The sequence below is a fragment of the Aythya marila genome (genome assembly GCF_965140915.1).
Source record: "Aythya marila genome assembly, chromosome: 9".
Taxonomy (NCBI): Eukaryota; Metazoa; Chordata; class Aves; order Anseriformes; family Anatidae; genus Aythya; species Aythya marila.
In genome coordinates, this window is record NC_139050.1 from 11,629,019 (window position 1) to 11,692,162 (window position 63,144).

A 63,144-nucleotide genomic window follows, 5' to 3' on the forward strand; every position below is an offset into this window, starting at 1 on the left:
CGACACTTTTTCCACTGGTTCTGGGAAGGACAACGGGCGTCCAAGCAGGGGAGCCCTGGTCAGCCCGGCACAGCACAGTCCCAGCACAGCAGGGCGAGGGCTCACTGGCTTGGGAGAAGACAGGAGCCAGCCTGAAGCAGGGCTGAGCAGGACAAGGTCGACGCCACACAGACACAACCTGCACTGCACAGCTCTCCCCATGGCACAGACCCGAAGACCGTGGCACTACAGGGATCCAGCACTCGTGGCCAAACCACCGGCTTTGTCAAGAAGTAAGACAAGCGTGCAAGATGGGAAACGAAGGGCCAAAGATTGACCCCCAAAAGAGGCTGGAAGCGGCACAGGATGGGCCAGAACAGAGCATCAGCAGCCGTAGGAGGAGACCAAGGAGAGCAGCGGGGCTGCGAGCACGGGTTCCAGGCTGGCTGCGTAAACCTACTGCTTACGGAGCCTGGTTGCTCCCTGGGGGCAGGCACTGGAGAGCAGGGCACCAGGGGGAAGGTACCCAGGGAGGGGCCACCGGACGCAGGCACACAAGCCAGGCCCCGTGTGTTTGCTCTCCCAGTCTCCGTGCTGACCCGACGGCGAGCACCCACTGTTCCTCAGCCAAGGATCCAGCTCACCATGCTGAAGTTCAGGAGGTACCTGACCATGTAAGTGGAATTTTATCTTCTAATCACAGCGCCGTTTCCTTAAGTACAAGTTGCACTCTACCCAGCGATCGTGTCCTTGCAGGTCCCTCTGTGGAGGCTGAAGTGATGATGGGAATGTGCAGAGCAGCACTGCTGTTCTGCATAAATGCAGGGAGGTTTGGGGCAGTGGAGCTCTCTCTTCCAGAGGCTCTGAGCACAGCATTTCTCCCGCGTGGAGAACAGCATCTTCTGTTAGGACTGATGCTGCACAGGAAGAGCAGCAGCAGCAACCTCAGCGAGGCAAGGAGGATGCTGAGCCCTCCTGCTTTGTCCTGGGCAGGGGCTCAGCACTCTCAGCTCTGCATGCTCACCCATGGAGCAGACATGGAGCAGAAATGTGGCTCTGTGCCAGCCTTGTACGCGGCAAACCCGATGAATGCACCCAGTGCCAGGTGCACTCTTCCAGAGGCTCTGTTTTGGAGAGGATGGATGAGGGGCAGCAAAGGACAAGGATGGACTTGGCCGCAGTGCCCATGGGTCGTCCTTGTGCTGGGGGAGAGCGTTTCAGGGCAGAACAGCCCTACCCCATGCGTCTACTGCACCTGGGGCATTGCAGCCCTGCTTCTGCATGCCAAGCTGCGGCAGGAGGCTTGGGGAGGGCTTTTCCCTCTTTTGATGGTAGTTTGGGCACCGGCGCAGGCAGGCAGTAGGTGAAGGAAGGGGCTTCACACACTGCTCAGAGGGCCTGAGGTATCACTCATGTATTGATTCCCCGTGCAACGCCACCCGCTGCCCAGCGCATATCTGACCGTAGCAATTCAATGGAGCCGCTTTCCGCTGGTGAGCTCACCCAAGACCTGTCTGCGGCACTGCTTCCAGGCACCTATCCCCAGCCAGCAAACACGACTAGGGGGCTCTCCCCCAACAAATAGACCGTTTTTTGATGAAATCCATCGCACCAGCATGGTAGGATTCAGCTGCTGTGGCTCTGCCACTGAGAACTGAACCCAGCTGCATCCAGCTCTGCACCCTGCTGAATGGCTTCTGGAGAGGGCACCGTGCAGCCCCTGAACCACGAGGGTTGCACATCCAGCCCCCAACTTCCCAGGCCTTGGTCCCAAATATTTAACACATTCGCAAGGCACTGGCACCCCTGATCTCATCCTGTCACATTGAACCAAGGAGAAGGCTGTGAAGGATGTACCCATGGAAAGCAGAGGAGCCTTTTGAAGAGGTCCAACCTCGAATGGTCCAAATGCTCCAGCCCCCAAAGGTGCCTCATTCTGTGTGGGCCATTTTATCCTGATTTTGCTGCCACTGCAATTTCTGGCATTCTTCAGTCCCACCTTTAGTGCTGCCACGGCTCCTTCTTCCCTGCGTGCTCCTTGATCCATGTGTGCCCCACTAGAGCCAGCCTGGAGGACAGGCTCTGGCTTTGTGCAAGCCCAATCAGACCCAACCAGCCCACACGTGGGGTACCAGCTGCTCAGCCAACACACAGTCGTCTCCCAGGAGGCAGCAGGCTCAGAGCAAAGGAACCCAGATCTTTCACGGACCAGCTGACAACCAATGCACAACCACCAAAATACTGTTGTAACAAGCAAACTACAGTTAGTCATAACGCTACATTTTTCTGGAATGAATCCAGTTTTCAACAGCAAGCCCAAATTCCTCAACAGGACCAACGGATGCACGTGACCACTACAAATACCACGTGTCCATGCCATTACCAGCTCCTCAAGCAGGAATGATGCCCAGCATACTTCTTCCAGGTGGCAAGACTGCCCAAAGCAGAGGATTTCTTCCCAGTATTTAATTTAAATCAACTAAAATGGGTAGAGCAGTGAGGCACTGGCACAGGTTGCCCAGAAGAGCTGTGGGTGGCCCATCCCTGGCAGTGCCCAAGGCCAGGCTGGATGGGGCTGGGGGCTGTTTGGGCTGGTGGGAGGGAGCCCTGCCATGGCAGGGTGTTGGAATTGGATGGGCTTTAAGGTCCCTTCCAACCCAATCCATTCTGTGATATAACACCACAGAGGTGAAGCAGCCCTAGGACAAGCAGGCCTGTGCAGTTCCAGGCCCTCTTGTCCAAAACTGCCCACTCGATAAAGGAATCCTGAATACAGATTAGAGGGTGGCTTCTGAGCAGACTCTGCACAAATGCCTGCTCCCCGTACTCTGAGATCTCCATTTTGCTCCACAAACCTGCCCCTGCCCACCCCTCCCTGGGAGGCTGCAAGCAGGTGCCTGGGGCTTGCAGGCCAGGTTCCCCCCACAGAGGGATCTGTAACAGAGGATTTAACCAGATTCCTGGTAAAAACCAGGCCCCTTTACACAGCGATGTGTCCCCTGCTAGTAATCACCACAAGCCAGAGGCAACCTAAACTCTTTTCCAGCCAGCGTAGCCCCCGCCTGCTCCGCTCTAGTTCCTGCAGCGGGGTCCCTTCATTTTTTAGAAGGGTTGCCTTAAGAAGCCAGGGTTTCTCGTCTTTGTTTATAGAGAGAGCACTCAGATATCTCCCAGACACGCGGTGCAGGGTGAAGGCGAGCAGTGCCCGCTCCTGCTGCCGAAGCCGGTGGCGGGGCCGTGCTGCGAGGCGTCCCTGCGGTTATCGCTGTTTACCTCTGGGTGCGATATCTGGGTCCTGGCTGGAAATTTCCACCAGGCTCCACTGCTCAAGCACAGCTGCTGAGGTTCATTGGTTATCACTGCTCCAGCACCTCTTCCACCCGCAGAAAAGTGACCTTGCCTTAGAAAAGATAAAAGACAAGACTAAATTCTGGGGGGAGTCATGCTCGTTGTGGAAGTCTCAAGGCCTCTTTTCTCTCTGTGTTGTGCCCTACACATTTCTTTTGCCCATGCAATTCATTGAATGGTCTGAAACGTCTGCTTCCTTGCAGGAAACTGAAGGCAATATACAGGTGCCAGCCAGGTCGGCTCTGGGTCTCCTTCAGCCTCCTCATCCTTCTCCTGGTCTCATTTCAAGTCGTGGAGAAGCTGCAGCCTTCCAGGTATGTCCCCGGCAGGATGGTAAACCTGCACCTCATCCTCTGGGCCTTCACTGGCAGTCAATACAGGCCCAAAGCCGCCCTCCTCAACACCACCCAGCAGCATCCTGCTTAGAAACTCAGGAAATTCGTGAGGAAGAAGTCCTCACTGGGGCTACCCCATCCAACCCCTGCACCCTGCTCAGATCTCCGTCAAACCAGGCCAGCCTCAAACCCCTCCCAGGCTGGAGATGGCAGAGGCCAGCAGTCACCACCCCGACCCAGCTGTGCTCCAGGGATGCTGTTGGCATCTCTGCTGCCCGGGCAGACACCGGCTGCTGCTCAGCCTCTCCCTGCCCAGAGCCTTGTGGCCTTTCCAGCAGAGCTGATCCCCAGCCTGCATCATGCTGGGTGTTGTCCCTCCTGGGGCAGGACCAGCCCTTCGTCCTCTCTGCATCTCACGGGGTTCCTTCTGGTCTGTTCCTCCAGCAGCCCTTCAGCATCTTCCCGGTTTGGGGACACCCACCAGCTCCCCTTCATCTCCTCCAGGCCCCATGCCCTTCTCTCTTCTCGCCTTCCCTCCAGCAGCGCAGGGGCATCATTGCGCTGCCGTTGTCCTACACCCACCCCGACCTGGCAGTGTGGCAGTGCCAAGCAGCCAAGAGCTGCGCCCAGCAGCAGTGCCACCCCCCACATAAGACAGGGCAGCAGGTCGTTTTCCCCAGCTGGGCCCAGCAGCATGCTCTGTGCCCCCAACATGGGCCCTGCACCTCTCGCTGCCAGCTCACCTCCTCCCTCTCACAGGAGCTGCCCATGCGAGCTGGAGCGCGCCCTGCAGCAGACCACAGACCAAGGCCAGGAGGGCCCTAACTACGCCCTGCACGCCCCTGGCCTGCTGAGGAAGGAGGATCGCCCTCACAGGCAGAGGAAGGTCATGCTGGAACCCACTTCCACTAAGAACATGCAGGACATTTTCCAGATGCACTGGTACTTGGGGCAGATGACACCACAGGAGAGCACTCTGGACAGGCAAGAGGGTCACTGGACGTGGCAGCCTGCAGAGAGCAGCAAGAAGATGAAAGGCTACTTTTCACCCCCAAGGCTGAAAACACACCTCCCCAGCCCCAGAAAAGCAGCCAGAGGGGAAACATCCCCGGGTCTTCCTGGAGGTACCTTCACAGCTCTAGGAGATGCTGTTGTTGGTGGTGACAGCAGCAAAGGAGTTATCTTTGCCAACGGCGTCATCGCAGAGGAGCAGGAGGGAACAATGTCACCCCAGATATCACAAGTGACACTGCAGGGCCAGCCTCAGCCCCTGGGTTTCCCTGGCCAACCGTGGGACAGCTCACTTAAGCACACGGTGCTAAGTTCAGCTCAAGTCCCGCAGGCATATGACTTTTACAGGACAGACCTGGAGAGAGGATTGCTCCCCAGCTGGACAGAAGTCTCCTTGGATAACGAGATGGCCCTCAGGGGCATCCCACAGGTGGAAGGAGTCTTCTCTCAGGAGGAGATGTGCAAACCCAAGACCAACATCGTCTTTCTGAAAGTCCACAAGAGTGCCAGCAGCACTGTCATGAACATCCTCTTCCGCTTCGGTGAGATGCACAACCTCTCCTTCGCCTTCCCCCTGAAGGGTGGCCACCAGCTCTTCTACCCGCAGCACTTCATGGCGAGGTTTGTGCAGGGCTTCTCCCCAGGGAAGCCTCCCCACTTCAACATCCTCTGCCACCACATGCGCTTCCTGCAGCCAGAGGTAAGGGGCAGAGCCTCCGTGCCTTGGGAGAGGGAGCGGGGTGGGACACGGGTAAAGCACACTGGCCAGCCGTGCACAGCATCCTCCCTCCTGGGCTTCAGGTGTGGATGCAGGGGAAAGGCAAGGAGACAGGACCATGACGTACCTTGGCCCCAGCCAGACGGACCAGCAGCTGCATGGGCACTTGTGTACCTTTCCCTTGGCTCCCCACATGGCTGGTGGAGGAGCTGCACCCTGAGGCCTCCCTCAGTGCTCCTTCAGCTCTTTTCTGAGCGAGTGTTCCTGCTTTTCCAGCACAGGACTGTGAGCAAGCAGGTCCCTTCGCTCTGCTCCACTTTTAAACCTCCTTTCCCCACTCTGCAGGTGCAGAAAGTGGTGCCGAGCACAGCCGTCTACTTCTCCATCCTGAGGAACCCCGTGCAGCTCATGGAGTCTTCCTTCGTGTACTACAAGGGCACGTCGGCCTTCTCCCGCGCCCGCAGCCTGGAGGAGTTCCTCAGCCAGCCCTACCGCTACTACAACCCCACAGCCAGCGACAGCCACTACGCCAGGAACCTCATGACCTTCGACTTCGGCTTCAACCCCGATGGAGAGGTCTCAGCCAAGCGGGTGCACCTCATGCTGAAGGCCATCGAGGCGTCCTTCGACTTGCTCCTCATCTCCGAGTACTTTGACGAGTCCATGGTGCTGCTGAAGGAGACGCTGTGCTGGGACCTGGACAGCGTCGTGTCCTTCCCACTCAACAGCAGGGACAGCAGCACCAGGTCCCCACTCTCGGGAGCTATTGTGGAGAAGATAAAGGCCTGGAACAAGCTGGACTGGGAGATCTACACCCACTTCAACAGGACCTTCTGGGAAAGGATCGACCGAGACATCGGAAGGGAGCGCATGCAGCGGGAGGTGAAGGCGCTTCGGGAGAGGCAGGCAGAGCTGGCGAGGACCTGCCTGCAAGGGATGGGCAGCGTGGGCCCTAAGGACATCAAGGACTCTTCCCTGCGGCCGCTGCAGCACGGCAATGCCAAAATCCTGGGCTATAACCTCAAGCAGGGCTTGGACAAGGAGACAGAGACCATGTGCCGGCGGCTGGTGACCCCGGAGCTTCAGTACAGCAGCGCTCTCTACAAGAAGCAGTTTCCCCAGAAGCCCCCCCAGCAGACCCCCCAGCTCGTCCCCTCTCAGCGGGGCATGCAGCAGGGCAGCATCCTGCGGCACAGGCTGGAGGGCACCAAAAACTGAGCCACCTCACCCCCTTTCCAGGCCTTGTTCTCCAGTTTCCTTCACTGAGGACGGCTGGGTGCTCGCCCCCTGGGCCTCTGGGGCTGCCCCGTGGTCAGCCTAGGTGGGACAAGACCTGCTGGAGGCCCTGGCCACCTCCATGCAGGCAGGACCATGAAAAAAAACTGCTGCTAGGGAGCAGGACCCGGGGCAGTGGGTCCCAGGGCCTGTCCCCAACTCTCCTGGGGTTGGTCCTGGAGGTGGCAATGCAGGGGACGGGGGAGGATGCCCAGAGGCTGCGGCTCAGCTCAGCACAGGGCTGATAGCCCAGCTCCCTGTCCCGCAATGCTCGGCCCAGCAGGTGAAGCCACAGCTCCCTGCCACAGGGTGGGTGCCAGGGGCACTTGTCCTGGTCTCACCAGTGCTGCTCGGCAGAAATTCGATGCCAGCATCCATGTGAAAGCACCACGAGGAGCCCCATCACCGCCCCGCAGAGCGGGGAGGCAAAGCGCGGGCTGCAGCCGGAGCTGGTGCGGGGCCAAGCTGTAAATCAGTGCTGCCGAGCTTGATTTACAGCTCAGGAACGCTTCTGTCTGTCCAGCTGCAGCTCTCCTCCATCACGCCTCAATGCTACTGTGCTGGAAAAGCAGCCTCTTAATTAAAAACAACAATGTTCACCGCCACTCCTGTTAAATTTCCCTTATTACATCACTCTGCCCAGTCACTGATCTCCCCCAGCAGCCCAACAGATAGACACCTCCTTGGGAAAAAAAACAAAACAAAAACAAAAAAAAATAAAATAAAGCACAAAACAAAGAAGCTTTTTTCCCCCCAGCTCTGCAGTTACATGTCCCCATCGGATGCTGCACTTGCTCAGTGCCTTTATAGGGCTGGCACCCTGTCCCGGGGCTCACACTAGTACTGCAGTGCCAGGCTGCGGGTGTGCGAGCATCTCTGCTCCAGCCATCCCAGCCCACTGCTTTGAGGGGCTGTGGGAATGCTCCGTGCACTGCCCCAGGGGGGGAAGTACAGGAATTAGTTGTGGTGGGGTAGTCAGCCTTATATTTCATACCCTACATTTAGCCTCAAATCAAAAGCAGAGCCAGATAATCAATTTGGGGAAACAGAGATCGCCCTCGCCCCCCTCAGATCCTCCTCCAAGCCTTGGTGGCTTTGCCCTGGGCTCTGAAATAACCCCAGAGTCAAATGGTATTTCTCATCTTGGCCAAAATAGAGAAACTCTGCAAATTAAATGAGGAGGCCCCATTTCCAGCATGATTTCCAAACCAAAAGAAGTTGAGGAAAAAAAAAAAAAATTGGCAAAGGATCTGAGCTTCCCAAATCCAATTGGCCAGGGACACGGAACCTTGAAGGTTTTGGTTTCCATCAGGAGGGGAGGGGACACCACACGCCCGGGTACCAAACTGGCATCAGTCACTGTCACTGCAGTCAGGCACCGCTTCTTTACTCACCATTTGCATCTCAGACAAATTAGGCAGGATGCGAATAGCCACAGTGCTCAGCTCGGAGCAGGTCAGGAACATCGTGCCCACAGAGTCCCTGCAAAACGCAGGGGTTGGGAGCACCACATTTGGGGACGAAGTGGGATGATAGCCCCCAGTGCTCACATCCAGCCCAGCACAGAAGGAAATTCCCCCAAAACGCACACAGACGAGCAGATTTCTTTCATTTCTGCTCAGTCAGCTGCACTCTGGCAGGAAGGACACCACTCACCTCAACGCAATCACATTTATTTCATGTCATAATGCCTCGTTTCCTTAGGGGCATTGCACGTAGCCACGGAGAGCAGACCAGGGCTGGGTCCAGTGGGGGGTCCACGTGCACCCCCCCCACCCCAGCACATACCGGTGCCACGTCTGCTAACCACGGGCACCCTGTGCACCCCTTCACCGATACCTTCCTCCTCAGCCCAAGTTTCCAAGGCCTGAAACATGGTTACAGGTTTACACCGTTTTTATGGCTGCGGGAGGCACAGTTGGATTATTCCAAGTGATGCAACAACCTGGAGGCTGCTCAAGCACGCCTGTGTAGTGGTCCCTAGTTTCCATAAGCTTCCTGTGTACACAAGACAGACAGCAATTTGTACAGATACATTAGTTTTCTCCCCTGGGGACAGTACTGAAGGCTTGGGTGTGCAAAATCCTCCATGCTAGGAGTCCCCCTCCCAGCAGCAGGGCTGCAGGGGCTCAGGCACGAGGCGCAGGGTTGCTCTTCTCGCCTTTCCCCTTCCGCCGCTCTTCTCCACCCTCCGCATGTGCCACCCTTGCCTTGGGTATCTTGTATTTGCTCTTCTGGCTGTAAAGCAGGTTTTTTTGGAAGAGTCTTGGGATGTTGCCTTGGTGCAGCAAGAGGGCAGCGAGCATCCCTGAAACGAGAGCACATACCCGCTCGGTGCGCCCCACATGGGGAGCCTCTCCACCCTGCCCGGAGCTCAGCAGTGGTTTCCAGGCCCTCGCCACAACTTTTCCCATCACCAAAAGGCAGCTCAGCGCCAAAGTCCCCAGTGGCAGCACCCAGAAAGCCCTGGCTTTACTACTTTAAGGAGAATTTAACCACTGCATCCTCACCACATGCACATCCTCACCACGCGAGGCTTGTGTTGACCCAAATGGGTGGTGAGCCAAGCCAGCGGTCATCTGTCCCCCTTGAACTTCAGCCCTTTGCCGGGAGGAGCTGGGGTTGCACCCAGCATTTCTGCCTTGCAGCAGATGCAGAGAAACACCCGCTGCCCCCGGGACATCTCACCTGCGAGGGGCCCCAGCCAGTACACCTGGACGTAGTCCCGCAGGCTGCTCCCCGTGCAGGCGAAGGTGGTGGCCACGGCCAGGGCAGGGTTGAAGAAAGCCCCTGTGGTCATCACGGCTGCATGGGGAGGAAGCAGGGCCATCATCAGCCTCAGTCATCTCCTGGGGACAGGCACCTACACCTACACCCGCAGCCTCATCCCTCAGCATCAGGGCACCCTGGTAAGTCCCACATGCATCGCCCCAGGCTTTGCAAGAAGAGCTCAGTGCAAGACCAAAGGGATGCTCGAGGACCCTGCTGCTGCTCCCCACGCAAACACCAACATTTCACCCACTGCCTAGGTGCCCTAAACTGCTGCCCTCACCCCCAAACAAACACCTCCCCAAAATAAGTAGGGAACAAGCCTTCTGCTAGTCGTCCTCTCTCAATGCAAGCCCTAGAGGAGGGATAAGGGATTGTTCTTCCCTCTCAAAGAGTGTTGTAGAGAAACCAGGGGCGCTGCTCACCTGCATAGGTCAGGAAGGTGACAGTGGCTGCCAGGGCAGGTGCCCGGTACACGGTGCGGCTCCGCCGCAACCTGAGAAGCACAAGGTGGAAGAAGAAAGAGCAGGCACCCTCCACGAAGGCCCCGTAGTAGAGCGAGGTGCGGATGGAGGAGCTGCACTCGGAGGCGATCAGGTTCTGGATGAGGTGGAACTGGGTCAGCTCCCAGGACCAGTAGAGCTTGGTGATGGCCCAGCCTGTCCCCACGCCCACGGCCTGGGCCAGCAGCTTGGCAGCAGTGGCTGCGGGGCCGGATTCGAGGAGCAGGAACTCCTGGAGAGAGACGGTGGGGTTGGCAGATGCTCCATCCAAGGAGGCGGCGTGAACCGTGAAGAGGAGGAAGAGCAGTGTGAAGACCACATCGGGGCCAAAGCCGCCACCCCACGGGCCAATCTCTAGCAGCATCCTCAGCTCCAGGCAGCTCGAGCAGAGCTGCAGCGACCCAGTCAGCTCCCCAGCAAGGCAGCAGTACGCCCCAGGAGACAGCAGCCTCTTGGAAAGCCGCCGGAGCATCTCGCATGTGCTGACAACCAGGAGAAAAAAGGCAATGGAGACGTTCAGGCCTGACATCGTGACAGTCCCCCAAGGGAGAGACCGAGCCACGCGGCTTTTGGCCTCCAGGATGGAGCAGGGAAAGCTTCCGCACCTCCGTTTTATAGCGCCGTGCAAAAGCAAACGTGGCACAGCCCAACTGGCACCTGCCTGGTGGCCAGGGAGTCCTTGGGAAACACTGCACGTGCTGCCCCTGGGAGCCGCAGGAAGCATGGGAACAAGCTCTTCCAAGAGGAAGAAAAAGCCCTCGTTGCTTTCCTACCTTGAGACCTGCACACACGATTTGCCCTCCTCACATTTTGCCCACCTCCCTGCGCGGGGATCATTTCAAAGCCCTGCCTCGCACCCCGGCACCCGGCTCTGCCACGCGTTCACCCAGCGCCTGGGACATGGCCCCGCACCGTGACCAAGGACTACAGGGCTCTGAGGGCAGTTTGGGGGTGCTGTACACCCCCTGCTCCTACCCCAGTCCTTCTTCCGGGTTATTTGTTAGGGTTGCTTCTGAAAATGAGAAAACAATAAAACCTTATTTATTCCCCGACTCCCTACTTTTAACTGAGAATGGGAGCGAAGCTGACTCCATCGTTTCCCTGCCCCTCTTTTTAAGGGAGGCTTTACCCTTTCCCAGCACCCTGCCCATGCTCAGAAATAACCCAGAGGCACACCAAAGTCATTCTTTAGCCGGCACAAAAGCCTGGCTTGCACACGCTTCCCCGTCCTTGTCCCCAGGAACACCTCTCCTCGCTCGCTGCCGGCGCTAGCTGCATGCTTGCCTGCAGGTGGCATTTCAGTGACGGTGACATTTCATCCCCTTCTGCTGGTAACGCACAGGGGAGGGACAGAATCTCTCCCAGCTCCACCGGCAGTGACAGAATTGCTGTCACCCTACAGAGGGAACAGCCTGATTTGGCTAAGCCTGCCTCAAAACGCATCGCCATTTTACATTTTTTTAACCCCTTTCAGAAGACAGGAGACGTGTGCACCTTTATCCTCAAATGAGCAAACAGCCTTGCCCAAATACAGGAAGATGAAGCATGCTTTAAGACTCAAACTTCCCAATTTTGGCTCAGTGAAAAGTCAGCACAGACAGCGGCAGAGAACTCGCCCAGATCAACAAAAATCCCTCTCATACCAAAACGTTTCTAGCTGCTGTTACAAGAGAGATCTGCCACGCATTGAGGCCTGAAAAGCAAGCACATTCTTGTCCCCTTCCTCCAGAAAGCTCTGGCATGGAAAACATCACAACAGCCGTGGTAAAACTGGAAAATATCCAAACATCTCTTCCTTCCTTCCTGAAGGAAGGATTTTCCCCTTCTCCTTTTCAAGCGTTTAAAGAGTTGTGCTTAGAGGCAGCAGCTCAGAGGTCTTCTAAACCTATTTCCCATCCGCTGCCTGCAATTACGGCCACGGCACATCCTGCAATTGTGTGACACACAACCCAGGCTTGAGCAAGGGGCAGGAGGCAGCTGCCTATGAATCGGATTAGCGGGGTAAGTGGTGACAATGACAGAGACGCAAGCAGCTGGCTTCCCACCTCGTGTTGGTGCTGACAGCAGAACGGGGCGTGCTGCAAGCACTGGAGGGCGTCCAGTTCACCGCGAAGGAATAAAAGCCCCTTCAAGAGTTCATTTGTCTTGCACAGCTTATTTTCCAGAAATGCTACAAAAAGTCAGCTACTGCTACTCAGATTTCTGCTGGCTCTGCTAGGGGGTTGAACGAGAGGAGCACATCAGAGGGTTCAATACTGCAAGAGCCCACGGCCCGGGGAAAGCCCGTTAGCCTCCATCTTCATTTCCCCAGGATGTTCCGCCCCAAAAAAGCAGCCCATGAGATGAGCAGAAGCTGTTTTCTTCCAAGCCTTATCCAAATACATTTTCATCCACGTTCCCTTTTTCTCCCCACTTTACAAAAGCCACATTTCCATGGCTGTGACATCAGACATCAGCTTCTTTTCTAAACCAGGTTTGTTGTCAGGGCAGTCAAGACCTACACCACCTCAAACACAGGTATTTTAAATCCTTATTTTAACCACACAATCAGAAGCAGTCAGGATTTCCACGGTGAAGTAAAACAAACTCTCCTAAAACGCTGAAGAGTGACAAAAAAGCAAAGAGAATGAGGCTGCTCCCCCCACCACCCCCAAATAGGTAGCAGCTACAGCTGCATGCAGCTTCCTTAGGGTTATTTAAGGCGAGTTCACTGGGCAGGAAAGCCATTACCCAAACCCCATGAGCAGCCACCCCGTAGCAGCTGGGGCCAGGCAGCACAAACCCACCGCTGGGCTCCCCGTTCCTGCGGGCAGCCAGCCAAACGGGCTCAAGGAGAGCCACGAGGAATTTCACAAGAGCCAAATCCATGCAACACCCACTGGGAGGGAAAAAATAAATAAATAACAAGATGGATCACCCTCAGCTGTAGGAATCCCGACTTCAATGGAGAACTCAGTCCCTATAAGGCCCGTGCCCAGCACAGAGCACCTGGAAAAGGACCTCCAGGACGTGCCCTGCCACATCAGCACCCGCTCCTCTGATCCAGTTACACCAAGCCCGGGCCGTTACTCAGAAGCCATTCAGAAAGCACCAGAAACTTGAGGCTGCACAGAGACCTACCGTCTGTCTGTTCTTCCAGTCCCCTCTTCCTTTCTACTGACTCATCTCCAAGTCGTTTGGTAGCGCCAGAGGAATTTTTGAGGAAGCAGAAGCCTGGTGGCTTTTCAGCATCAAGCAATTTACCTTCCTAGTGGGCAAATCCCATTTATTTATATCGATCACCCGTCCCTACAGGCTGGTTCAAGGATCAGGTCGATAGGTAAATGGGTTTTGAAATGACATTATGATGTGCTGGAAGACAGCCTCCCTGCAAGACGCTGGCTGGTGGGCAGGGGAGGGGAAAAGTAATGCCACCACTGCGGAAAGGGAAAGCTGCATCACCACTGCTCTCCCCCCTCACAACACACTGCAGACAGAAAAATTACAGTCAGAAATTCACTGCTCTCACTTGTTTGCATTTTCCTTCAAAAAAGTTTCCATTAGTCTGGACTTCAAAGCAAAGGAAAAGATCTTAGAAAAACCTGCTTCCTCTGCACATCTGAGAGCAACGTCAAGAATTTAGCTGAGCTTAACAGTCTCACGTACCTCTCCCCTACACGAGAGAGGAACGTAAGATCCTCTCAGGGCTGACCAATACAGCTGTTTTTACTAAAAACAATCTTCTCAGCAAAACACAAGCTTAAAAGAAAGCAAAAAATGCAACTGTCCAAGTCACTGGGAGCAGGCATCTGCAGACAACTGCTGTGCTTGTACACGAGCCACAAGAATCGCGCTGAAACCTTTTCTTCACGTACTACAGCAAAAACTAATTCGAAGTGACACTTCTCAGCCACTCTTCATTTAAGCAACATGTTGCTGGCACAGTCCAAATAATCATGCTCAGCTCTGCAATTTAATTCACCGCAACCAACCTGCAGCCCTGGAAGTGAGAAGTCATTTCCCCCAACTTCACAGCAATACTGTGTGGCTTTAACTTGGTGCAGAATATTTAAAGTACCTGATCTTTAGCGAACTGATCAAAAAAAGATGGGGGTGTTTTGTTTGTTTGTTTGTTTGTTTGTTTTGGCGTAGGCCACCTATAAGCAAGTGCACAGCAAGTTCACACAAGACCTACTTGTGTTTATCAAGCAAGGACAAGCAACTCCCAACTAATACAAACCATAACTAAGCCAAAATCCTGCTCACCTTAAAGCAAGACAAGTACCAATATCCAGGTTCCACTACACACCTTTTCCCTCCTCTTGACAGCTTTTTCCCCCATAAATTAAATGCAAGCATCACTTAAAAGCGGTGCTAGAGAACATCAGTTTAAATGCATAAAGGGTCAGTTATATAGAAGACAAAGATGCTTCAATGAGTTAATTAACCTGGAGAGAGAGGGCTTCGTGCAAAACGACATTCTTACATCTGGTTGAAAAGGCTTTTGAAGAGTGGTTTCTTCATTTCTTTTTGCCAGCAGCATGAGCAAGGCTTTTACAACACGCAAAAAAGTGGAAGAGATGATTTTCCAGTAACACATGACAAAAGGCACAACCTGAGTCCTCGACATTCACAACCAAGCCAGAAACTTCATCTGGATTTCACCTGAACCACCCTTAGCCCCAAGGTGAATTAATTTTGGCATCCTTTCCTTTAACCGGACTGCAATGCCAACACATTGTGGCATTTTTGTAGTTCCAATGAAAAGCATGAGCAGGTCTCCACAGCCTGCCAACAGCCACCACCCATCTCACCCCAAATCCAAGGTGAGCTGCTGACAGCCAGCTCCTGCGCTTGGCTTGGTCAGTCAAACGCTGATCAGCGGGGACGGTGCTGAAGCTGGAGTCACCTCTTCCCAACAGGCAGGCCAGCTCGCTCCCCACACCGCCAGGTTTATCCACGCAGGATTCTGGATGATATTCAAAGTCAAACAGTCCTGTTTGGAAAGGTCACTGCACCACCACACTGCCACGAGCACAGCTTACTGGTCCACCAGTCCCTCCCTCCCTACCAAAATGCTACCTTAAGGCGAGTGGGGGGTGAAAGACAACTGAGATGAACGAGGCCGGTCTTTGAGAGGCTGCTGCTTTGCTCCCTTCACAAAATAGCACAGGATCTCTCTGTGATGATGGGTAAAAAGAGGGTGCTGCAGACGTGCTCTCCCCCATCGGTGCTCTGGAGGAGTAACTGCCTGCCAGCAGCGTGCGGTGGCAAGGAAAGCTCGTGGTTATCACATGAGGGCGGTACACAGACTGATGAGTAATCAAACTCGAAAAGAAACGGGATGGGCTAGTGCAGCATAAAATGATATCCATTGTAAAGCAGTCATAAGAAGCTTAATGACAAGAATACATTTTGCTAATCTCATTAAGACATCTAAACATTTACTCTTTTCATTTACTCTTGTCTCAGAAGGCATAAACTCATGACGGGGAAGGGGATGAAAAAAATGTTTTTTAGAAGTTTATTTCTAGCCCTGAAAGAACAGTTATTAAACAAAGTCAACAAATACAGTAGTTAATATTGCAGTAACAATTAAATAACATAATGGGATTAAATTACACAAAAGGCAACATTAAAATCTGAAGACAGTTAAAAAAAAATAAAAAGAAAGCTTGCACCCACTTCCATTTCCACCGACAGTGTGAGGGACAGAGGGAAAACAGACCAGAGACACTTATTCAACGCCAGCTGAAAAGACCTTTAACAGTTTTTGTTATTTTTTTACTGCCCCCAGCCACCCCCACCCCCTCTGACAAGGGAGCCCAGCATCTTGCAACTGCTCTGCCCGCACCTCCTGGGCCCCCCCTGCACCAGAGAGCAGGGGAAGCCCCCAGCACACCTTGCTACCACCCAGGCAGGTCAAAGTGCACATTCCCAGTGCCACGGTTGCTTTCAATGAGGAATCCAATTTATTCCATGGTAACAAAAATCCCAGGAGTCAAACATTCCCTGCACACACGCATGCCAACCACGAGCTACCCAGCCCCGTACACCCAACCAGTCACACCACAGGACGTTACGCTCCCTACGTATTGCCTGCAGGCTGGATTAAAATCCAATTCAGGATCTTCTGCTGGCACCTAGGCGAGCGAGACGTATGGGAATCTCAGCACTTACAGAAGCAATCCCTTCCTTTTCAGCATCTGCTCAAACTCCAGCTATTTGCTATTTGTCTACCCTAGACAAGTCGAGCAGCAGCAAGTCTTAAAAATGCTCGTCTGCTCCCTCCAGGGAAAAAAATGTGGCTTGCTTTTTTTTTTTTTAATTTGCAGACACACACAGCTGACATCATTAGAGAAGCATTGCCCAGCCCACTAAGACACAAAAGTACGGCACAGCAACCTTCTTGAAGCTTTCCTTCCCTGCCAGCTCAGTCACTATCCAGCTCATCTCTGACTCCAGCTGCTGGCAGCAGGTGGCAAGAAACATCACCCTTTAACAACACCACTGCTGCGTGGGGCTGGGGAGATGCACACTTCGCAGCTGCAGGGCTAAACACCGTGCTGGGTCACACAGCAAGCACCGAGATATGTGTTGTAAAACTCCTGGATCGGGCTAAGTCCTGTTTGCTAGGATGACTGTAAGCTTGGAAACCGTCTCCTAAGTACGCTAAATGGGACAAATTTCATAATATAAGTTTAAAACCATTCTCATTCATCAATAAAAGTGAACTAATAAGTTAAAATTACTTATGATTTCATGTTCCTCTATTTAAAAAAAAATTCTAAATTTCTCACAAGTTATACTTATCTTACTGCCTAGTCTGTGCCATCAAAAAAAAAAAAAAAAGAAAGAAAAAGAAAAAAAAAAGAAAAGCCCCCACCTTAACTCTAGCACAAGGAGTTTCACAAAGTCCATTGCCAGCAATGGACCGAGGGAATCATCAGTAAGACAGTTTTCTTTTCCTCAGCCAAGCCTCCTTGCTACTTCATTTGATCAGGAAGCCAGACATGTTCAAACCAGGGGCACTACCATTACAGTGTTACAGGGTCTGGGGCTTGCAGGACCTTTTGCCTGGGAAGAAGATTTATTTATTTGCCTGAAACACGACACTATCTTGAATTTTAAACTGTAGCTATTCTCACACTTACAGCTAGAGGGATTTTGTCCTCTGATGTCGTAGCTAGCGTCATTTACTTGGGTGCCTACCACACAAGAGCAGAACACAAACTGAACCGTGCGTGGCACTGCAGTTCCCTGCACAGTAAGGCATCTTGTTGGTACAAAGCCACCTCCTAGAAGCTGATGAGTTACACCAGGCATTTTGGGACCCTAGCCCTGCTTCCCCTCTCCCCTCAAAAGCACAAACAGGCTCAGCAGTTCTGGCTGGCTGCTCTCAGCTGGAAGTTAGTTTTGTCATACCTTGGCTACCAGTCCCCATGCAGTTATTTCTATCATTACACGAACACTGACATTATCTGAAAATGATTTCTATCTTTTGCCAGCAACGTTTGTAAAAGTGTGCGTAAATTTTATTTGGGGTCCTCTGTCAATACCCAGCAAGTCTGTCCATCCCAGGTCCTGCCCACTGGGAAAGAGATAAAATCCCGGTAAAGTAATGGGTTATTCTTTCACAGAATCATTTGGCACATTGTAACTACAGTTAGTTCTTCATTAAACTGTTTGGGAAGTTGAAATGCATAGACTGCAGCGCTGAAAGTAGCCAGGGGGCACAGACTCTTTTACACGTGCCCCATTAACACTCCAAGAAATCAACCACTGAAGTCACTCACTGTCCCTCAGAAGGAGGCACTTTTTCTTGCATTGGATGTTCGACTTCAGCCACTCTGGCTGGCATGTTTTCAGTGAGGAAGGATCAGCGTGACACATCAAGTCTCTTCAGCCTCCAACTAGCCAGCCAAACGAGCCCCATCGATGTCTGAAGGCACTGTTCTCCCTCCTCAGCCTCCGTCTTCTCAGAACAGTGCTTTGGCATTTCCAAGTGTTCATACTCTTCTGTTCGAACTATATTAAAAAAAACATCCTGCGTCTTCAGTGTCCTCATATCTGATTACTTGTTTTGATTTCATTAATACAAATAGAGCACATACAAAATTGGAAAAAATAGCTCTAATACTTAAATTCTGACAACACCATAGGTTGATGCATTATTTGCTTGGGGAAAAAATTACAACATATACAAAAATGTATTTGATACAAAGAAGGGAAATGTAAAATAAAAAAGTCAAAGGCACCAGCATAACTTCCAAAGCCAAAGTCAGAGAACAGATACAATACGTGTGTTTGAACCACCCACCACACCAAGCAAAATATCCCTTAAGCGTCTGGCCAGCAAGTCTAATGGGAAAAAAGAGCACACAGGAAGACAGCTGGAACTGTTTTCTTGCCCTGACTATAGTTGATCATTTGATCATAAATAAAGTATCTGACCCTTACCTACATATCCAAAAACTGACATCCAAAGACTTGACCAATCGTGAGGTTTCTACAAAGAGGCCACATCTTTGATTAAAAGTCCACAGAGCACAGGCATACGAAAAACAGTTGAATACTTCTCTTCCCCCTCTCTCCATACTCGTCTTAAAAAGCAAAATACATCTCAACATATTATGATTTCTTAAGTAGACAAGTTGTTAATTCTACAGTACAGTGACAGCTAGTCTGTAAAGGGAAGGAGGGGCAAGATGTACCTTCACATTTGTCACATTTGCCATGAATCTAGTTATATGGGAGCTTACTAGAGAGATTTAAAAGTAAACAGGTAGAGGGGAGGAAGAGGAGAATGCAAGAGATCAGCAGGTAAAATTAGCGCTGCTCTCTGAAAGCTTGAATCGGTCATTCAAGTATTGAAAGTACCCAGAAGGGTACAATGAACGGGAGCTGTTACAGCAAAGTCATTAAAACCCTTAAAACCCTGGGCACAGTAAGTGGCATTTCTGGGCTGTCTGGAGAAGAAGAAAAAAAAGAAAAAACAGAAGGGCCAGTAATTCAGTCCTCAATTCCTTCTGGACCCCAGAAAGGGATCACTAGAGTCACCACAATTTATTTTGGGCGTCTTCTGGATGAGAGTTTCTTCCCTTTTGCAGATGTTTCCCACCCCCCCAGCAAATCTCCTCCCTCCCCCCAGAAGTGTAACAATTTCATATATTATAAAGATTTGTAAAAAACAAACAAACAAAAAGATGGAGGCCGTGGCAATAATGTTAGCGGTTACTCTTCATTGCTTCTTTGGCTGCCAGGATCAGTGGCGTCAAGCTAGACAGAGGTTTGGCCAGTTTCAAAAAGGGATGCTGCCAGGAAGAGAGAAACACAGTAAATTAGTAAAAGACCATTTAAAAAGCCACACACTGTTCCATAAAAATAAAGCAGCATAAACACTACCAATGCACAGTTCCTGAAGGGACAGATCCAAAGAATGCAACAGCTCATAGCACCCTTAGCCTGCTAATCATTCCTTCTCTTCCCAAAAGAGCCTCAGCCTTTCTTTTCCAGTAATGCACCACAAAGAGGTTCCTTGGTCAAATGCCTTCCCTCAGTCCTATTGTGCTCACTTCAATGGCTCTCTTACAGTAAATTCAAAAATTACTGGATAATTTAGCAGTGGCAGAACAATGGCACAGACTACTGTCAGAAAGACTAAGTACGATCTTTGATGACTGTGGTTCCTCCCAAATTACTCTCCCCTGGAGTCCTCAGGGGAAAACACAAAACGGAAAAGGGTGTCAAGTCTACCTTGCCATTTATCAGAGGCATACCTTACAAGTGGCCTCCATATCTCAGGCTGTGATAGAAGCTGACTCTTACCTGTAACAATTCTTTGGCTGATCCTCTTTTCTCAACATCCATCTCCAAACATCGGTTTAAGAAATCCCGGAATATTGGGGATAGTTTCTCGGGGTTCTGCAGCTCTGGTGTGCCATTAGTTGCTATCAAATACAAAGCCTGCAAAATGAGAAATATCATATAATCAAGCCAAGTCTTTAAAAGATGTCATACTGATTTGCCTAGAGGCAATTCCTTAGTCTAGACGAGAAAGGGTTCTGCAGTCTACTTTGCCTCCCCCTGATGAAATGAAGAATTTTAAGAATGCCAGTTATAGGTAGCTGTGACCTATTCTTGCTAGTAGCAAAATAACATTCAAAATCTTTTGGCAACAGATACTTAAGAGATACATCTACATACCTTGGCAAAGAAAATATTAGACTGACACAAACAGCATTTTTCAGAACCTAATGGATTTACCTTCCCTAAACTAGCACAGGAGACTGAACACAAAGTCTACTTGTTTAGTTTACAAGCTGGTACAATTGCTGTGCTTCACTTGTCTTCTGAACAGAAGAACTGCTGAGTACACATTTAAGACAGTTGTCATTCTTTTGGGAGGAATTTTCTTGCTCCACTGAAGCTCGTCATTTTTTGGGGTTGATTTCTTTTTAACGTAAATGCTATCAAGAATCACACTGAGTCCATTAAAATATTCACGTGGTAAACACCCACAAATAATTCTAGCCACGTCTGGACTTCTTACCCTCAGGGGGTTTTCATTGAGGTACGGGGGTTCTCCTTCTACCATCTCAATAGCCATGATGCCCAGAGACCAGATATCCACTTTAGGGCCGTAGGCTTTCCGTGTGACCACTTCAGGAGCCATCCAGTAAGGAGTTCCAACCATAGTGCTGCGCTTGCTCTGCTCTGGGGTTATCTGAGCACAGAAACCAAAGTCGGCTGTAGGATAACAGAATTTAAAAAGAAGTTAAATCAGTGCATCCCGTGTAAGCGGACTTCCTAGAAGACTTCTCTATTACTACACATATATTATACTCCTCCACATTTGAGGGGCTTGGGAGGGAGAGGGGACTTTTCTTTCTTCCCCACCACATTCTCCATATTACGAACTTGAGTGTGCAAAACGGGTATAAAACCTTAAGGTGTTTAAGCAGGGCAGACTTTTGTTGAATGAAGGTAAAGCTTTTTGTCCACTGGAGTAGGGACATAAGTATTATCCTGCAGAAGAATGGTATTTTGCCCAGTCCTTCCTTCAATATTCCTAGACTGGTAGCAGCCAAAACAAGAAATCAAGCAGAACACCAAGGGCAACTCTTCTGTGCACAGCAAATATGTTATACAGCCTGAATGAAGTAACATGAATCTACAAACCATAGCTTCTGCCCTGCTAAACAGATTTTAATTCTGCAGCTACTGAGTTCAGCATTTCACAGCAATTTGGCCATCAAATACAGGTACTACAGCTGACAGAGACATAGAAACAAGGCTACCCCACTCAGCGGAAGGAACCTAGACAAACAAACCTTTCCACAAGGTAACTACTGAAGAGAACAACCACACTCAAGAAAACAAGAAAAGTCACCTATTCCTATAGCCTTCAGGTGCAGCAGCAATGCATGTTCCATCATGTTACTTTATCCAGCTGCAGCACTCCCACTTCCCAGGCATGTAAAGCATCAATAAGAACACAGTTAAGGCAGGAACCAGATTTTACCTTATTATTGACACTAAGTTTGAGAGAGAGAGAGAGAAAGAGAGATAATTTTAAATTTTGAATCAATTTTGAAAGTGTTATGCCAAGCAGTACCGACAAAAGAGCCACAGTTCTGGAAATGCTAAGTTGTACCAAGAGGACAGTGTAACACAGAACTACCCCCGCCCCAACTGTTAAAACGCTGCCTGAAGAAAAAAAAAAAAAAAAAGCAAACCTACAGAAGCTGCAAAGTTTCTTGCCAGCATTTCTTCCAGTCAGGCCTTTCAGGAGGTGTCATACCCAACTCAAAGCACAGCCTATGTCAACAAACACACCAGAGAAGCAGCAGCTGTGTCTATCTCCTGACCTACCAACAGGGCCTTCAGCACCATCCCACCACGAAAGAAAACACAGGCAAGATGTAGATCCCAGTTTAGCCAGTAGTATAGGTAGGGAACTAGTGGTGAGGGCAGCTTTACAGCCATCCTCTTTCTGGGAAGGACGCATGTGTTACAGCCTCTACTAGGTGCTGTCTCCTTCTAGGAGACATTACCACATCATCTATCTAAATTCTAGACAGCCCTAGAAAGTGCTCAGGTAACAGGCAGGTTGGCCACTCTTCCTGCTCCTGTTGCCAGAAGCCAGAAAAAAAAAAAAGAGCTTGAAGAAAGAGCAACTTCTACCATCCACCTAACCAACTCGTAGAAGCTCTATAACCACACAGACAAAGGGCTATTCTCAACACAAAACAATTACAATACCTCCCCTTCACATAGCACATTTTATGGCTAACTCCTCTTTTTGCCTGTCTCTCCCTCCTTGTCTTCCCCCACTCTCCTGCTGGGGCCAGTGCATCTTTACACAGGCTGCTACCCTGTCCATTCACAATGCTCTTCTTTGCATTGACAGCTCTTTGATTTTTGAGCCTTCCTCAGCTAACTGCCACACCCTCTATTTTAACTATTCACTTATCAGCATCTGAACCCATTCAACTTGTGCATAAACACATAACACCTTTAAAACAAACAAACTCCTACACAAGCGAGCAGCACATCCAACAGTGCATCCATCGATACTGCTCAGCTAGCCAGGTTGCTCATAAACTTTCCTCAAACTCCTTCTCATAACTGACATGAGACTGTAAACCACCTGAGTAAGGAATACTGCTGGGATGCATTTTCATGACATTTCAAACTCCTAACCAACTGTAAAAACACCATGCCTTAACTCTTTGGTCATTTGATGCTTTGTACATTCCCATATACCAGAAAGTCAGGTAATGCCCCTCTCTCTCAACGATCCTGAGCACTACTTTACATGCTTTCAATATATTTCTATTGCCACACATGTTTACACACACCAGAAACTGACTTACTGTACACAAGTTCATGCATGCATGACAGTTACCTGAAAAGCAAGTAGTTTCTTTTGTCATTTCATGATTTTATTAATGAAAGTGTATTACACTTTCAGTCCCAGAAAAGGAGACCCAGGACAGGCGCAGCGTAAGACTAAACTGCAATATAAATGGTTAATAATATACAGTTTTCTCATTAGTGACCTTCTAATGAAAAGGGCAAAACATGAAAGGCAAGTCATGGCAATCTGAAAAGATGAGCAAAGCAACTGCAGTTAGCTGCAGCTCTTCTCTTGCAATCATTTGCATCTTTGCTTCACTGCGTTGCCAGTTACTTCATATTTACCAATATTTATGTGGCAACAAGCTTGCTTCAACATCCTTCCGGAGTAACACTCTCAGCCCTAGTCTGAGGGCCCTCGGAGTTTCAATGTTGCCTACCTGGGAGTTACACACTTTATAACATGGAATAAATTTCTGTTACTCGTATCCAATAAAAATGCACCTCAATTTCTCTGTCAGCTCTCCTCCTACTGATGTACACTCTCTTAAGCAAAGTTTACTGGGAAAAGGAAAACAGAACACAAACAAGTTTCTGGTACTCACTTAGTTTAACTGATCCATCCATTCCTAGCAGCACGTTGTCACTCTTAATGTCTCTGTGGATGACCTGGTTGGCATGTAAGAACTCAAGTGCTTGCAAGCACTGGATGAGGGAACAAAAAAAAATAAATCAGCATACAGAAGAACAATTTCTCTATGTGAATATAAATTCAAAAGCAATGCTTAACCCTCAGACAGCGTTGAGGACAAAAATGTAACAGGTGTTATTTAGAATAACCAGCAGAGGAAGCTCTTGTGCTAAAAAAAAAATACCCTCCAGATCTCATGAGGTCAAAGATGATTTAATCTGAGAAATTCTCTGCTGTCTTAACAAACCCAGAAATTCTTCTCCTTGTTACCCAGCCATCATCCAAGATGTTCCCAAAAAATCACAGATGTTAATTTTGGTACAAGCCATTTTAACAAGTTCATGCTACAGGAACTGTAAGGGACTAAACGAGAGCCTTTTAGCCTGAAGTTTCATCAACAAGAATGCTTCACTCTCAACCTGCAAGCAACCTTTACCGCAGCAAAGGCTGTACAACATCTTCATTATGAACATCACTAGTATTGGTTTTGCTTGTTTCTAGATTAAAATCTTTCTGCCTAAAATCACAATGAAATTTAATTTTGCTATCTGAGAATAAAAGGCAAAAATACATATAAGATATTCTCTTTTAATATAAGCAGAACATCTACCATTTGCAACTTGGCACGGGTGTGATCCCCAGCAAGTGTTTTGTGCCTTCGTTTGCTTTAGTAAAGTAGTACGGATTTGCAGAATGAAGGGTATGTAACATTCTGGGCAGCAGTGTTCCCATGAAATACAGTAGCTCAAGATTAGACTTTTTTCCTCAGAAAAAGTAACTATTGTTACCGTACATAGTTACTTTCATTTCTCTGCTTCCAGCTCTGGTTTCTCAGGAAATCATTACCTGTCCGTACATGTTAATGTACAAGTTTGCTTTCCATCCCCTCCCTTTGGGTGAATCATCAAAAGCAGATGTCATGCCAATGTAGCCAAATGAGCTTTTAAATGTCTATGCTTCTCCTGCACAGCAGATAATACAATTACTTTCCCCTCTGCCGTAATAAATCAAGCCTGAGCTGGATGCTGACACACTGACTCAGGTCAGAATTAGCTGATGACTTGTGACATCAGCTATTTTTAACTCTGATACCATACTGAAATCTTAAAATTACTCCAGCTATAATTTTCTGGAGAATTATTTTCATGAGAAATCCATAAAGAAAGTTTAACCATTGCAGAGCTACAGATTTCACTTACTATGAAAATAGCTACTAAAACAAGACAGGGACAGTCTGCATCAAGTTCATCTTTATGTGCTCCATCATTTAATATTCTCAAACATCCAGCTCAAAATTGGTATCATTCTGTGTTGTAAACACAATTTTCCGAGTTAGACTCATTTTGCTATTTTCTGTGCATATTTCTAATTTAAATATTGATTCCTGCTCTCAGTATCGTGCATTCTTCCTAACTGAACACAACTGTTGCAATTAGTCTTAATGTATATGCACCATAAAACCTCAGTGAACAGAATGCACCTTCATTCCTCTACTCATCAAATACAATTCTTACCTCTCTGCAAACAGCAGCAATCTGTGCTTCATCCATGCATGTTTCTGTGACCACATCTGTTAGCGAGCCTCCAGCTAGATACTCCATCACCACAAACAGTTCGTCTCCTACAAGGTAACTACAAACGAAAAATGAAAAGCACGCCTGTTTGCCATCACGAGAGATCAAGGAGTGAAAAATGACTGATAAGAACACTGTGACTTCTGGTCAAGGAAATGATTTGCAAGGACTTCAAGGCAAACGTAAAGAAAGTTGATTTCTGGTAAGTAACTTGAAATGTCAATGCTGACAACAAAACCCCGCTGCTTCTTACTACCTCACTGGGCAGGATAACATAGAATCATTTAGGTTGGAGAAGACCTTTATGATCATCAGGTCCAACATCCCACATCTCATGCAGAACACAGTATCTTCCAGCTGTACTCCTGTCCACCACTGATCCACAACTACATGCAACATTGCATTCATGACAGAAGGCTTGTTACGGAATCATTAGACCATTTCCCCATAAAAGATTACTTTGGGAAAAAAAAAAAGTCACTCTAAATACAGTCATTTGTTTTTAAGACTCTGAGATACAGAAAGGTTGAGTCTATAACCAGAATATCATGTTAAAACCTCTGAACCCCCCCCCCCCAAGAACAAAGGAATCTGCCAGCTGTCTTCATTTACCTGTCCAGGAAGTTGACTATGTTGGGGTTCTTTAGCTCCTTCATTACCAAGATCTCATTAATAATCAACTCCTTCTTGGGCTGTTTCTGCAGGTTTATCTGTTTGATAGCAACCTGACGAGGACAAAATGAAACAGCCATCACTCAAACCTGAGTATCAAAATCTTGCAATCATTCTAAATACAATAAAAGCATAGGAGAGGTGAGAGATTCTATAACAGAATTAGGGAGTTTGGAACAGCTGGCAGGCTGTTTATTTATGAGGGTACAACTCTCTCTTATAGCCAACACCATACTCCAGCAGCTGAAAAGATCCACAAATTTAGCAAACAAAACTTTCAGGAGATAAAAAGATAGTTGCCCAAATTTTTATCAACAGGCCTAAAGCAGAACAGATTCTCATAGCAACTAAGAGTTTCCTTCCAATGCAAGGAAAGCAATTTGTTTTTCCATCTTCTTCTGACTAGATTAGTGTTTGGGCATGAAAATGCTGGGAGGCAGAAGGAGCTGCAAAAAACAGCGTGAACAGAAAAGACTGAAAGAACACTTCTACAGAATAAGCACTGAAAATGCAGCAAACTATCAAACAATGAAGTGGGAACATTTGAATCTACAGCAAAATAAGGAGTAAATTGTTATCACGGTACAAGCAACAGAATTAGCCAAAGTTTGAGAGACAACTCGGGAACAGAGAACTGAAATGATCTGCCAGCAAGATATAAAAAGGCACTGTGGTAGTCAAGGTTGGTAAAGAAACATCAATTGCCTGTAGTGACCGTCATAGGGAAAATGTTGTGAGACATAATGCTCTTGGGGAAAAGAAAGACCGGAAAACTCTCCCAAAGCAATTAAGACAAAAAACTATCCCAGAGGGAGAAGGAAAGATAAAGAACCATCTTGTCCAAGAAATAATTTAACTAGGGTATGTGTTCCAGACTCTAAAATAAAGAAGAATTGTCCCAAGTCTGTTCAGTTAGCTGTAACACTTTAAGGATGCAGTTTGAAGCTTTACAAGATAACTTATCCATGAGACCAAAACTGCAGTGTTAACACAAGGACTGATGCGATCTCATAGAAACAATCACTAACACACTGGCAAAGGCATCAAAAAATAAGAGAACTTGTGGCACAGAATCACAAAATAACTAAGATTGCAAGGGACCTCAGTGCAACCCCTTGCTCAAAGTAGGGCCAACTTAGAGCTGAGGGCCTTGCCCAACCAAGTTCTGAATGGAGATGTCAAGGAGCAGGGACACTCCACAACCCCTCTGGAGCCCCATCCTATGCTGGATTAAAATGACTGTGAGAAAAACAGACTTCTAATATCCAACCAGAAGGCCCCTTTCGGCATTGTGTGTTAACTCTTGTCCTGCCACATGTAGCTCCATGTTCTCTACACCTTCCCCTGCTAAGCAGCTGAAAACAGCAATGAAATCCTCCTCTGGCCTTCTTTTCTTACCAACGGACAAACCCAATTGTTCCCCAAAAGCTTCCTTCTCTTCCTTCGACAGAGAGCATCAAGGAAGCCAGACTATGCCATCAGTTTAATGCACGAAGGAATAGACCACAAGCAATCAACCATCAGACCACCTGCCTGACAAGAAGCAGAGAAGGTCTAAGAATGGAACTCAGACAAAAAATCCACTCTGCAGTGAGAGGACACGAAGCACTGCAGTGTGTAGAAGGCAAATTAAGAGAGATCGTACTGAGACAATTGAAAGGCTTATGTTTATTGTGATGCGGTATCCCACTCCAGTGCTGGTAGATGTGGTTACTGATGAAAGGGTAATTACTTATCAGTGACCTAACAAATGGCTACTTTCAGCCTTTTCAAGGAAAACTAGACAAAAACTGAATTTAAAGAGAAGCATTTAACTCCTACAATTTTAGTCCTGGGGAATCAGAGATGATCCCTGGATGACACGCACGCAGAATGTTGCTGATGTCATCATCTTTTCAAGACAGGTTTGGAAGCATCAAGTAGAAAAAACAGAGCAGAATGTGGAGAAGGCATTTTAATTAAAACAAAGGAAAATACAGGCACAAGTTATTTCCAGATAAGGTACAGATAATGTGTATCAAACACCTCTACTAAAACAGGACTACAGAAGAGGTGTTGAAAGACTAAAAATTTTATTTCTGAAAATCCAGGGACCCATTGCCCACAATACTTGAAGGATAAACTGTTTTCAAAACCCACATCTGGCACATCTCACTCCCTCTGCTTTTCACTGGAGAGAAAAAAAAACTCTATTTTTAGCTTTCCATCATCTGATTACTACAAAACAAGGCACACACTGTTACAAATGACTGTGACAAACATTCTTTTGGGAGGTAACAGCAGAGATTGGAGCCACAGAAAGAAACCTAGTCAGATTATTTCAGCCACCTACAGAAGAAAATATTTATGGAAAAAGTATTTCCTTTGCAATGAGCACAGCAGTCTTACCTCCTGTCCCGTTGCCACATCAATAGCTGTGAAAACTGTACCTGAAGCCCTGTGAAGAAAAAAAAAAAAAAAAACACGTTACAGCCAGCTGAGTCTCTGTGTAAAACATGCACGTGAACAGACAAATCACAAACACAAAATTGTGTTAGCTTTCAATGTTGCAAGAACTTTATCAAAAAGTTGTTAAAAATAAGCAATATCATAGAAATGCCAGTCAGTTGAGGCAAATTAATCAGAAGTACACTTGTTTCTGAGACAAACTGCACTGAAGATGCCTAAACCCCTACAACTTGTGCTGATCCCTATGATCAGAAAAGCTGGGAAGCCCCTTCTGTAGAAGGCACTCCTTTGCACTCCTTTTCATCTTCCTCCAGGGGAAGCCCTCCCACAAACAGACATATTTGGAAAGTATAGAGTATGAGTCAGCTACATATAATCAAAGCCGGAGAAGCTAGAGTTGAATATACTTTTGGCTCAAAAGAATCCATAGGAACACTAGAGCAATAAATTAGTCAAGGCAGCATTGTTAGTTTAGCAGGCAGAAAGCCTTCCGATATAACCCCAAGCTATTCAGTAGTCATGTTACAAAACGGATGAATGCATCTTACTGGGAAAGGAGAGGACTAAATACACCCAGAGAGAAGTCACAGTGCTCTGCTTTTGCACTTAGAGACAATTTGGAAGTTCTACCACTGTAAAGCCTTCACCGTCTGCCTATTACTGCTTAATACAGCCAACGTTTCTGCTTGCTTCAGGAAGTGGTGGCTACCTGACAGAATCAGAGAGATCGCCTTTAGCACTGGCTCACCAGGAATACAAGTAGGGATGAACACTTACCCCTGCCCAATTTTTTCATATCTGGTGTACTTTTTCTTGGGATCACCTATGCTCACAATAGTGCCTAAAAAAGGAAAGAAAAAAAAAAAAAGAAAAAACAAAGAAAAACATTTTCTTATAAAATCTTAGAAGAGTCGTGGATTTTGGAAATATTCTTTGCTACTGTAGCACGGCATTGACTGTTTGTCAGCTCATGTTAAAAGATGCATAAATCCCACCGTTCCCCTTCAGTGGGAATGGCATGAGCAAGATACCTCCAAAAGTGGGTCAGCCCATGTAGTGAAGTCTGATGCATGAACTGCCAACGGTTCCTGATTCAGTTCCAGTTCCAAAAGGCCCAGTCTCAGTCATTATACTTGTTTAGAGTAAAACAAGACAGATCATGCTATTTCCCACTAGTATTTCATCTTAATGATAGTCTTCCACACAGCAAAACCCCATATGAGATTATGATGAATCTATGAGGTTAGCCTGCTCCAGAAACCAGTCAGTTCCTGACTTAAGCACAGGAACATTAATGCGGTGAAAAATTATCTCCAAGAAGATTATGGAACAAGCTACAACAGAAACTGGAATATTTTACATTATGATGGATATACTGCACATGTGGATAACATTATCACTACTGAACTTTAATCAAAAAAATAAAAGAAAAAAATAACTACAATGTTTTTTTTTTACCCTTTAGGGCTCCAAGGCATTGCTATTAGCAAAATTTCTGAATGCAGCTCCTCTCAGCTACTGTCTGACACAAAACTAAGCAAGCACAGTATTCACAAACCCTTACACAGAAATAAGGGTAAGGGCAAAAGCTTAATTCCCACTGCCCCAGCAGTTCTAAAGCATCCATTTATCTGAAAAAAAAGACACCTACGTAGTTTTTCCATGATCTCTTCATCTGACATTTTGGTCTTCTTTTTCTGCTTGTCACCTGATTTCGTCCCACTGTCGACAGAAGTGTCACCAGCTGATGCAGGGATGGGATCAATTACAGACCGTGTATAAATCTGTTGTTAAGACAGAACATTTACTCATTTAATTGAGCATTTTCTTTATGATCACTGACTTTCAGTTGCAAACGATCACCATTCTTCAAAGATCACTAAGCAACATTTTACGTAACAGCTTGCAGGCAGAAATGAGACCTGAAAAACATTACATTCCAGGAAGTCGAGATGCTGGCAACCTTACTGGCCTCTAAATGAAAGAGGCAGAGGCTTCCTGTACAGAGTGGATGCTAGCAGATTAACTTCCACAGCCAGCCTTTTTCTGGGTTTTCTATTTGCTTGTTCTTTGTAACCCACGCTAGTTAAAAGGAAGGGCCCTTTCATCTATTTATTACATTCCTGCAATTTCCAAGTCTCACAGAACAAATCACTATTTAATGGCAAGACCAACTACTCCTAAGATTTAAAGGAAAAACACTCACACTTCACCATGAAAAGACACATAAATGTCTGGGAATTTCCCAGTTGTCCCTGGTTCAGGGGAATTTTCTTGGAACTTTATTCCATTTCCTCTGGAGGAGACCTGCACCTGAAAAACTATGCAAGCTTACAGCCACGCACAGCTATCCCAGCAATACCAAACCATAGACCTGTCACACTGTATTTGTTCACGTAGCCCAAATTGGCAATTCTAAAGCTGTATGACTTGACAAACACACACAAATCGCACTTTTGTGCTCCTGGAGTGAAAATAAGTTGGCAACAGAGCAGCAGTGTGTACATCTGCCTTGGTCAAAAAATTAGATGTGCTAACCAGGATTCCTGGGACTCTGCTAGCCAGATGTGCAGTTCAGGATAATCACAATGAAACTTAAACAACTTCTTAAGCATTTTGCTTTTCACCTAATACTGATGACCTTGTGGGAGAAATAAGCATTCAAATCCTAAATTTGAATTTCTGTGGGCTTACATAGTACATTAGGTGAGGCTACCACTCTGTAATCAAATAAAAAGAATAAATGCAGTACACTCATCCTACTGTACTGTGCAAAGATACAGAAACTAGACTTTGTTTTTTAGGACTAAAAAGCCTCCTCCTTGCATCTTGGGTTGAAGGAGAAGCATAACTGACTCACTGCAACATAAGCCAACAAACTAATCAGCGTTAACTTCAAGATTTCTGATCCAAGTTGTATCTGCAAATTATGCATTTTCTTGGCAAGCACATGTGAATAAGAACCCAATTTCTCCATAAAAGCTTAAAACAGGTCACTTCACAAATAAAACACTTTGCAATAACAAAGAAGGAGAAAAAGTTCCACAATATTGTGAAATGCAAGTCTGCACTGTAAATTTTACAGCCACTCACCGATTTGGTGTGATCTGGCCGCGGAGCAATAACAGGAGGAGGTGCTTCTTCATCATCGTCATCATCATCTGCCACAGCTGTTGATGGCTCCGAACCTTTGGCATTGGTCTACATTTTTTTCAAAGTTAAAAATTATAAATACAAACAAAATCATCTCCCCCACAGTGTAAAATACTTATTTTTATTATTATTAATATTTTTATATGAAGATAAAAAAAATCTGACTGATATCAAAAGAAAAGGATAGAAAAGGTGCACTATTACATTTCATTACAAGACTCACATATTTTTAATCCAGTGAAATATGCTTTCTTGACCCCCTTTTATTGTGGATTAAGAACATAAATCTCATTTTGTTTTATATTACAAGATCAGTTATATAACAATTACAGAAATTATGACACTGTACATGCTTGAGAAGAAACAAAGAAGAGTAAACTCACTCACCGTTGGTGTTCCTGAAGGGAAACCATCTTTTTCTAAATAGCAAAAACAGAAAAAACAAAATCATTACAAAAATAATGAGGTGTACAGAGTAAAGAACATGGTCCACTTTAGAGATTTCCTCATCTCTCAGAAAGCACAATTTGATGGTTTCCCAACTTGCTCTTCACCTCACTTGAGCACCCACAAAGAGTTTTCCAAACTCAGCATCGCGCATCACTCATGTGTCCTGTCTTATTGAGATGTGAAAGCAGAATCAAATGGATATTTCTGTTCCCTTAAGCTGTATTTTGAGTGAAGGCTGAGGACACTACAAAGCCTTATTATTAAGTTATTTTCAGAATGCAAATGATTTGGAAGAGAACTAGATAAAAGGAACTGCGTGCATTTGTAGGAGTCATTCTCTCAGCCCCCCTCCATACAGCTCTTGACCTAGGAAGAACAACTTGCTCTGCATCTTTGGTGTCATTGCACAGGAGACAGAAAAATGCAAGTTCACAGACAGCAAGCATCTAAATACATGTTCCAATCTCAGACTGGAAGATCAAGATCTCTGGTACAAAACCAATTAATCACAGTTACAGAGTGCCAGCTTCATAAACACAGCCCATTAATTTGGGTTGCTGTCTTAAATATCCAGTTCCATTTCTTCCCCTCTCCACTTAAAACAGGAAATAAACTGGACAAAGCCAATTTCCAGTAAGTTTTAGATCCATCTTCAAATGTTTGTTCCTCATTGAAAAGTAGCTTGCTCTTTCAGCATTTGAATCTGATTTATTATCCCCAGAGAGGAAGATGGATCCAAACACCCAGCTCCCCCTTCAGTATGCCTTGTGCATCTCACCTGGAGCAGAAAAACTCAGATACTTCTGCTTTGCTGTGTCTTTGGAGTCGTAGAATTTCAGCACATCTAGTACTGCCTGCGGGTTTTTCTTCTGTTCTAGCTTCGTGATATTTGAGGTCTGTAGCAACCGAGCCCATTGCTCTGGCATTCCCTGAAATAATATATGATTTAAGCCTTTATCCAGCATTTTGAAGAGATTTAAAAATGAGAACAAAATTATTTCCTCCATACAATGTATAGCAGGTACAGCCTTAAACACACCAACAGGTAGGATGGGGTTAATGGGAACATAGATGGGTAATAAAATATAAATTGAGCTACAGCTGAAATACCTCCTGATTGCTCAGTGTCTCAAATGTTCAGGGGCTCCAGCCCGCTGTCTCATCATGACAGAACACCTTTCAGGTGTAATCAGTCAGTCATGAGGAACAGGACTACAAAAGCACTCAGTAGAACCGGTGTTAAAAAATACTGAAAGTGAACTCATGAGGGTACTTCTCTTCCCCACGGTGTTTCTCAAAGGCTGCCCCACACGACACAAAGCTTTAGATGGTACACACACACGGCTCAAGCGCTAACAGGTCAGTCTTGTTACTCCACAGGCCATACAAATACACAGTAAAATTATTTGTTTGATAAGAGACTAACTGACACTTCATTCTGAAATCCCACAATGGCTTCACTACAGCGCTGTCCCACAGCTGTTTGCTCAGCACCTCCACGCCAGGTGTACTTACAGTGAACTCGCCCGTAACAGCATCAAAGCCGACATGGATCGTATGCTCAAAATCTGACGGTGGGGAGATTTCTGGACGTTCCTTTTCCTTTTTCTTGCTTCCTGTAAAGTGATTAGAAGATCACTTGAGCATAGACTTAAAGTCCTATTGTCTCAATAGAGCATAACAAATCCAAACGTAACAGCTGGGACGAATGTAATCTTTATTCTTTTTAAAGGCTGGAGGTTTTTAAATATACAACATGGTGACTTGATATCTTCAGGTTAGTATAGACTTCCCACAAGAATCACCAAGTTCTTTCATTCAAATCATTTATACTGTGGCAGCAATCAAATAAGAGATCAAGAGCCCCAGAGCACAAAGAGCTCTGGAACACATATGAAGTGTTTACAATTCAAAAAAGAACATTTTAATGTGTATTAAACACTGAAGACAACTTCAGTTCACCCTCAAGTTCACCCTAAAGACAGTTAAAACTCAGTTGCCTGGCTGCTTCAATTCAAGGTAATTAATGCAAATCAGGACTTCCCGCGATGAAGATAAGAGTTTGTAGCCTTAGACCAAATTATCTAATTTAAACATAGAAAAAAAAGGCAAAAAGTAAGCATAATAAGTAACAGAAGCAGGAATAGATAATGAGAAAGGCCACGTGCACGATTCAACCTAGATTCAATTAAATTTGGAAGATGTTTTATAACGTATGGCACTTGGTTTGGAGATTTATTTATTTCTAAGAAAGAATAACTGCAAATTGTCTTCCATTTCCATTTAAATCTAAATCTAACATACAGCTATACACCGTTAGGGTCTTGAAACCTTTTCTGAGGAAAGGGAACCTGTTCTCTTGTCCTTGTCCAAAAGCCCAAGCCCTGCTCGCTTCCCCTGGCAGCACAGCAGAGCGGACTGGACTCACTGCTTGCTCTCTGGGCAAAGATCCGATGCTCAAGGCTTCACCTCACTGCCCTCTGCAGAAAGGCAGAGCCCTGGCAGCACGCTGCAGAGCATGTCTTGCTTGATACCAAGAAAAGTGAGTGTTTACTCCTGGCAATGCCTGAGGGCTCGCAGAGCAGATAGCTGAATCAGCAGCATGTATTACAGCACGCATAAGGCCAGCAAGAATGCCACAGTCCTTACAGCAAGGAATGAAAGCAGTGCACTGTTTTAAGATCTACCTTGCCTACCGTTTTATGATTGCCTGGCAAAAAAAAATAATAAAAATTGATTCGCTTTTAAATACAAAAAGTCAAGATTCAGTACAGAAGAAGAGCAGGTAAAACAGCACCTCCTAGTAACTCCATGGTTAAAAGTTCTTGGGGCAAGCACACATCACGTCGCTCAGAGCCAGGGGATCTGTCTGAAATTCCCTCATGCTGGCGGGAAAGGAAGGACAGGGAACCGAGGACAATGCTTACAAATGAAAAGCCATGTGGGCTGCCTCGAGCTGAACAATGCAGTGGAAAGACGTGGCTATTATAAACAGGATATCTTTAATATGGCTGCACAAATCAGAGCCAAAAAGCAAATGGACTGTCAAATGTTCTCATTTAACATCTTTAAGGAAAGTACTGTTTCTTCCCAACCTCTTGCAGTTGTTTATGTGAAAGCAAGAAGGAAAAAAAAATAAGAAATTTGTATTCCTCAGGAAGATTCCTGTTCTGGAGCACTTGACAGTTAGGGAATGGGAGCTGGTGCTCAAATCGTCCAGCATGTGCTGCACAAATAAACCCAACCCTTGCAAAAATACACATCGTGTTAGTGTGCTGGACAAAGAGACTGAAACACTCCTCTCCCCACAGGAACAGCAGATCAGAGACACTTTAAACAAACGCAAGCAGCAAACTTCAGTCAAGAGGCAAGTCCAGTGAGTCATGTTTTGGCAAGATGCACTTGAGGCTCTGTTAACAAGGCCACTGGGAGGCCACACTATTTTTGAACCTCTGATTATGTTTGCATCACAGATCTGTATTTAAATGGGAATCCCTTTAATAAAGGGCAACGTTCGTTTCAAGCCACAAGTGAATTTACGGCACAGTCCCTTGGCTCTGCAGCCAGCCGGGCACCAGCACGGCTCACAGGCCCTGACACAGTGGGGAAAAAAGAAGGCTCCTTCAGAAGGATTTACACTTTAACTTTAGAAAGGAGAACTGCTCTGATTAAGAAATCACCTCAAAGACTGTCTAGTTCCTAGTTTTAGGGGACAGCTTTCAGGCTCTCCAAAAACACACACGGGTTCACTTGACTTCAGAAGTCTGGCCAAGGAAATTCACGGCAATTAAGTACTCTAGTAAAAAGATGACTATCTCCTCACTTCTCCTGAACAATGGAACTGGGGAAAAAACCTCCTGGACTAAGTCATTAAATAACCTCTTCTCTGATTATTTCGGTGCAGAACTAGCTCAGACATGGGCAGGAGCTCCGCATTTGCTAAGCCTCGCTGCCTGCAGCAAGCACCCCAGATCCCGCCGCCCCCCCAAGCCAGCCCGCTAAAAGAGGAGCGGGGGCAGAGCTGTGGGGAAATGCATACCCTGAAGGCAGCCGGAGGGACCCTGCCAAATCACAGGGGCAGAAAGCTGCAGAAGAAAGCCAAACCACTTTATCCAGCTATCCCTGCACCTCACCGTTTGCAGTAGCCTTGTACGTCTCTGCGAAGGCGTTCTTTCATTTTCTGAGCAGAACTTAACATTTGTTGCAGCCATTTGTTAACCTCTGCACTGGCTGCAGACATTTCACCCTTGAAAAAAGTCTACCTCAAATGCAACGTTAGGTTAAAGGATCATTTTCCATATAGTCTGAACATATTTCAAGCAGCAAGCAAGAAGCCAGTATTTCTGTACAGCCTAGCAGCACCAGAATAAAGAATTAAAAACACAACTATTTAATTAGCCATGCTAATGAACAAAACAACTAACACCTGACCATTGTTTTTAGTGCCAGAAAGTCACTGTGTCCATTTAGATTTGACAGCCAGCTTTGCAGTCATGAGGGCTGCAAACATTTCTTTGGATGTTTACATTATCCTCGCTGTGGGTCAGACCATCAACAAGCTTTTTCCGTATTAAAAAAATACAACTTTCAGAAATTTTCTTAAGCTTTATCATTTAATTATCATTTTCCCAACCACGTTATTTTGCCATGGTGTAAACCCTTCCACTTTTTTTCCCCAGAAAGACATTATTTTAAGTATTTCTTTAACATCCAGAGAAGATAAAGGGGCACAATTTTCTCAGAAACATACTTTTCTCAGCAGAAATTATTTCTCCCATTTTTAGTTTGTGTCACTAAATATCAGTAGACGCACACACACTGAACAGGTATGCACATTCACGTCCATAATTCTGGTACGTGTCAGTATTTACAGCGGTCTGAACAAGTCTGAGTGTTCAGCTTCTAAAGCAGTTTCAGGTGAGTCAATGCAGCTGTAGACAAGTCTTCAACCACCTTTCCAGCCACTTCGGCAAGAACAAACCCACGAGCAAGATGGAAAGAGGAAATGTCCATGGAGAAGGAAAGGCACTATCAAGTGCCACAAAGCTCTCCAGCTGCACTGTGCCCACCCGCATTAGAAACTCACTTCACAACACCAGTCTTATTCAGTGTTACTAATTCAGAGCAAGGAAAACCTCCCTCCACGTGGTGCTTGCTTTCTACTTCGCTATTCGCCTGTCCAAACAAAAAAGGGTCACAAATGCTCTGAAGATCACCTATGCAACAGCAGAATTGCAAGCGTTACCCCAGCTCCAAAGCCATTCTCCCAGCCAGAAGATGGACTGGGAGGTTTGATTCTTCCACCAGCTTTTCTTCAGCACTCACCACAACAGTTTCTAGGAATTTCCCATGATCAAAATACGCTAATAAATACCAGCGGCTGCATGCTAAGCTAGAACCTGCTCCTGACACGTGCGGCTTACCACCATCACAGAGCTAAATGGCCTGCAGTCTCTCTCTCGGGCTCTCACTTCCAACCTGCAGCAGCTTCTCACATTTTCCGTACAGACTGGCCTCTGTAGGGCTTTTACCCATGCCACCTCTATTGCTGTAATCCAGCCACGGTCAGTTATTGCACAATAAGTGACCTTGTGAAATAACTTTTCGGCTTCCAAAAGCTATGCTGGCCAATCTTTCCATCCTCTGAAAAGGAAAACACACCCACCGTGCGCAGCACAAAGGCTGCCAGACTGGAAAGCTATCTTCAGAGTGCAGAGAAGCCTGCCTCTAGCGCCTGCTCTGCGCGGAGGCACGGCTGCACGAGGGCTGCTCGCACAGCTGAGCAAGAATAAAAACCAGCCCTGGGGAAAACTGTTAGCAAAGTGAATAAATAACCGGGGAAGCAAAGTCTCTTGAAGCAGTCAAACCTGTGGCGGCAGGACTGAACCAGCCCTACCTCGCACATCATCAACAGCTCGGCGCAGGAAGCCAGGAGCGGAACTAGAGATCGCTGAGAGCAGCAAGGTCTTCCCCAGGACAAGCTGGTAATGTGCAACCTCTTTCCTAACACTGATACTAGGATACATAAAAATATGTATTTTCCTGCCTGGATGTTTGCTCTTCCCTGGAGATTCTGTGCCATACTTCTGTAATCAATTCCCCGGCATTTGTAAATAGATGCACAGCCCAAGCCATCTCCAAACCCGGGGGCAGGGTGCACACCATTACACGTGCAACAGCTTCAGAGCTAATCCAAAACGTAACTCGTGTTGATGCGTGTTAACATTTGGTATGAATTTCTGTTAGGAATAAATCCTAATATTAAAAAAATGCTAAATGTTACAGAGCAACAAAACGCATTGCAGCTTCAGGTCAGGCTAATAACGCCCTGCACAGTTTAACCGTAACAGATGTGAGGAGCTATTTCTCTGCACTATTTTATTTCACGTGGATACAGACATCCTGGAAAACCAGCTCTAGTGCCATATGCACACTCATCATACAGGAGACAGGACAGCAACAAAGCCCAGGTACAGCCGAGCTTCCTTAAAGCCCTTTTTTTCCCCTCAGAAATAATCCTTGTTTAAAGCACAAGAGATTTGTTTGCCCATTGGTGATTAACCTGAGCAGTGCACTACACGGATCTGACCCCAACGGAAGGGCTTCATTTTTCTCAGTTCTCCTTCACACCCACTGCATCCTCCCACTTCTTCTTCACTACCTTTTTTCTCAAAGGTACCACCTAAGTAGTCATCAACACGAAGTAACTTGCAGAACAGCTGGTTACTCAGTTTAAACTAGAAATCTGCATTTAGCATAGCAAAAGGCTAAGTAACACAACACGCAGAAATCACAAATGTTTATTAGGTTTGTTTGGAAATGCATTACTCTAAATTGGGCAGCAAACATGAGAGGCAGCAAGCAGAGGTTTTCCTCAATGAGTTAGTTGATTTTTCTTCCTTAGCACTTCATCTGGGCTAGCTGACTTACAGGTCTTTTCCAACCTGATTGATTCTACGATTCCATCTTCAAACTGTCAGTGCAAATGGAAAGAATGGCTCACTGAACACACGTACCAACCCTTCAGCATTTCCTCTAATCCCCGACAGGCAGATTTCTTTATTGCAGGCAGGCTGTAATAAAGAAATGGCACAGATCTCCCGTGCAGGTTATGGGCTCCAATGTCCAATGTGCAATCGAAGCTTACACAAAGAGTAACGGAACAGAGATAACAACCTTGGAAAATGGAGGCATCTTACCTTTTTCAGTGCCAGAGAATATGGAGATGATTTTATTTCTAGGTTTTCTCTCTTCTGGTACAGAGGGCAGGGGTTTCAAGCTGTGGTTCGCGGACAACTGGTCCTTCCCTCCTGAACTGAAGATAGTGCTGCTCATCCGGACAGGAGGAGCTGGTGGCTTGTCTTCCAGTTCTCCGTTGTCAGACATGGTTCTCAACAGCTAGTGAAAGCACTGAAAGAGAAATTTGTGTTTAAAAATAGGAAGAGAGAATGGAAGACAAATCTAGCATCAATTCTGTTGGCCAACAGGGGAAGGAGGTGTGAATTCAGCTCAGGAGCTTAGCGAGCGCTGCGCTGGTAGACACCAACATTTCTGCCAAAGGAAGCGCTCCCTTCCTCCTTCCCTCTGGCTCCTCACTCCCACGTCTGGACCCGTTTGTCTGGGCCGGCAGCAGCACATGTGGGATGAAGTGACAGCCTTCTCCAGTGCTGAAACCAACCGAGTCAAAAAGAACAGTCAGTTATAACGAGCACCAATTCCCTGAGCCAGTTCACTATCCATTCGTGTAAAGATCAGGTACAGGAAAGGGAAAATACATGTAAGGACACCAGCACAACTTCTTTTGGGGGCGGGTCTTGCTCAGAGCTTTGTGCTCTGAAGTCAAACACCCTTAAAAGCTTCACGTGTCATCCTTCTCGTCACTTTTCTGACAAGGTCTTGGGGAGAGCAGAATAGCCTATGTTTAAAGTCATAATCCAACACATCATCTATACTAATATTAAGCATATCTCTACCCAATTTACATAGCCTGAATGCAGACTATGGAGCTAGAATCTCTTAGACGTATTCCACTTCTGAATAAGGACTCGCATGGCTTTACCACTTTGTGCCATACTGTCTCCATCTGCAATAGGAGACTGATATACACATACACACACACGCTACCACCACAACCCTCTTGAAGTACTGAAAAGAAAAAAAAAAAAAAAAGGAAAAACACGAGAGATCATGAACAAATAGCTACTAATGCTAAAAACACAGCACAACAAAGCATCTACACGGCACGTTCCGCATTCATGATAATCACTGATTATTCTCTCCTCCCTCCCCATAATATACTGGTGATTTTTCTTGCTGATCACCAAGAAACAGGCAGCCTCTCTGCTGCAAATAGCAGAGACAGACTTACAGAAATCACCTCTTGGTGACAGCTGAATAATAAATAAGCCCTTCGCTATGCCCAAAGGATGAGCCCTCCTCTTGGAACACGAGTGTTGACTCGTGTTCTGCCTCCTGTTTCTCACAACAGTTTGGGAAATGAATGGCCTGCTGGCATTCAAGAGAGCCAGGCGAGGACAAGCTGCTACCACTGCCCACACCTCATTCTCAGAGGATACACACTGTGCTGCACAACGTCTCTGTGCAACACACGCACCTCGCGGGCCCTGGTTTAGCAGAAGGACTGCAAACAGGTGGGCTGCCGTTCCCTGCTAGTTCACTGAGCAGGGGAACGCTGCCAAATCCCTGCTAAGCAAAACAAAGGAGGCTAGCAGCCCAAATTCGAGCAGCACAAGAGCACGCTGTTTTAGGTCGTGAAGCTCAGAAGAGATTAAAATGAATTACCACCATAAACGCCCGTGAAAGCACATCATTTCTGCACAAATACCTTCGGAGGCATAAACAGCACGAATCAAAGCTCTGGCAGCTTAAGTGAGAACGGGCCCTGCGCTGCTTGCCCCATCGACTTCGAGATTGATGGGTAACAGCTGCCAAAGCTGGGCAACATCCACCTAGATGAGCCTGCCTTCCAGCCCTTTTCCTGATGACGGGGTGATAAACAGGCCTGCAACACTCGAACAAGTCAGGAGGGCTGCAGTTGCAGATCAGGCCGTGATTCCCAGCTTTCCAATTCTGCTTACTGATTGCTCTTTCAGATGTTGCAAGTTATCTACAGGATCTTCTCTGTTTTCCAGTACCTACCCTGCAATATGGGAAAAAAGTTAAGAACCCTGGAATTTAACAGCAGGTCTGAGCAGTCCACCCGCAGGGATTTTAATTCCAACCTCCTTCCTAACAATGAACGTTGTTTTCACAAAGCGTGTGTGACCAATTCGAGATGTACTTTTTTTTTTTTTGTCGAAGTCACCAAGCACAGTGTTCACAAGCCCTGTTTGTTAGAACTGGCTTTTAAGAGTACCTGGGTAGAAGAGTACAGCGGGAGGGTCGGGGGCAGCTGCTACACAGCTCTGAAGTCAGGCCTGCAGTACAGGGGACTGTAACCCATTTTGCCTACATGCATGAAGTCTCAGAAAAGAATAGGATATGGGGTCCTCAGCTAACCAAATGGGAGTAGAAATTTAAGAGAAAACATCTCCCCTTTCAAAGAAATATGACCAGACAGCTAAATACATCAGAGAAGGTAAAGAAGCACATCACAGAACTTTAATACCAAAACAACACACGATGTGAAGAAAGCAAGAACAGCTTTTTGTATTTTTTTTTTTTAAAAAACCAAACATCATTTCATCTATCCGTGAACTTATCTGTGCTGCTTGATATTAGAAACAGCTGTATGTAAAAGTAGCCAACTAGCTTGGAGAGCCCAGTCAGCTAATTAATAATGTTGTAACATGGGATTAAGGTCGCTAGCTTTACAAAACCTTCGGTACGCTTTTACTTACATGCTTTCAAAATAAAATTCTCACTCTAGCAAAGAACCTGATTTTTCCGTGATACACAGCGCAGATCAGCTCTTTGCATATTCGCTGTTACAGGATCTGGATCTGACGAAAACTATTCCTTAGCTCTCTGCGTGTTCAAGGGAAAAAGCCACTAAGCAACAGGATGGAAGCAAGTGTCCCCAGATCCATCTATTCCACAAGAAAATCAGGCACTTCAGAAAACTGGCATAACAGCACCTGTGCAGAACCCTCAGGTCCGCATCCATCACTTGCAGATAAACAAAATCCTTCAAGCTCATTAAATCTTTGGTTTAGTAAAAGCTCAACTTCTGGAAAATCCTCAGAAATAACAAGAAGAATTATAATTTCTGGGCAATTGTTTCAAAGGCTGTTGTTAAAACAAAATGCTAGGTCCAAAACTCTTTTGCACAAAGGTCCGTTTCAACACAGAGAAGCTTTAAGTTCATAGTTTAAGGAATGACAGCTCCACTCACAACAGATCACAAAACAGGAGTCGGATCCTTTGGTCATCACTGGAAGCGAGAAAACAAAACAAAACAAAAAAGTCATCTTGTTTGGGTTCAAATCCAAAGAGCTAGCCTCTTTCCGACAGCTGAATGGAGAAGAAAGGAGCAGCTCGCCCCTCCTTTATCCTTACCCTGTCTTCATTATGCAGGGAAAGTCTCCACAGTGCCAGGAAGTACTTTTGAAATTGCTGCGGAGGTTTGGCTTTGTGTGCCGTGACTGCAGGAGGAAAGAAAGACAGACGTAAAACAAAAAAGAGGAGTGCAAGTACATCCTGAGGCTCCTCTTCTGCTCCTTCACTCCCCTGAAGAGGGAAAGGCGCCTGTCTCATTCAGCACCAGCTCGATGCAATCACTTCTTGCCCCAGCACCGAACACGTGGCCACCCTGCTGAATCATCGCTTGCGCAGGGAATTGCAAGGCCCGAGGAAATTTCATTTTTTTCTAGCAAAGAGCCGGTACACTGACAAAAGGGATGTCAGGTTTTTTTAAAACCTTGCTTGAAAGACATTTACTAAATTGGCTTGACTAGGTTTGTGCAGCCTCAGAGGAGTATGCTGCATCTGGCAGAAAGACGGCAGAAGAAGCAGATGGAGAAGGATGGAATCAGTGGCAACGGATTTGTCAGTGAAAATAATGCCAGGAATAACAATGGATTCACGAGCTCCCCGCAGTTACTGGTGGCACTGCTTTTAACTGCAAGAACTAGAAAGCAGTGGAATGGGCCACAGCAGCAAGTAGCGAAGCTGCAAACGGTACTTAATCACAGATTTCAGACAGATTCATTCCCACCACAGAATGGTGCTGCAACCCAGGACATTCACACAAAAAGAAGACACAAAAAGAGCTAAAAACTTTCCTCCCAGCAGCTCTGCTACTCGCTCTGCAGAACATAATCACAGGGGCCAGAGCTGGCGACCACAAGGCTCTGATTCTCAGTTCTTATCTCTCGTACATGACGCTACGAACTGAAGAAGCTGAAAAGCAAAAGGGCTCTCCGTCCTGCTGGACAGGCAGCAGCAATTGGGGTCTGCAAGGTCCTGAATCAGCCTCATGAGCAGCGGGAGACCTGAAGCCAGGCTCCTCAGAAGCGCAACCCTTCCCCTCCCACCTCTGAAGGAAGAAAAGTGCAGGGAAGCTGCTTGTGTAGCTTCAGCCATCCTCTTCCTCCCTCCCAGCCCAGAAGAGCCCTGCAGTAACCGAGCAGCACGTGCATTCGCAGTTTCATTTTTACAGCCATGTCCCAGGAGCCAGTTCTGCTGCTCGCTGGCTTTCTTCCTTTTGGGGAAGAAAGGGGCCTGATAACCCCCGGTGTACCCAGGCCACAAAAGTGAGGCAGCAGTTCCCGTTGCTGGTGGGAAAACACCCAGAAACGTAACCCTGCCAGTGAGTAAAAGCTGGAAAGCAAAGCGAGACTCGGGCAGCGTTTGCAGAAAGCTGATAAACACACGCTGCTGCGGTGCCTTCATCTGAATGCTCTGGCGTTGACTCGGGGGGGGGGGGGTGGATTTGCATTTGTTTTCCCCCAACTCCCCCTTGTGAGAGCACAACGCGGGGCTGCTTCCTGGAGAACTTCCTAAGCACGGCTCTTGCGGCAGCCCTGGCTCTCCCAGCCTCCCTCGTGACCGGCCCCAAGGCCGCCACGCACTCACTGCCTTGCAGCTGAAGCGCAGCCCTCGCCCGGCGGCCGGCTCCGCCACGGAGGCCCCTCTCTGCCCCGGCGCCACTCTTTGGCTCCTCCGTCTTCTAAAAAAGGACGAGCCTTTCTTCCTCTCTGACTTGTCTGCTGAATGACCAACGGGAAATAAAACGAGATTGAAGGTGTTTTCCTGTCTGCTACAGCGCACGGCCCCGTTTTCCCTGCAGCACCTGTGCTCAAAGCAGATCGAGTGTGCAAGGCGTGGTGCAGGTGTGCACGCCCTGAGCAGGGCTAGCTGTATTAGGATCTAGGATCTGATGCAAAAGTGAACGAGGCTGCCGCTTGGAAAAGATGATATCAAGCTCAGAGCTGTCTGATAACATGCACATAACTTCCCCCTCCTGCCACGACAGCACTGCTTTAGGCTGCCCCTCTCGCAGCTCTCCAGAGCCTGAATGAAACCCAGCCCACTGCACACAGCCTGACAGGAGGCTCCCGGAGCAGGAACTCAACTCACCTCTGTTTAGCACAGGTAAAAATGACTCAACTTATTTACTGCCAGCAACAAAACGCTGAAGGAGCAACACAAAGGTCAAATGTTAAGCCTTTTTCGCTGGGCCACCCAAAAAGCAGAAGTAACCGATTTCAGGGCAGCGTTGCGTTAAGAAACGTAACCGCCTTGCTTTTGAAAGCAGGGCCCTCGACGCAGCTCGGCAGCTGCAGGACCTTTTCATGACCGCGGCCACCTGAGCAGCCACCAGAAGCGCGGGACGCTTGGGCCGTGGGGACAGCCAGCGGGCACGGCGCTCGAGAGCAACGCAGCGGAGCCACAGGCTGCCCGGAGGGGAACAGCAGGAGAAAAGCGAGCAGAGGAAGGGTGAAAAAAGCCCTGCCCCTACACGTGTTTCCCTGGCCCTGCTCTAGCAGAGGGCGCAAGGTTTGAGAGGAGCGAGTTACCCTCACAGCAAGCCGCGCGGCGGCAGCTGTCAGCGCTGCCTTCCTGTAGAGCCTTATAGGGTGCTGCTGGCAACGGCTGTCACACACAAAGGGCAGCATCCGGGACGGCCAGGTCCAGGGCAGAGGAAAACAGCAAAATAGATGGCTTGTGAACAGGTCTCCAAGGCAGAGGATGTCGGGTGAAAAAAGGCAGAGTGCTTGAAAAAAGGAAAAATGCAGTAAAAGAGCTTGCTTGCGACTCCAAGAAAACACTGGTGGAACACAGCAGATTTGTGTCATATTCTGCTCGTGGTTTCTATCACATAAATCCTCACTGAAAATCTTCACTCCCAGTGCACTGACCCCAGCTGCTAACTTATCTGCAGGCTCCCCAACACCACCACTGCTGAAAAAAAACAATAACAACAAAAAAAAAAGGCAAGATGAGCCTGGACACTTCTTTATTCCAGCAAAGAGGGAAAACAGACCTTTCCAAAACACAGCCATACACATCGTGCGGTTCTTCGATGGACTTTGGAGGGCTGCTCCTTTCATCAGATGCTCAATTTTTCTCAGGCCAAGTAGATTCTGGAGCACAAAAGCAGAATGAAACGTCTGTATGTATTTTTCTAACACCCTCCCACACTTTTTTTTTTTTTTAAAGGCTCCTGTTGAGCAATAGATTTCCTGTGATTAGCTCACATAGTACTGATTATAGCTCACTTCCTCCCAGGGATTAGCTGAAAGCAGCTTTCTGACAAGTTTTTCTTCAGACGGTGCTACCTAGCCACAGCTCACTTCCTGCCCCATCAGTAGCAGCGCGCTAGTTCAGCGGCTCATCCATTTGAAACGATTTCACCGCTGCAAAAAAATCCACCGAAGCAGCAGATCTCAGAGCGTCTCCTCCACGAAAAGCAAAACAAAGCTCTCCGGGTGCTTTGCTTTCCAACCGAAAGCGTTTGGTTCCACGGGATTTGTTCTACCTGAGCCAAAAAAGGAGTTTTCTAAAGTAACAGAAGACAACGATCAGTGGCTGAAAATACTTCTCTCTTTATTTCAACTCAGAGAAGCTGTGTTAAAAAAAAAACAAAAAACAGTGGCAGACAAAGAATTACTTTCTTGCAGACCTGGCAAACGCAGCCTTGGATTTTCTGCCTGCCAAGAGGACTTGTGCAAAGACAAAACCAAGAGTAAAACCTTGATGATGGCCAGCGAGAGCCAGCGGCGTGATCTGTCCCACCTCTGCTCAGGAGGAACACGTGCAGATGCTGTAGCACAACGCGCAGCTCTCGAGCCTTGCGCCCCTGCAGAGGCAGGCAGCAGCCTCCACGTGACGTGCAGGAACAGCCCTTTTCCCTTCAGGGGTCTCGGATAAAATAAGTGTTCGGTCTGTGCCAAACCACGGACCCATGAAAGCTAACGGTTATTGTTATTTAACTTTCCTTTACGGGGAGGGAAGAGGAAACTAGACTAATCTGAAATATTCCAGCCAAGCAGAGACTCTAATTTATGAGCGTAAGCAAGCAGGATACCCCTTCAAATGATGGGACTGAGAAAATAGCTTAAAAAAATAAAAATCTGAGCATGCCAGGTGTTAATAATTCTTTACTCGGACTGATACAAGGACACATGCTACCCAAGCTGACTGCTCGGCAAGGCCAACTGACTGATGGTGGCAATGAATTGCCAGCATCGTTTTTGCAAAATTAACCGCCACGAGCACCGGTTTGCCTGCTTCAACCACCAAGGAGGCGACCACGAACTGTACCAGCAGGTCCTGCCTTGCCAACTTCCCTGTACTGCTACATGGGACAGAGGCAACGCAACCCTCCCACGCCACTGATAGCACCGGAGAACGTCAGCCTCCTGCAAAATCACACGAGGTGACACCCATGAGAACACAGCCGGCTAAATCCCTGCTGTTTTATTTTCTTCATACTCTTCGATTTCCCTCCGATTTCTGCAGAATCACTCAAATATAGAAGGGAAAAGGCAGCACGGGGGAAACAGCTGGCACGAAACTGCCAAGAGTAGTTGGGGGGGGAAAAAAAGGATGATCGAACAGAAGCAACAAAAGCAGAAGAACAGGAAACTATCTTTTGTGAATGAGGAACAATCAGTCATCTCCAAAAGCACAAAGAGATACTTACTGTGGACCAAGCTGCAGAAGACAAATATCCTGTTACTGGAGTAGTTGAAAGAGTCGCTGAGCTCTTTCTAAAGAAGAATTTTCATCTAACCCTTTGCCAAAGTACCTCACAACCCAAAGCAATTCAACTATTTACTCCTTAAGGAACTCTGCAGATGTGCAAAGCCTTGCGCTGAAAATGTGCTCGGGTATCATTCTGAAATAAAAACAGGTCCCAGCCCTCCGATGAGCGAGCAGTGGCAGACATCCTGGCCTCCAAACGGCCCTCTTACAGCCAGCGCTTCTCCCCACGCAGAGCTTACAGCCAGGCCATCTCCGCCCCTCGGCGCAGGCACAATAAAGTGCAACTCTTCGTGGAGTCACTAATAAAGATAAGCAAAAACACCGCCGAGATTCTGGCAGCCTCCCAAACTGACAGGCCAGGCTCACGACGTCCGCCTATCGAGCCGAAGACACGGGGCGATAAGCAGAAGCCTCGGGAAGGAGAAATGTTTCCTCCCAGGGTTTCACTTTCTCCATTTTTGAGCTGGGCAGAAGGATCGTTGCAGAATTATCAGCTACGATTTGCGATGGAAAATGGTATCAATGGGGAAAAGTCAAAAGAGGCACCAATTAGAGACAGGATGTGCAAGAGTAAGAGTCCATCGGTGCATGGAAGATTTAAGCAAATGAGTGATGCTTCATTTCACAGCATGCTGCAGCCATCTGCAAGCCTTGTGATACATCTCGGCCTTCTCCCTTTAAGTCACGAGTGGCAATCGACTCCCACCTGAATTCTCATTTCTGCTTCATAAAATAAACACGGCACTATTGAGCTGTGGAGGCAGATTTCACCGCAAAACAACTTAGAAACTGCTTCTCTGCTTTCTTGCCTCTGAACTCTCGACACAGCTCAAACGCCACAGATGACAGGACCAGAGGGGCCTCCGAGGCAGCTGCCGAGTTGCTTCTGTTCCCCATTTCCCCTAAGCCCTGCAGGGACACTCACAAGGTGAGGCTACAACACCATCACTGCCAGCGGAGAAGAGAACCGAGGCAGGTTTGCAGGTACCCACATCCACCCTACACGCAAAGCAGCCCTCGCAGGCCTGCAGGGCACGGAGGAGGAGGAGCGACTGAAGCAAGAGGGCTGGATTTCGGCGCCCTGCCGCGGGGCTGGGGAGCTGCCGCCTACCAGCTGAACTGAGGCCACGCTTCATTTTATACAGCCCACAGCCACGCTCTGCCTTCAACGAACCATTGTGCAACGCTGCATAATGATAAGATGAGCTCAAAGGTGTTTGAAAAACCTCTTCAGCCCTCAACGAGGAAATTACTTACCCCTGCTCTACCAACTTGTGAACCTGAGTCAACTGAAGACAGAAAAGACAGCCTGCAGCGCACAGCACATGCAAATCCAGGACTCGAGTTGTTTGTGCTTACTCACATTTCTTTAACTAGAAGACTCTTCTGAGCCTTTATTTTCACGAGCTGAGATCTTCTGAAGATCAAAGGAGAACGGGGAAAAAGGCAAGTAGGGAAAGTTTACAAGGAAAAAAAATTGGAGGCTGTACCTCATTCTTGAAACTCACTTAATTAAACCCGGCATTTACAGGCAGGGAGGGATCACACATTCCAGAGCAAAAGTTATTTGAATAAAGGGTAGGCTACCTGCAGGAGGCACCTACACATCTCCAACAGCACGCACGGCTGCTGTAACCCAGACACTCACCCCTCACAGCGTCGCTGACACCTCCCTAAAAGTGGCAGGCTACTGGTGCAGTGTAGAGTGCCAGGAACTCTGGGAGCAAGCAGAATGGTTTTTAACCTCCCAAATCCAGGACGATGGTTTACAAGACTGCAGCCTGCCCATCCAAACTGGAGGCCCAGGACGAAGCGGAAGGGGGCAGGAAACGCAGCGTGTATCAGCAAGGCGAGGAAGGGAAAAAGATCCGGCCTTCAGGGATCCATCACTTTCCCACCACACCAACAGAGCTGTCAAGGGGAAAAGAAATCAGGGAAAAAGATGAAGGGAAGAGAGAAGTAGCTCCCTGCACAAGTGAAGAATGGAGCTTTTGTTTCACTCTAGTGGTTGGCCAAGGCTTGCTTTAACTGCAGTTCCCAACAGCAAGAAACCCCCGGACACCAGCCTGGAGACTCCGGTGGTGTGGAGCGGGGCTGGCTCAGATGCTGCTCATGCTCCGAGCACGTCCCGCAGCACAGAGGGGTCTGATGACTCCTTCAGCGGCTGAATTCCTACAGGAGAAGCATTCCCTGAAGCATCTGCAATTCCCTGTGCGCTGGGGAAGTTCACTCACCACCAGCTGGGCACGCCGTTAGCAGCACCGAGCTCTGAGCCCTCGCAGCAACACAGCTCCTAGAGCTGACCGCTGCCAGAAGGAGCCGCAGGCTCCAAGGAGCGCCGGCACAGCCAGCCCACAGCGAGCACCGCGGCCACCAGCGCTCTCGCCGCCGGTGATACCCAGACAGAGATCTCAAGGCAGCAAGCAAGGCTGTGAGTTTAGCAGAAAAAAATCCGTGAGAAGGCAAAACATTCGGGAAGGGTCACCCCAACCTTCCTCCAGCGGCAGCGGCTCAGGACTGCAGGATGGCAGCAGTAAAACCCCCAGACTTCGGCTACAAAACCTCACTAGCACTATTTCCACCCACGGTTAGCTTGCTGTGCCTTTCGAGCTTGTCCCATTAAGGAAGAACTTCACTACATTTCTGCAGTGTAAAGTTTCACAAGTTTTATATGAGCGATTAGCAGATTTATCCTACTATGTTTAACCTTACTAGCAGAAGCAAAGGTTATCTAGATGGGGCAAACAAGAAATCCTGCAGTCACTGGCCCAACATCATGGCCCACCCTTACACATTAATTCAAACGGCAATAGATAGGACAAAAAGCACAAGGTGTAGCTGTCACATCTCAAATCAACATGGACTTCAAAGCTCTCCATGCACACAGCTCTTCCCATCTGTAATTTTGCGTTCAGAGTAGCAGTGAACTGTTACCACCTAAAACACAGGAAAGGAGCTGAGCAAACTGGCCCTGTAAATTGCTCACCTGCCTTCACACTCCAGGACTCACTTTGCAACCCTTGCCGGGTTTGCCTTGCATGCCCTGATACATTTTCTGGTTTGTAGCTACTTTTAAGAACACCCACTTACACGAGTGCCACCTTATTCCACGGTTAAATGCAGCAAATCCCTAAAATTTAGGCAAATATTCTCATGTGTGTTTCAGGGAGCCAAGGCACTCATTTTGAACCTGGAAAGAACATCATGTTCAGCAATTTACACTCCAAAAATGGGTATCAGAAAGGAGTCTTTTTTTTTTTTTTTTTAATTTTCTAACTTCTGTGTTTATTGCTGCTAGATAGGCATCTTTCAGCTCACAATCAAACATAATAAAAATGTAAGAATATATGTATGGAAATCATAGAATCACAGAATACCCAAGCTGGAAGAGACCCGTAAGGATCATCGAGTCCAACTCCTGATACGCATTCGATGACTTAAATACCAATCGTGCGCAGTCCAACAAATTTTCAGTGTGTTGTAACAACTTTTCTTTTGCATTAGCACTCTTCTCAGACATTTCCACTTTCTCCCTGTTTTTCTGGTGGAGCACTAGACACGCATTATCTCTAACCATCTCCAGCTGTTCCTATAGGATGCTGCAGCACCAAAACCATAAAAATAGATTTGACAGCTCAAGAATGAAACATTTTTTAGAAATAAAAGTACAAAGTGAGGAACACGGTCACCGACTGAATAGACAAAATACTGTGCAAGCTGCAGTTAAACAGGATAACCAGCATGCTGTGAAAGTAGGAGAGCTTCCAAGGGAAGCTGCCAAGTTAAAATAATATTGAAACAGTTGACAGAATATTGAACTTAGGAAGCTGCAAAGGCCTTTGAAAAACTGCTCCTATTGATGTCACTGTACTAATTACGACAAGAATTTAACACGGAAGCGTAGCTGGGCAAGGAAGCTCAGTGCTGTGCAGCAAACTCATAAGGGCTTTGAGATTGTTTTTTGTTTGGTTGTTTTTGTTTTTTTTTTCCTCTGAAGGCAGAGGGAGAAAAATAAATTTGAACAAACAAAAAATGTTTAGAGAAAAACTCATCAGATGCTCAAGAACCAACAAATCCTTATCTGTCTCTCAGAGCTAGTAGCCTGTTTTAAAAGGGGCTTGAAAAGATAATAGCCAAAGGCAGGCAAATGATAGAAACCAACGTCAGGCCAACTCGCCTTAAAAAAATAAATGAAAGGGCAGCACTTGGATAAGGTTAAAATGAAGTAGCCCTACCTGCTCTGTATACTGGAACTGTGTACCTGCTCAGTAAGGAAGGAATGAACCTCTTACGAGCAGAATGATAAAGTTTCACCAAAATGTTAACAGAGCAGGAGTAAAGCTTCTGAAAATACCTTTTTGAGAGGCTCGGGGATTTATGTACGAAAAGGATCCAGTTCTCAGCTCTCATTTTGCCTCGTTAGCTCAGCTCCAGCAACAGCTGGACAGTTGCAATGCAGCTGAAGATGTTCGTGAGGATGAGACTGAACTCGCATAGAACAGACTTGGAACACTAATAACCAACAGCTACAGAACACAGAACTTCATCCACAAAACAGAAGCATCCTTCCATACACACACACCATCCCAATTAAAGAAATTAACGCCATTTACTCCAACAGAAATAAGAGAAGTCAGGGCACCAGGCGACACACCCACGGCCTGACCCAGCACCGCACCTCTGTGCCTTCCAAACCCTGCCTCTGATTTTCATGTGTAACACTACGAGATGCCACTAATCAGTCTGAACTCAGGAACCAGGGCACGAAATATTTCTTCTGCGACGAGTCAGCACAGAAGGCTTACAAATCTGCAACTATCAAAATTCAAACACATTTTTAAATACAGTTTTTATTTTTCTGAAGTCTCCTCTTATAGAATGTATGGTAACCACAAAAAAAAAAGTCAGCCTTAATATAATACCTCTAGAAATGATCAACTTCCCAAAGGCTTGTCACCTAAGGGAAAATTTTCTCAGGTCCTTTCAATGCTGTTAAGAAAACAGGAAGCGACCTTCAGCAAGCAATTGCTAAAGAGTAAAGCAGAGATAAAGATCTCTATTAAACTCGTTAGTAAAGAGAAAGCCCACAAGGCATCAGTCAGAGCAGTCACTTGCCACCAGTCTGTCACCACACTGGGCACTGGAAAATGCACCTTGGCCCCTGCCCCGCAGGTTTGCACGCCTGCTGATGCCTGCACCTGGTTAAATAAAACAGCACGGACAAGAGAAAGGGACAACCAAAACCCCCGGTTTTGAGGATTACTGGCAAGGTACTGCCAAAAGGACAACCTTAGGGGTTACAAAGAGAAAGCCATTTCAGCAGCATAGGAAACAGTCGCTCCCGTTAATCTGAGCAAGATGCAACAAGAGTTGCACCTACTTTCAGTCTTGGGCAAGACCCTTGAAACAAAACGCCTTCTCCAGTTAACACACCGCTTTTAATTGAGAAAGTTAGCATCTTACTTCAGCCTGCTGGCTTTGGGAGTGATAAAGTAAAGCCCAAAAGCCCAGCCACCGTCAGTCCTTTTGCCAAGTAAGCCCTGGTAACAAAGCACTGCCCCAGACCTCCTCCCAAAGATCTTCCCTTCCAGGGCAGAGTGAATCTCCCACCAAGGCGCGCTTAGTCTGACACGGCAGAAGTCAATGTCAGGAAAACATCTGACAATTACTGCTTAGCAGCAATAAGGGAATGAGGAAAAATCATTTAAATCCGCTAGTTAATGCAAATGGTGTGCTGCTGGAGTACCAAACTCATCAGAAGCATGAATTAAAATATATTAAAAGTTCATTTCATGTTGATATTTTCACTTATTCTTTTAGTTTATTGCCACCTTTCTTACCTTTTGTCCTTGAAAGACACTAAAATTTCATTACATTGGCTACTCCAAGCTCTAGCAATATTGCTGTGATGTGCTTTCCCAGATGTCTTAACTCCTTCCACTTGGGTAATGCTCAGCCCTGCTTGACCCTAGCAGAGGCACATCCACCTCTGCTGCAGGGAGAACGCAGGACTTTCCAGCATGCGCCCAACACTCCACAGAGAATGAGAATTATTCCTCACAAACGACGAAGTATTTCACAGGGGAATAACTTCTACAGAAATAGGAAAACAAAAGACAGCACAACCACAGACCAGAATGCACAGTCGTGCTTATGAAGGAAGCCCCTAACCCGTGCTGAACTGGTCTGAAGGTTTGGCTTCCACTTCCACCAGCTATGTGGAAAAAGAGACTGGGATCTAAAAATCTATTAGAAAAGAGGAGCCAGACCAAATCACTACTGCTCCACACATACAAGACCCCAGCAAGGAAGTCAAGGCTCCCTGCCACGAAGAATTGCCTCTGCTCCTCAGTGCTCAGCTTGGACGGGAGCAGAGAGCCTCAGCACGCTAGCACCAGGTTACAATTAACTGCTCTTGCAGCTAAATCACTGAAAATCCTGAGCTTACTTGCACCCCAGAGTGGGAAAAAAAGCTAGGGGGCAGCAGAAAAGATGTCACCAAGCCTACTCACACCCAGTGATTACATCCCAACTCTAAAAACCAAGCGTTTCACAGCTGGTTTCTGTAACTGTGCTAGCATTTCACACCTTGACTAGGCCTTTCCCAAAGCAGCCTGTCATTTTACGATCAGAAACTTGCTTTCTGTGTCACAGAAAAAAAAAAAGGGTAACATTTTGTAAAGAACTCAACAAATAAAACCCAGTTTGTTCATTGCTCCACACACAACTTTCCTCCTGTTATTAATGGGACCGTTAGCGTCAGATCAAGGAGCAAACCTTTCAAGCCAAGTTTAAGATCAGTGCTTCCTTCTGCGGAAATTTAGTTCCCTGACGCAGATCGCTGCAGTCAGGGAAGCCACAGCATTAGCCTGGGGGAGTGGGTAGAAACAGCTGGTTTGGGGCCAGGGAAGAGCAAGACTCTCCCCTTCCCCCCTCTAACCCAAAGGGCTCACTCTCGTATTGACCTGGTGTAGTACTGAATAGCACCCCTGCATCCCAGACCCTCAGCATGTTGAATACCAGTATAAAACATCAAGCATTTCACCACTGCAATCACCGCGTTAGCTCAAAAGCAGCAAACCCAGTCCCAGCCATCCTAAATCATTTAGGGCCTCGGGTTCAGAGGACATCCGAGCTCAGATACAAATATTTTGAAGCTGCCCAAGCTGACAACTAACCCTAGTGCCATGTTCTCTGTTCCCAAACCACGGGAGCTGCAAAGGAACTAAAATCCCTCACATCTGCCGTGGCACAGTGACTTGCTGAACTAAGTGGTCCCTCTGCACACCCCCAGCTCACCAACACAGTGGGGAGAAAACTGCCTGGGCACGTGTGAAGCAGCCTGAAGGGGCTTCTGGACACGTAGCTGGCATTTTTTAAGGGTGATCACCCTCACTCTTCAGCCCTTTCTCCCCTAGCACCTTCAAAGAGCAGTCGAGGCTGGCATTTCAGGCAGACACGGGCACCTCCAGGCTGCGGGACAGACACGACCTGCCCGTGCCAGAAGAGGCAGCTCCTCGCCGTGACCTCCAAAAGGCCAGAGGCCCTTCTCTGCAGCACCTGGAATTCAGCCAAAAATCGCTTTTCCCTCAATTCTGATACCCTGAAAGGCAACAACTTTTAATTTGCCTAATTCTTCATTGGTCAAAGAGGTTAGCTTAAAAACAGAAGAAAAAGATGAAAAACTCTTACATTTCTTCCCTTTTAACCTTTTTTTTTTTTGTAATGTTTTGAAATTTTCAAGGTCACTTCCTTGAAAAAAATAAGTTTTTTGTTGTTTTCTTTTTTTAACAAGCAGATAATACACAACACACTCGGCCCCTTCCAACGACCCATTCCCACAAGGAGCTGCCCAGCCAGCTTCTGTCCAGCCTCAGCATAACAAGGCCTCAAACCCCAGAAGCACCCTTTCGAAGAGGGTGGCATTTTGCAGGAGACGGGCTAAGGAGAGAGCAATTTTCACTTTTGTTCCTCCAGGCTCCCACTTCGTCAGAGACCTTTCCAAGAGGGAAGAGCTTATTAAACATTCAGAGGTGATTTAGGAAGCATCTTCTGGAAACAGCCTTTTCTCTCTCGTCCAAGAGATAACCCTGGTAGCAGCAGCACTTCTGGACAGACAGTAAATGAAGAGCGGATACAACTTAAAGCATTACATTCATTTCCAAACCAAACCCTGCAGCACTGGATAAAGCTCTAAGTTCACTGGTGAAAGAAGCTAAGGGAAAGCCTCTGCGTGCTGACAGTCGTAAATTCTTGTGGGTACGCAATGAGTCAAACATCCAGGACCAGCAACTAAAGCAGCAGCAGGAAACTTCAGCAAAAAGCAGAGGCTGAATTGGAAAGCCTTGTTAGTGCATTCCCAGCCCTCAGCACACCTGCCAGCTGCCCTGATTCTGGTTCACGTTACGCTAAATCCCTTTCTCTATGCAGCATACCGCTTGCAAGGCACGGTTGCCCCAACACGTTGACTCCTTCCTACAGATGCTTTTCCTTAAAACGAAACTCCAGCATTAGAAAGAATTAACCCTGTCTTATCAAAACAACTCCTTTAAAGATAGGAAACAATTTTTGCTAATTAGCATAGAGCTAGAGAACAAAGACAAACTCAACACCAGTGTTGGCAGCAGCTAACCACGTATCCTCCAGGACAACATTCAGGATTTCAGTAGCCAATTCATGCATACAGCTTTGGACAAAGTCGTTGCTCCAAGGGAGCTACTGGCTTTATATTGGTCAACTACAGGGCAAGAAATTTGTGTATTTGAGCCAACAAACTGTGTTGATCCAGGACTAAACGACAACTGAAATTTTTGACAGGAACAGTGATGGAAATCTGCCACGGCAATGTATCATCTTCATCCAAACCCACCTCTGCACAGCTGTGGCAGGGATGTCTTTTTTCAGAGCTTAATATCTGCAGATGCTCGTGCATAAATAACCAAACACTGCTGCTTTTCTCAGAGCCTGTTTTCTTCTTTACTCACCATCCACAGTCAACACACCCACACCAATGCTGGGCTTACATCTTTTGGGAAAAGATAACTGATCTACTGCACAAAGCTTTCTAGGAGTAATATTACATTCTCCTGGCAAGGGATGTTCATTAAAACACATTCTAAGCACCAGTACATCATTAGAAGAGGAAGCAAAAATTTGTAGAAGCACTTTGAAATTCATAAACAGAGATTAGACATATTGAGAATTTCAAAATCGACTTCTCTTGACTGGAAGAAAAAAAAAAAAAAAAAAAAAAAAAAAAAAAGCAGCCTCACCGATTTCTGCAGCATTTCAATATCTCATCACCTTCAAACACATAGGGAATGCCTTTTGTTAATTCACATGGAGTGACTCTGACCACCTCAAATTCACGCAAACAACAAAAAATTGTTAATTTTAAAGGTGCATTCCTAACCTCACGGACAGCAGAACTGCCCTACATGTGCCAGACCCTCGTACAATTTCAGGGCTGTAGCAGCTCGGAGCAGGGCACTAAGATCCAGCTGCCTGGGGAAAGGACCCGAGCTTCCTCCCATGCCAGCTTCTGGAGGAGGATGCCAGAAGCAGAAGAGTTTAGCAAGAGGCAGGACTCTGCAGACACAGTTCCGAGATGGGAAGTTTCTCCCTCAAGAGCGATAAAAGGTGAAGTTTCACATAGAATAACTGTTTGCCAGAAGCTAGTTTAAAAAAAAAAAAAAAAAAAAAAAAAAAGTTTCCATCCAAGACCCACAAAGAAAACTCCAGCAGGTTGTCCACTAAGCTGGTCCTCCCCAGCAGCTCAGGAAGGCCAGCAAAGTGCCACCAGTGTTGGACTGGGAGCTAAGACATGCCCACAGTTAGCTCTCAGCAAGGAGAAGCATTTTCAAAGCCTGATTAATTCCAGTTCCCAGCTGGGAAAACAGAAGAACAGTCAACATAAAAAAACCTACTGAGTCAGACACACAACAAGGCCCAAACCAGGGGTTCCACCTGTTTCAGGCACTCCACTCATCAGTCACAACACAAGCACCGAAGCGCATGTTTTCCAGCTAAACCAAAGCATGACCTGACACAAAACCACGCTTGGAGACCTCACAGGCCACGAGCAGCACAGCAAGGCCTGGATACAAAGATGAGCTCTGCTTACCCTTAGCAATGTCAAGTCCTGCAAACACTCAGAGCTTGCCCGAGATGCCTCCCCACTCAACCCGACCTTGCTGGGACGCAGAATCAAGCCAGCACTGGGCCAAGTGCTGCATTTATCGTTTCTGAGACTCAGCCGAGTAGCTCAGCCTGGCATTCACGCACTTGGGCTGATTAGTTATCTGTAACAGCGCTACACTTCGCAGGGCAAGGAGCAGTGAGTAACCTCAGTGTTTGCAACATAAAACTTACTGGAAATGTTTGTTCAGCAGCCACAGCAGGCACAGAAACCTCTCCAAGACAACACTGTGCAACTAGAAAACTCCTGAAGTTTTGGGCCAAACCTGATTTAGACTGAGGAAGGAGGGAGGGGTCTCCTTGGAAAACTGCAAATTGAGCAGGCTGCAGTCTTTCTGAATCTCTCCTCCACTCCAGGACAGCGCCTCCGCTTTGATGAGAAAAGAGAAGAACTGGTCCCAGTAATCAAGTTTTTAGAAAAAAAGGAGAGAAAATTCTACAACCACCTTCTTTTGGCGACTCGCTTGCACCTTTTCTCAAGCGCCAGCAGCGCTGTCATTCAGGAGGGTGCATTCGCTCTGTGCCTCTGCAGTCAGCCTGCTGCTGCTGCTCCAGAGACAAGTCCTAGTCCCAGCATTACCACATCGGTGTTAATCCAGCTTGAGAGGAATCTATTTGATAAGCTCCAACCTGGTCCAGGCCCATTATTCTCATGGAACCATCTCAATTACAGCAAGCACACTCATCCACTCACCATAACCAAACTGCAGAATTCACTTTATTTTCACAAAACACCAGCAGAAGCTGTTTTACATTAAACACGGGTGCTTGAAGAGCTTGAAAATGCAGTTTCTCAAACGTCTCGAGGCTGAGCTGAGCAGGCAGCAGCCCTGCAGACGTTTTTTCTGGCTGCTGAGGAACTCGCCCTCCTCCTGCTCTCCCCACCTCTGCACTTCCACTATCTTTTCTTCCTAGTTTCTTCAGGGAGTCAACTCCCTTTCTATGCTTTCTTCTCGAGTCCCAGTTTCTGACCCCAGCAACTGATCTTTGCTCTGTTAGCGCTGGGCCCAGCCATTCAGAGCAGTGTCCCTGTAACTACAATTTGTTTTCAAAACAAATCACTTTTTCTTTGTTGTGGCTACCTACGGGCATGTCAATAAATGTGACTGAATATACTGGCACAGGGAAGCTATCAGCGCCTCAAACCTTCTGACACAGAAAACAGATAAAAGGTTCAATTAAAACAAGACTGATACAAGAACTCTAAAGCAGAAGTAGCTCTTATTAGTGAAACACACAGACCTACACTCACATCCCTACAGCCTTTATACCAGCACAAGGACAAAATCAGAAGCATCAATACCCTTACCGCCTTTCCTGAAGTTATTTAGAAACCAAAGGTGCTCGGATTTTCCCTTTTAAATGCAGCTGAAAGGCTGACTTAAGCAATGCAAGCATGCATGAGTTTTTAAAAGGACACATTTTAAAATAAGCACAAGATGAGACCTGCCATACATGGTCAAAGCATTCACCCATCCACTCCAGCATCCATCCCAGAGAGGAAATGAGAGCAGGTGCCTCCGGAACAAATCTCCCCAAGTTGGCCAACCGGGCGAGTTGTAACCGGGCCCAAATTTCATCCCAGTAAATCAGCCCTGACAAGCTGCCCCAGAGCAGCTCAGAGCGTGCGTGCCTCCAGCTCACCAAAACATGTTGCACTCTGTTAAAACTTCAAAATACATACAGCAGATGCTGACAGACATTTCTATGGTTGCCCATTTAGTTGCCCAATGTTTTTAATTATGGCATCTGCACAAAGCAGACACTAATCCGATGTGCAAGGTAGCTCAAAGACTCTATGTTACTGCTTTTTTGTTCTAGCCTCAGAAACTGAAGGATCCAACCAGTAGACGTCAGAGGACGGCTTTTCCTTCCTCTAGAACATCGCTTGGTGGATTCTGACAAACCATTCCAATTCCTTTAGAGATTCTACTAAAAAAATTGTAATGCAAAGGCTTTACGTTTTCAGCTTCTGTGCCACTTCTATTTCAGTCTATTAGTCTGTAATAATAAAAGACCCAATCCCTCCACTCTCAGGTAACACAAGTCTGGAACAGCACGCTTGGTTACACGCGGATGTTTTGTAGCCTGCTTCCACAGTATCTCTGCGAGTTAAATCACCTCCATCTCCTACAGGAAGAAAGTGAACCACCAAGTAGCCAGTTCCCTTTTTCTGAGGGGGGGAGGCACCACTCCGGGATGCACACCCTGAAGTCAGTCCACACCGAAAAGCACAGCCTGGACTTTTTTTAAAAGAGAAAGACCGCTTTGTCAAGCATAAAACACATCCAAAAAAAAAAAAAGAAAAAAAGGCAAATGCAGAAAACCACACAAATAAGAGGATTAAAAAAACACTGTATGCCATGCCGGAATGCCCCCTTACCGTGCCAGTTATCATGATACCTCCAAAAAGGGCTGTAAAGCAGCTCCCCCCTCAACGTCAGAGGGGCAGCACGGCCGGATGACGATGCTGCTGCTGCCGCCCGGGCCTGAAGGGCAGCCGATGGCCTCCGGGCTCCCAAACCAGCCTCGGGGAGGTTGCTGGCAGGCACCAGGCCCCCAGCTCGGGCCCTGCCGGTGACAGGGCGGCGGCAGCAGGCGGGGAGGCGGCCCCGGGGGGCAGCCCCGTGCCCCCTGCCCGGCCACAAAGGAGCCGGCTCCCAACCTGCGCCGCACCTGGGCTGCGGAAACCGCCCCGAGCGGGGCTTTTCCAGCATTTCTACCACAAACACCCCGCTGCTGCCCCCCGCACCCCACCCCGCGGCAACCACGGGGCAGCGAGGGCCCCTCACGGCCGGGCCGCTCCCGCTCCCGCTCCCTCCCGGGCCTCAGAAGGCGGCGCCACCGCGGCCGCTTCCCGCAGCGCCCCGCAAACGGGGCCGGCCCCGCCGCCCGCAGGCCCGGGAGGGCCCCACAAAGGAGCGGCGGGGCCGGCAGGTGGGAGCCGGGCACTCACCGGGCTGAGGCGGCGCCGGCCGCCTCGGGGAAGGGCGAGCGGGGCACGGCCGCCACACGGCGCCTCTGCAATGGCGGCGGCGGCACCCACCGAGGCGGCGGCGGCGGCAGGAGCCGGAGGGGGAAGCGGAACCGCCGCGCGTGGCCACAGCCCGCGAGGGAGGGGCGCCGCCGCCGGGACTACAATTCCCGGCAGCCCCCGCCCGCGCGGGGAGACGGGGGCGGCGCGCGAGGGGTGATGGGAAGTGTAGTCCGCGCCGCTGAGGGGAGGCGGCTGGGCGGGAAGGGGACCCCCTGGGGGGGTCTCCGCGCTGTCTCCTCACGGCCCCCCAGAGCCCAGCGGTGTCCCCCTGGGGTACGAGGGGCCGGCTGGGGGCACCCCCCGCAGCTCTGAAAATAAAAACAGGAAAAAGCCAAGGGGCGGAGAGACCTCGTCCAAGCCAGCTCTCACCCAGCCCTCACTTCCATCTTTCTCGTTCAGATCTATTTCCTTCATATTTCGTTGATGAAAACCAGCTCGCCCCCTGCTGCCTCTCCCTCAGGCCCACCGGAGCCAGCGCTCCCAGCCAGGAGGCCACAAATGGGTGCCTGGGAGCACCAAGCGGGCTGAGCTTCCTCATCCGCACCGTGTGCCACCCTTGCTCGTGCCCTGAAGGTGCTGGAAGGGGCTCATTTTTGTCCCACAGCAAATTAACACCACCCCCACTAAGTTTCCTGGTCAATTGGGAGTCCACGAGCTTGGTGCTCAGCATAACTTCTGGTGTCGCCACTTCCATCGGTGAGCTGAGCCATCTCATGTAACTACTCACACCCAGGTACCAAGAGATGCAGCAGCAACACAACTGAGAAAGCACCACATGTGCCCTCAAGTCATCTCCCCTCAAATCCCTGACACATCTAGTCTTCCACATTAACTTCCCCAGACATCCACCTGCCCTGCAGCTTGGATCTCACCTCTTCTGTCAGCCCAGGCTTGGAGCAACGTCTGATTTTTCCTTCAGAAGGGCACGCATCAGGTAGCCCCTCTTGATAAACATCTTACAGGAGAGCTTCCCCTACAGCCTCACGCCAGCACACAAGTCCAAACAGTGCATATCAGCCTTTCCAGTTTGTTTGCTTTCAGCTACATTAGGTCATCATTTTCTGTTACTCTCCACAGAGCTACTGCAGTTCTTGCTCACAGAAACCTTGCCCCCACAGATCCACAGTATTTTGGCCACTTTCTTTCTTCATCACTTCTCCTTTCATATTGCTTTGTCCCTCTCCAACTCTATTCCGTATTTGACTCTCCTTTTTGCTCAAGCTAATTCGTCTCTACACTGTCATGTACCTCTCAAGAAACTACAGATTTTATGCTTCATGGTTCCCTCAGCTCTGCTTTCCTTCCCTATAAAATCTTATTTCTCCTTGCTGCTTCAGCCACATACCCCTAAACCCGCCCTATTCCTGCTCCAAACCCTTTTCAGAACCCTTAACCCCCTCCCACTCTTTTGTCTCCCCAGGCACATTTTCTTAAAAGAAACTAGGAGTACTTTGTTGCTGTTACACATTCATTGGTGATTCAGAAAGCCTTAACTCTTAAAATGGCCTTTAATGCCCCCTTTTCTTTCATTGCTGCAGTTCCTTTAATTCTGTCCTTATACCTGTTAATGATGAATAAATTGCATCCAACCTATGTATCTATGTTCTCTTGCTAATAACTCAAACTACCATGCAGTCACCTCATTTCTGCCAGATTTTTTTTCAAATATTTTTTTCACTGCCTCACAGCTCCTCTGCACTTAAAAGCAATTCCTGCAGGACTGGCACCTACATTCTGCTATCTGGCACGCACCAGGGCATGCCTGTTAAATGCAGTGATTGCTTGATGACTCTAGTTTCTGGTATGGGAGAGAAAGTTTAACTTGGAGATTAATTCCTTCATGCTTAACGCTACAATATTTATTATACTTATTTACAGCTTTTAAAGAACATCTATTGTACTTTAATTCAAATGCTATGCATTTAAAAAGAACAAATACTTGCTATTTGCCATAGCAAAAACATCCACTGAAATTTCTGCAACTTCTCTAATATTTTACATTAATCAGAAGCAGTGTTACTCCAGCTCACCTGAAAACCTCATCAATGGGATCTTGATGAATTCTCAGTAGATATACTTAGTAAACAAGGAGCAACACAAGCTGATTAGTGCACTGAAAACCTTCCCTTTCACCCTCCAGCAGCTACACTCTGTTCTAAAATCAACAATCTGTTTCATACTAACAGTGCTAAGCGCCCTATAATTCAAGCCCCTCCTGCCACAGTTGCTCATAGAACATCCTACCACTAATGCACTTACATTCTTGCATCACCATTTGCACGCATTTCCAAATCATCTACTCATCATCTTTTATATCTTGCAATATTTTCCTCATTTGTCGCAAGGAAATTAGTTTCCTTTCACTGGACTACACTGTCAGGCAGCTTGTTTTAGCATACTTGTGATTTTCAACCAGTCTTATCTGATGCTAAAGAAATTGTGGGCTTTCAGGAGATAAAGACCTGCCAAGCCGAGTGGCAATCTCGGACATTGCCATTCCACGAGTCAAACTGCAACACAGAATGACGTACCTGCACTGGAGAGAAAGCTCAAGGACAAACTCAACTCTGGGAGCTAAAAATGTCACTCAGAGGCAAATATTACAGCCTCTCTCCTCAGACCTACTGCAAGAGCCACCAAATCTCCCTGCAATTGTCCTCTTTAATTTCTCCCTTCCCCCAAACAGATGCAGTGCATGACGCCTCTGAGGTAGCGCATGAAGTACTGGCGCAGCCATCATCATTCAGCACAGTCAGAGGAAAACAAGAGCCCAGTGTCAGAGCACTTGCCAACCTGTCGCGGGCAAAGTCACAAGACGAGCTCTCTATTGAATTTCAGCAGAAGCAGAGGAAGGATGCCCAGGGGATCCTGAAGCTACAGCTGGACAGTGATGAAAGGCTGATTCTGCTGTGAAGCAGTCATGGCTGCATATAAAGGAGGACAGAATTTAAAAACCAGCGTTTTCATTGATGT

At 47.4% G+C, this 63,144-nt stretch overlaps 3 protein-coding genes across 5 annotated transcripts in view; all 3 read right to left on the minus strand.

Moving 5' to 3' along the window:
- Window positions 1–8,323: 8,323 nt before the first annotated feature.
- LOC309881126 (aquaporin-12-like) lies at window positions 8,324–10,547 on the minus strand. The gene is made up of 3 exons (XM_082766729.1): window positions 9,861–10,547; window positions 9,355–9,471; window positions 8,324–8,974 (listed from the first exon to the last, which is right to left on the minus strand). The coding sequence occupies exons 1-3, from the start codon at window positions 10,465–10,467 to the stop codon at window positions 8,796–8,798; spliced, it is 903 nt and encodes a 300-aa protein (XP_082622855.1). The 5' UTR covers window positions 10,468–10,547; the 3' UTR covers window positions 8,324–8,795.
- Window positions 10,548–17,430: 6,883 nt separating this feature from the next.
- On the minus strand, window positions 17,431–60,158 carry PAK2 (p21 (RAC1) activated kinase 2). 3 transcript variants are annotated; one of them, XM_082767736.1, is made up of 16 exons: window positions 60,091–60,112; window positions 48,586–48,848; window positions 38,966–39,176; window positions 33,282–33,382; window positions 32,545–32,695; window positions 31,704–31,735; window positions 31,257–31,364; window positions 29,815–29,947; window positions 28,941–29,004; window positions 28,104–28,152; window positions 25,656–25,768; window positions 24,984–25,101; window positions 23,384–23,483; window positions 20,470–20,666; window positions 19,746–19,883; window positions 17,431–19,231 (listed from the first exon to the last, which is right to left on the minus strand). In XM_082767736.1, the coding sequence occupies exons 3-16, from the start codon at window positions 39,150–39,152 to the stop codon at window positions 19,145–19,147; spliced, it is 1,578 nt and encodes a 525-aa protein (XP_082623862.1). In that variant the 5' UTR covers window positions 39,153–39,176; window positions 48,586–48,848; window positions 60,091–60,112; the 3' UTR covers window positions 17,431–19,144. The 3 variants fall into 3 exon arrangements, with proteins under 3 accessions (XP_082623862.1, XP_082623861.1, XP_082623863.1); XM_082767735.1 differs by lacking the exon at window positions 48,586–48,848 and having other exon boundaries at window positions 60,091–60,158; XM_082767737.1 differs by lacking the exons at window positions 48,586–48,848; window positions 60,091–60,112 and adding an exon at window positions 45,214–45,277.
- Window positions 60,159–62,287: 2,129 nt separating this feature from the next.
- The window catches only part of PIGX (phosphatidylinositol glycan anchor biosynthesis class X), a 6,442-nt gene continuing 5,585 nt past the window's right edge, over window positions 62,288–63,144 (minus strand). The window contains exon 6 of the mRNA XM_082767690.1: window positions 62,288–63,144. This exon is cut by the window's right edge and continues 1,069 nt beyond it. The gene's annotated coding sequence lies outside the window, so the exon portion shown is untranslated.

What these genes read in the sequence shown, in the direction of transcription:
- PAK2 (XM_082767735.1), bottom strand. Translation starts at nt 39,152, where the DNA reads ATGTCTGACAACGGAGAACTGGAAGACAAGCCACCAGCTCCTCCTGTC. An exon ending in ATTCTCTGGCACTGAAAAAG is followed by an intron (nt 33,383 to 38,965) that starts GTAAGATGCCTC and finishes ATCACTTTACAG; the next exon opens with GAAGCAAGAAAAAGGAAAAG. An exon ending in TCCCTTCAGGAACACCAACG is followed by an intron (nt 31,365 to 31,703) that starts GTGAGTGAGTTT and finishes AAAAAAATGTAG; the next exon opens with ACCAATGCCAAAGGTTCGGA.
- LOC309881126 (XM_082766729.1), bottom strand. Translation starts at nt 10,467, where the DNA reads ATGTCAGGCCTGAACGTCTCCATTGCCTTTTTTCTCCTGGTTGTCAGC. An exon ending in CACCTTCCTGACCTATGCAG is followed by an intron (nt 9,472 to 9,860) that starts GTGAGCAGCGCC and finishes CTCCCCATGCAG; the next exon opens with CCGTGATGACCACAGGGGCT. An exon ending in CTGGCTGGGGCCCCTCGCAG is followed by an intron (nt 8,975 to 9,354) that starts GTGAGATGTCCC and finishes CTCTCGTTTCAG; the next exon opens with GGATGCTCGCTGCCCTCTTG.